Here is a 58079-nt window from a genome sequence, read left to right on the forward strand (position 1 = left end):
AAAAAAAAAAAAGCCTTGGCTAAAATATAGGTAGTGGCTTTAGCTATGTAACAAACTCATTATTTTGGCCTATTCCTGTTCATTAGTTACAATCCATAGCATTGCTATTTAGATACTTAGCATATAAATTGACAAATGAACCATTGTTCTAATTTAATTAGATTTGGAACGATATTTTTAGCACATAATGACTTTCTGATTTATAAATTTACATTTGGGTTTTTTGAATTGGTATGGGTAAATAATAATAATTCTTTATATTTATATAGTATTTCATAGTTTACCAGACACTTGCACACTATTTTAACTCATTTTATTCTCTCAGAAACTCTATGAAGTATGTAGAGCATGGATTATTATATATGTTTTACAGATTCTAAAGCTAAAACTTCAAGAGACTGTTTGACTTTCCCAAAGTCACACTGTAAGTGGCCAGATTCAGGCCTGGAACCTATAAGGCCAAGAGTCTCCCCATTACATAACTGTACTTGTCCCTGATCCGAAGACCCTCAATAATACTACATGACTTTCTTACATACCTGAAGCCTTTAGTCTATTCATGGCCAGTGCTGGACTTGGTGGGTTTGTGAATTTATGAAATTGCTGAATCATTGCCACTCACAGAATGACAACAACCATCTCTCTTCTTGATGAAGGGGAAAGTTTGTGAGAATGGCATTTGGGCACCTGGATTTCTAGTTCCATTTGGTAAATGTTTGATCCCCATTGTCCAGCAGGCTCCCTGGGAAACTTTTTTATGTGGCCATACAGCTCTTTTCCTGGAGTCATGACCATCCTGCACTTGCATGACAAGCAAACAATTTCCTCTTGGTGGGTTGTCTGGTCCAGCCGTAGAAGTGAGAGACAGCAATCAAAATGGAAGCCATCATATCCTTTATTACTTGTCTTAGAAGGAACATACCATTCTGTTGTGGTGGTGGTGTTTTATTGGTTTCACAGACCAACCTTGGAGCCATCTGGGAGGGGGCTACGGGAGGATGTGACTACGAGAAGGCACAGGTTATGGGGCTGCCTGCGACACTGGCTACCACATGGGGTGTGGGATGGGGGGTTAGGAGCTTCACAGATGTTGCTCAGGTCATCACAGAGGAGGAGAAATGGTTGTTCTCTCCAGATCCCAAGAACAAGCAGCATTACAGCAGTCCTCCTGCCACTATAGCAAGGAAGAATGAGAGAAGTTCTACCGGTTAGGTCCCACATGCCAATGGCAAACAGTGGAACCGTTTCCCACATGTCTGAAACAGGAAATGTTACAATCCTGAGAGGCAGAGGGCCTCACACAACTTCATGGTATGGTAAGAGGGTATAGTTACAGATGGTGTGAGGGGTCAGAGCCCGACTGATTCTCCTTAAGCCAGTTTGGGTTATTTCTGGGAGATAATGGTAACCACCAAAAAGTATGAGATGGATGAGGATTAGCGATCACTCCCCACATCATGCTGTGGGATTATAATGAAAGAAAGTCTTAGATTAAATTCTTCCCCACATTTGGACATCTACTAAACAAATGCTTGTTAGCAAGTAGGCATAAAACAATGGGATGAATTCTAGCTTTCTGTCCTTAAAACTCATCAAAACAATTTTGTATTAAATCCTGTCTAGAGACAGGATTGTATTATCAGTGGACTACTCTGTATTACATAACCAGAATCTTCTATCCTAAAGCTGGTCACAGGATCATAGAGAGATCAAGCCTCAAGTGCTCTTCCTTAGAGAAAAGGTTGCCAAGCTGGTTAGATGTTCAAGCAAGTGAGGGGTGTCTCTATGATATTCTAGCTAAACTATACCTATTGAATATCACTAATCTATGAGAATCCATCATGCTAATTCCTAAAGCCTCTGATGTCGATGGCAGACAAAGATAAACTGTGCACAGTATTATTCATGCATTAATATGACTTAGTATTTTCAAAGCATTTTTCCTAGCACCTGGCATAAAGTGAACATGTATTTGTTCAGTTTAAATAAAAGGAGAAACTAGGAACCACCCATAAACTATGCCAGCCTACAATGCCAGGAGTGTGAGCCCCAGAATACAGCAACTGACTGCTCTAGAATGTGGTTTGAACTAAACACAAATAATATCACACTGTTTAGGTTGATGTAATTTTAAGTAAATTACAGAATCCTTGGAGGTATTAGCAGTCTGAACAAAATTTGCAGATGACCAAAGATCAAATGCACTGAGTTACATCTCAGTAGATGCTAGCAAGGACAGAGGACAGGTACAGACCTGGCTCTGTGCATGTACCCCCCCCCCCCACCACCACCAAACACACACACATGATGTCACAGAAGTCCCCCTGAAAGTCTGAAGAGAAGGATGAGCCTGACAAGATGAAAATTGCTTGAAAGTGACTAAATGATGTTCTCTGCTCCCCACTTTAGGAAAAAAAAATGCAAAAATGCCTCTAACATGTAAACTTCTTTCTTAAATCCTTTCAGATTCTCTAGTGGGCTCAGTCACTACTTTCTTGGTGTGCTCAACACCATGAAATACTCTGCATTCTATACTCCAATATCCCTGACCTTAAGGCTATGTGTTTTAACAGCTTGCAATTCCTATCCCATCACCCTGAATCTGATATTATAATCCCTTTATTGGGTTTTAGGTAGGAAGTGACTATACTCTTCATGCCCTGAAACATTCTCCCCAAATAAATCCTCATTGCCCCTTATCTCTATGGTAATCAGCAAGCCTGTCCCCCCCAGTGACAGCAGCTGTGTCTAAACCACCCATCTGCTGTCTTTCTGGGGCTCTGCCACATTCTGCTTCATGCCCACTTGCAAGTGTATCACATTTCTATTTAGAAACATTCTGCCTGCCCTGGTTATTTTTAGCTACTTATCAGTGTGCACATCTTTGGCAGCCAATGCAAGGGTTGAACTGCCCTGCCCCTAGCATGCCCACCATGTGTAGACCGTGTCCGTGATGGGTAAAGATTGTAAAGATGAGCAGATGAGTTGATGTATTCCCCCAAGGGGACTGTGGCTGGTGGTGAGGTGGCAGGGGGTCTTAGTCCCTTCTGGCTGTTGTAACAGAATACCATCAACTCAGTGGCTTATCCACAACAAAAATGTATTTCTCACAGTTCCAGAGACTGCAAATCCAAGATCAGGGCGCCAGCATGTTGGGCTCTGGGTGAGAACTTTCTGTTGGGTTGTTTTCCTTATATCCTCACATGGTGGAAAGGGACAGAGAGGCTGAGAGACTCTCTCTGGAGTCTTTTGTGTTTCAGTTGAGGTATTATTATCATATAGCATCATATTTGTTTCAGGTATATAACATAAAGATTTGATGTTTATATTGTTAATCTTAAGACTAAAACTGACAGTTACTTTACCAGCAAAAGCTGGGTTTATTCAAGAATAGTGGAGAATTGCAATCCCGGACAAGCAAGCTATGACGAAACCAGAGGCCAGGCCACAAAACAAAGGAGGGAAGGCACTTGCAGAGAGGAAAGGGGAAGTTGGGAGAGCTGTTGTAAACAAAAAGCCCATTGGGTAAACCTGGAGTTCAAAGTATAGTGGCTTCTCATTGGCTGAGTTGTGACTGTGTCTCATTGGTTGGGCTGTGGCTAGGGGAGGAGGAAACCTTCCTCCCTCCTGCTGGGATAGTAAAGTAGCATCTACCTGTAAGGTCCCTCTCTTCCTATTGTGATCAAAGAAGAGTGGTAGGGCACGGAAGCTCCCCCCGTTGGCTTCCCAACTCCATTCTAAATGAGGTTTCTTTTTATTAATTTTCACAACATACATTACAAAATGATCACAATAAATCTAGTTACTGTCCATCACCTTACATAGTAGCAATTAGTTTTCTCATCATGAGGACTTTTAAGATTTACTCTTAGTGACTTTCAAATATGCAATACACTATTATTAACTGTAGTCAACATGCTGTACATTATATTCCCATGATTTATTTGTTTTATAGCTGGAAGTTTGTGCCTTTGGACCCCTTCACCCATTTCATCCACACTTCACATCCCAGTCACCTTTCCTCTGGCAACCACCAACCTGTATCCATGAGCGTGGGTTTGTTTTGTTTTTTAGATTCCATATATAAATGAAATCATATGGTATTGTCTTTCTCTGTCTGACTTATGTCACAAGCATAATGCCCTCAGGGTTCATCTATGTTGTCACAAATGACAAGATTGCATTCTTTTGAATGGCCAAATAATATTCCAGTGTGTGTGTGTGTGTGTGTGTGTGTATCTTCTTTATCTATTCATCCATCAATGGATTCTTAAGTTGTTTGCATATCTTGGCTATTGTAAATAATGCTGCAATGAATATGGGGGTACATGCATCTTTTCAAGTTAGTGTTTTCATTTTCTTTGCAAAAATACCCAGAAGTAGAATTGCTGGGTCATGTGATAGTTCAATTTTTAATTTTTTGGGGAGGAGACTCCATATCATTTTTCATAGTGGCTACTCCAACTTACATTCTCACCAACATTCCCACAAGCACAAGGGTTCTGTTTTCTCCACATCCTCACCAACACTTGCTATTTCTTGTCTTTTTGATAACAGCCTTTCTAACAAGTATGAGGTGATATCTCATTGTAGTTTTGATTTGCATTTCTTTCATGATTAGTAATGTTGAGCATCTTTTCATGTGCATATAGGTCATTTATATATCTTCTTTGGAAAAATGTCTATTCAGATTCTCTGCCCATTTTTTTTTTTAATTGGTGGGGTCCTTTTTATTAGAGCACAAATCCCATTCATGAGGGCTCTGACTTCATGACCTAATCACTTCCCAAAGCCTCCACCCCCTAATACCATCACATTTAAGGTTAGAATTTCAACATATGAATTCTGGGGGACACAGACATTCAGTCTATAACACACAGGAAAAGGAGGGAATGGGAAAGCTAAGTGTTGGGAGCTCTGGTCACCTATCAGACTAGAAATTCACATGGGTCTGTGAGTATACACAGAACCTTTCTGTTTGTTTTTTTTTTTTTTTTGAGGTGAAATTTTGTGAAAGGTGAAATAAAATGTACTCACTTATGTGACTGGGTTTTAAAATGGAACCAAGAGACCACCAAGGAGGTGAGTTTTTGCATGTCCTTCCTGGGGGGAACCATGAAATTCTGAACTGGTTCAAATCCCAAATATTTCAAGGACTCTGCAGGAACACCTGCAACTTGCTCCAGTAATGGACTTTTGCTTAGCGACAGCCTTAGCAAACACTTATGTTTTGCCAAGATTACTTTTCTGCCTCCAACACCAATCAAAATTCTTTGTAAACAATGTATACAGGCATTCCCTTTGTATTTAAAAACCCCTGACTTTTGCTCCCTAGTGGGAGATTATTTGGGTTGCTACTGGAATCTGTGCTCCCCAAGTTGCAATTCTAAGACCCCAAATAAATGCTTCTGTTTTATTTCAGTTCTTCATCTTTTCTTGGTCAACATTTCCATAGTATAAGATTACCATTTAAAAGTTTACAATTCAGTGATATTTAATGCAGTCTTAATGTTGTATAACCACCATCTCTATCCAGTTGCAAAATATTTCGTCATCCCAAAGAAAATCCCATACCCATTAAGCAGTCACTTCTTATTTCTCCCTCCCCACAGCACCCAGAAAATAGTACTCAGCATTCTGTCTCTCTGGATTTACCTATTCTGGACATTTCATACAGTATGTGGCCTTCCCTGTCTGGCTTCTTTCACTTAACATAATGTTTCCAAAGCTCATTTATGTGGCAACATGTATCAGAACTTCATTCCTTTGTATGGATGAATATTATTCCATTGTGTGTATAAACCACATTTTGTTTACCACATCCATTTGTGGGCATTTGGATTGTTTCCACCTTTTGGCAATTGTGAATTATGCTGCTATGAATATCCATGTATGAATATTTGCTTGATACTTGTTTTCAGTTCTTTTAGGGTATATGCCTATGACAGGAATTGCTGAGTCAAATGGTAATTCTGTGTTTAACTTTTTGAGGAGCCTCCATATTGTTTTCCACAGCAGCTGCAACATTTTACATTCCTACCAGCAATGTGAAAGGGTTCCCATTTTTTCACATCCTTGCAAAAGTTGTTATTTTATTTTTTTAATTTTATGATAGCCATCCTGGTGAGTGTGAAGGGGTATCTCACTGTGGTTTTAAGTTGTTATTTTAAACGCATGCTGGTGTTTTCCCCAAATTCATATGTTGAAACCTTAATACCCAAAGTGGGTATTTGGAGATGGGGCCTTTGGTAGGTAATTAGGTCATGAGGTTGGAGCCTCTACCATGAGAGGACACAGCAAGACAATGGCAGTCTACAAATCAGGAGGGGGCCCTTATCAGAAATTAACCACAGGGGCACCCTGATCTCAGCCTTGCCAGCCTCGTGGGTAGTTTTTCAGAGTGAGTAAGGGTAGAGTCTCTGGGAGGAGCAGATGATTTTAAAGTATGCAGAACTGCTCTGGAAGGGGATATGAAGACTTTTTTCCTTGGGTTCTCTCAAGTTTTCTCCTTGGGTTACCACATGCCAGCAGTCAGAGGGCTGCGCCCTCCTTCTCAGGGTGAAGTGTAGCAGCAGAGAAAGATGGTTAATGTCTGGGGTATTCTGGAATGGGTGGTTGACATGATTTTCTGGTAGAGGACAGTGAAACGGCAGCACCACAGACCTCTGAGGACTCAGATGAAATCATACCTCTCTCCGGTGAGTAGAAGTGATGCAGAGAACAGCTTCTTATGAGCCTCACAGGGACGGCAGGAATTTCAGTTTCTATACTTCCTAGTGCTAAACAAATTATGCCATTTGTTTTTCCTGTCATTTAATTAAACTTCCCTTTCCGACACTGTGGGGTAGAGAAGGAAAAATTCCTCCTCTACCCTCAAGGTCTTCCAGCTGGACTAAGAATGAGACAGATCAACAGGAGAAAAACCAAAGTTGTATTAAGTGTGCATGGAGGCCCAGTAATGAAACCGAGACCTGAAGAAATGACCAAGGCAGGCAGTTTTTGACTTTTCAGACAGAAACAATAAATCTGTGAGGAACTGACAGCACAAAGAAAACTGAACTTTGGGAGCTTCAATGAGTAAGGAATTCTACACAGAATTTGGGCTGGAATAGTCAATAAGTAAAATATAACAAGAGTTGTTTACACAGAGCTTTCTTGGCAGTAAATTTCCCATCTCTCGTGATAACGATGGCTCTTTACCTCCCAGCCCAGGGAGGGTACCTTTCACATGGGAGAATTATTTCCTACTTTTAGGGGGACAGAGGAGGGTCTGAATGTCCTTGCACAGACTGTCTCTTATACAACTTTTATTTGAAGTAATCAATATGCCAAAATGACACATTTGGGGGCACCCTGCTCTTAGCCCCACAGTGGTCAGAGTATTTGGAGGTCAAGGAAGAGTAAGCTACGGAGTAGATGTCCTGTAGTTTGGGTAGGGGCTTGCTCCTAGAGAATTAGGATAAATTGCCATAATGTTACCAGTTTCTTCTTTCTACAGAGGCCCCAGGATAGAGGTTATATAAGACAACCATCCTGCCCCTCCCTTCCTCTGTGGCTAATGCAGAGGCAGCTGTGCTAAGCGCATCCAATGTCCTAGAGGGATGTTCCATGCATTAAAAAAAAAGACATTGTGTGAGGAAGCTAAATCCCAGATGCATTTACAAATCTTTCCAATAAACAGGCTACAGTGCAATTCTTCCTGGAAGAGTGTAAAAAGAAAGAAAAATCTCAAAGGTGGGAAAAATTAGGTACTCTGGAACATCTTCCTTTTAAATGAGAGTGAGAAACTGGTTCATACCTTGAAGCAGAGAGTTTAAACTTGCAAGGTTCCTGAACCCACTGCTGTAAAACAAACATAGGGCAACCAGGAACAATGGCAACAAAGAGACAGATTCTATTGGGTTGCTCATCTAAAAGCAATGGGCTAATGACCCTTAGCAATACTACATTATGCAATTAGAAAGATGGAAAGCAAATACCCTTAATTTGAAGGCTACACATTTTGTTCACCCCCTGCAATGATACCAGACCTCGTTTTTGCTGAACTCATCTGTCTGCTGCTCTTGAGCCATGAAATTATTTGTCATTTCTCTCTAGTGAACTGTTAATGTGGAGCACTAAAATTCAATTTAAAAGTGGGAGTTACTACATAATACTATTGTTGATGATGGATTATGGGATTTAAAGAAATGTCCACATCATAACTTTTTTAAGTTTATAAACTATCTGAAAGAAATGGCCTCTGTAATACACTAATACAGAAGAAACCAAACATGTTCTTAGAAAATAGTTATATATGAGACTTCATCATCATCTCATGGACAACCCTATCATCTAATTTCAATACTCACCCCTAGCCCCATGCAGAATGAATCCACTAGATCTAGGTGAGTAAAAAAGTTACATCTCAGATGGGATTATTGACAGACAAATCTCTGTGGCAGAAACTTCTAGATGTTTACCAACCACTTTCCCCTCCTTTCTGGGACATAGCTGGATTACATTTCCCAGATTCCTCTCTTGCCTGGTGTGGTCATGTGACTAGATGCAGGACAGGGCACAAGTTTGGAAGTGATGTGCACCACTTCCAAGCCCTACACATAAATACCTATGATGTAATATGCCCCATGCTCTTTTCCCACACTCTCTTCCTTGGAAACCATGTGTGAAAGACAAGGCCAAGTTAGAAGAGGAGTCGGGTCTCTGAATGATTGAACAGAAGATATCCACTCATCAGATCAATACTTTTAGGTTTTAACGTGGGTGAGAAATAACCTCCTTCTGAGGTAAGCCACTAGATGTTGGAATGTATCTATTATACCAGTGGCAACTATTCCTTTCCTTTCTTTGGCTTAATTGACAAGTAGTTTTAAAAAGCGGTCAAGAACATAGGCTTTGGTGTCAGATCTGAGTATGAATCCCTGCTCTGCCAATCTTGGCTGTGCAAACTTGGGCAAGTTGCTTAACCTTTCTGAGTCTCTGTTCTCTCATCTATGAAAGCATGATGACAAGGCCTATTGAAGGACTCTTGGTACCAATTCCAGAGTGTTTTTTTTTTTTCCTCCCACACCAATTCTTGGACACCAGTTCCACAATTCAACTCAATTTTGATCCTATTTCCTAGAGATGGCATCAGATCCCACAGATTAAGGACTTAATCCCACCAGGCTGCCTCCACTTCAGATGCCAGCCACAGGTCCAGGCTGTCACCCATGTTTCTGATGGATTGATGATAAATCAGAGGTCCCCAGGATCCCTTTTTTGGGTTCAGTGAATTCTCTAGAGCAGCTCATAGAACTCAAGAAGCTCATTTACCCACTAGACTACTGGTTGATTGAAAAGGATATTAAAGGATATGAATCAACAGCTAGATGAAGAGACACATAGGGGAAAATATGGGGAAAGGGCACAGGGCTTCCGTGCTATCTCAGAGCCATTCTCCTAGCACCTCCAAAAGTTCACCAACCTAGGAGCTTTCAGAAGCCTCTCTTTTAGATTTTATCATTTCATAGCCATTATTGATTATATTATTGGCCACTGGAGATCTATTCAACCTCCAGCCTGTGTCCCCTCCCAGACCTGGACATCAGGCGGTGGAACTGAAAGTTCCAACTCTCTAGTCACGTGGTTGGTTCTCCTGGCCCCTAGCTTTAGGAGCTGATCAGAAAGTCAACTCATTAACATGACAAAAGACACCTTTATAGCTCTCTAGCTCTCAACAGTCAGAAATTCCAAGGGTTTTAGGAGCTCTGTACCAGAAACAGGCATGATGAACAATCTAGATTTCTTCGTTTAGATCAATATCACACCATCACTCATATTATTGTGAAAAGGTAATAAACTTCTGTTTGTCAAGTGTTGGCAAAGAACTGGCACACAGCAGGTACTTGCTGTCCTCGTTCCCACACCAATTTACTCCACTCAAGATCGAGGTGCAGCCCTGACTCCAGCTGACATTTCCAAGGATTAGGGACCCAGAATTTGGGAATCATTACATGAAATTTTACATCTACTCTTGGTATCTCTAATCCACAGAAAAAGTAGAGGCCCATAGGCTGATTTCAACCCTAAGCCATATTTTGTTTGGTGTGTGTACAGTGTTAAAGGTTTTTATTTGTTTTTTAAAGGCTTTTAAAATTGGGTGTCAATATGTAAAATTATAATGAAAATCCACTGTCTAGCTTTTCTTGAATAAATGAATCATCTGGACCATTGAGTCCACATTCCCACCTCGGTTACAACGGGGTGACAACTAGAAAACCCCATGGAACCTTACCATGTGCCAGACACTGTTCCATGCACTTTGCTTATAATCTAATCTTTATAACAAATTTATGAGAGAGGAACTCTTATCAGTCCTGTTTTGTAGAAAAGAAAAGTGAAGCATGAAAAGATTAGGTAACTAACGGTCATGACAATTAGAAGATGGGATTCGAAGTCGGGCATTCTGGCTGCGGGCAGTGCTCTAGAACTGCCACAACACATCCACAGCTCACACAAACCAGACCGGCCTTGGTGCTATAAACATCAGGTGCGTGTGCAATACTCACTTCTGCTAAGTCCTTTTGGTGGGCAACTTGCAGGAAAAGCTAGATGGAGATTCATTTTTAAAATTAATTCCTGAGGAAATACCACATAGGACTTTAGTAACTTGGTGGATCAAAGTTAATTGGCCGTAACCTTGGTCAGGTAGTGAGAGCACCAAATGAATCAGAGAGAAAGCCTCATTCAGACAAAAGGAAATATTTGCCAGATGCCTCCTTTTTCTAGCTCCATAGGAGGAAATAAACTGCACCTGCCACAAATACCCAGATTCTTTTATCCTGCAGTAATTAGGAAGTAGTTTCTGAACTAATTTATTTATGCCTCCTTCCCCCACCACTTCCATTACACCACTAGCTATGTTTTCAACAGAGAGAGGGAAAAAAAGTAAAGTGCCCATGAGAAAGCCTTATTTGGGGTAGTGAATATCCTAAAACCCTGCGAGGCAGATGATATTAATAATATCATTATTTAGCTACTGGAGGCTCTGAAGTACCAGAAGGTTAACTGACTCCTCTAGGCTCACATTTGCCCAGGCATCCTGGCTCCCGCCCAATCTTCTGGCACTGTATCTCCAAGATCCCAATAATAATCCCTAAATTAGTATGCTGACTGTGGAACTGTTTTTTCAAAACTGAAAAACATTTTTATTTGATTTTGAATCTCATAACAACTCTATTGCATAGGTAAAACCAACTTAGCCATTTTTTTTTTTATGGTAAAACCTGACCCTAAGAGAGATTATTAACTTGCCCTTGGTCACAAAGCAGAAAGTAATAGAGAAATAACTACATATTGTCTGATTCCAACTCCTGTGAGTATTCGACTACATTATCTTGCCATGTTCTACTTTTTTCTTAGAGTCTAGACTTCTGGAGCTATTTCAGCAGATTGAACTCAAAGGGGGTTTATCAAAAAGTATCCAGAAGTCAAGAAAAAAGATCTAGTTTCTAGGTGGGTAGTCTGAAAATGCACAAGGTCAGGGTACCTGGAAATGGGAAGGAGGAAGGAAGTGTTAAAAACTAAAGAAGCTGATAAATAGTTTCAAACTTGAAGACATTGGAAAAAAAAAAAAAGAGGATGATTATATAAACAGCCTGCATAAAGCAAGCAGAATTGGAGGAAAGTGCTAGTTATAAGTTAGGATTGCATTAGCTGCATGTGACAGAAACCCAACCACAGTGATTCATCTAAATGTGGGTTTGTTTTTCTTATGTGATGAGTAATCTGGAAATTGGAAGTCCAGGACTGGTGCTGTGACCACTTCAATGCCATAAGGCTCCCAGACTCATTAGCTTTTTCTCCTCCATCCCATGTGGCTTTCATTCTCGTGCTCAAAAGGGGGCACGGCGTCTACTGTCCTTGAAGGAGGAAGGTAAAAGGATAAAAAGACAAAGCAGCTGAGTCCATCTCCATTTAAAGGACATTTCCAGAAGTCTCCCACCTCCTCCCAACTTTTGGTTGCCTCTCATTGGCCTCAGTTGTCACATGACCACTCTTGGCTGGAGGAAAGTAAGCTGAGTTTTGGGCTTTGGTTTTGAGATCATCACATTGTTATCCTGAACAGATTTTGGCTCTGTATACTGTATATAACAATATAACTGTATCAGTCAGCATCCAACAGGAAAAAGATGGCACATCCAAGTGAAAATATTAAGACTATAACCGGATTGCACACAATACTATGGCTGGGTCTAGGGCATCCTGAAGGCTTGACACAGTAACCTGGGACTAGGGCCAGATCATCCTTAGGTATAAAGGGATGAAGACAGAGGGACAGAAGAACCAGGAAGGGCTGGAGTAAGTAGAGAATGTCACTTTGAAAGTAGCATTAACTTCATTAAAGGATATAACCAGCCCAGGGCAAACTCAGAAAAAGAGAAGGGACTGATAACCTGTACTTATTTTCCACCCTTCCTCCGACATCTGCCAAAGCTCCCTATTGGCCAAACCAAACAGAAGCCAGAGGACAAACCTTTTGGTGTTGTCCATATAGGTCAGTATCCTGAGGCTGATATCAGGATGGAGAAAGGAGGAGAAAGGATCTAGAGGGGCAGATAGAAGATATCTGTCATAGTTATCCTAAGGTGGAAGGGGAAAATGAGTATTGAGTTAACTACTAACAGTATCTGTCAAATATAGAGAGGTTCAAGATCCAGATGGGGATGAATTTGAAGAACCTTGAATTCTAAGTAGTATTTGCTGAGAACAGTTTGCAAGTAAGCTCTGAATGCTTTCTTAAAACAGAAATGCCATTGAGACACTTTCCTTAATGTTAGGGTTGCTCTTAAGAGGACGGGACTTTTCTCTACCTGGTATTTCCTGCTTCACCTCCCAAGAGAGGTGCCCTGATTTTTCTTGGAGTCCAACTCCCTTAGTACCAGAGTGGTGTTCACTCTTGGCCAGTGAGAAGCCCTTGGAAAGGAGTTTCTGTGAATAGCTCATTAACACAGATGAGAAAATATTTCGGTATTTTTACCCTCACGTTTTAGGGTTCCCTTTTCTTGTCTCTTTCTTGTTAGATGTTTCTGCCTTTGAGGGAGATTTGCCATCAGCAATGACTGAGAACAAGCAAGTTCACTGGGGAGAGGAGAATGAATCACAGAGCAGGCTGTAGAAGAGGCTCAGTAAAACAGGAGGGGCGCTGCCTGCACTGAGTGCAACATATTGCACAAATCTTCATCCTACTCTTCATAAAGTCGTTGTACGAAAAAGGATTTATTGCAAAATTCCTGCCATGTCCTCCTTAAAATATGATTGAATTTATGTACACATGATCAACCAGCACCTCTTCCAAATGAAGATGTAAGGAAAGATGGAAATGCCAGCCCATTTGCGCACTCACAGGGTCTTTCAAACAGTCAACCAGGACCCCCATCTGACTCTTGGTTGTCAGCTGCTCAGGGATAATTGAGCTGGAGAACCTGTTCATGATTACCAGACTCACAGGAAGCAGATTTATAATCAAACAAAATCCTTTCTTGAACTAGAATTTTTGACTGGGGCATCTCCCCAACCCTTCACCTTTGCTCTCATCCTCTTGGTTCCCTCTGCTTGGAGCACCATTATTCCTGCCCTCTGCCTGTCTCTCAGCTAAGCTCCTTTCATCCTGTAGCTGAAGAATCCCTTCCACAGGGAGGCCCTGCTTCACCCCTAGACTGCAGCAGGCCCCTAGCAAATGTTCTCGAGGCACCAGGGACCCCTCAGGTGAGGCACTCACTACCTCGCCAGGGGGCATATTCCCCTCCAGGCTGGATGCACCTTTGTTTATTTCTGTATTGCTTGGTGCAAATTTAGCACTGGGATAGATTAGATGTTCAATAAGTATTTGCTTGGATTTATCATTTGAAAATAAAAATTGCTCGGGGAGCATGAAATATATAAGCTACACTATTGGGTTGTTTGTGGCATATTTTCATTCCAGCCTGGAGGATTGTCCCTGTTCTGATGCTGAGAGAGCCAGTAGGCAATGCTGGAAAGACACGGACAAATCCTTGCTGAGCTTCATGCCAGTCCCCTCCTTTTGTAATGGATTGGGAACTCTTCTATCTCTTGTCAGTGGAGGGAGTGGAGGAACACTTGCATATTTCTCCAGGGACCAGAGTGAGAGATGACTTTGGCATGGATGTTTGTGTGTGAGAGAGTGTGTGTGTGTTGTGTGTGTGTGTGTGTGTGTCTTTGGGCACACAAATGGCCCTGAGAAGGAGGCATTAGAAAATGGGCCATGGTCAAATGGTCCCTGCACATCTCTCTGACTGTACCATCGTGTGAATGATGCAAGAAGCTGATTGTTAACATGGGCTCGTCATAGCCCAGTCGTCTCCTGGCTTCCTCTCAGAAAACAGCAGGATTTTCCAATTGCCTCAGTGGTCCTAGTTGTTACACTAATAAATCCTTCATTCATCTGCCTTCCAGTAGAGACATGGGCCCTGAGTACTCTTTGTGAACTCCTTTCATACTCTACAAAGATGCCATCCACTTAATCACATAATATGGATTAGACAACTAGTCTGGACATGTGTTTATTTCTACTTTGTTCTGGATCTTACTCATCTGATATAGTAAGCAAATGATAGGCATCAAATAAATATAAATGTAATACATTATCATGATACTTGGGGACACCAGTAGAGCCTTACTCTCTCTTACGTTAATACTTCAGCCCCTTTTCTTCTTCGTGGTGACCCTTAAGAGTATAATGAGCACCTTGTCACGTAGCTCCTCTTCCATTTCTGGTACCACTGCTGATACCTTCAGCTGGTCCATTTGCTGGGGATGCGATTACCTCCAAACCTGTGGCAGGATGCAAATACAACAGTACAGTTTGTCTTAACCTTAGTTATATTTTAGCATACTTGGTAATATTTGAGAACATCCGAATGGATTTTAGGATGCAATCTAGTCTTATTAAAAACAAATTTTCACAATTATTAGATAATATTTTTTCCTTGGCCCTGAAATGTGGGGAAAGATGTGCCTTGGACCTGTTACGTGCTATGCATTCTAAAAATGAGGCATGTGCGCTTGGGTGGGTACACATACAATAGCATGAGGAAAGAGTCTTTTTAATAATTTAAGTTACACAGGATTATATTCATTAGGATATTCTGTGTGTAGATTTCTACAGCACCTTCAAAGTTGGTTGGAATTCCTAAATATTCATGTGTATTATAAACTGATACTGAGGTGACATTCACAACTTATCATTTTGTTATACTTCATCTTTCTGGCCACTACCCGTTCATCCTTCCAGGCCCCATCCAAGTATAGACTCCAGCCCCTACTGATGCTTCTCTTACTCCATTCTGTCTTTATGCTTTATCTATTTCACCCCAGGTAAACCCATTTCAATGTATTTCCCTTATTTTCTACTTGCTGTATTGGGTAATTTATTATTTCACTTGAGAGTTCTATTTGTTTTATGTATGTGCACATCTTATGTCCCAACTAATTATAAAGGCTAACACTTATTGAACACTTTCTCTTTATTAATTCATTTAATCCCCCCATAACTCTAAATATATGCATTATTATTATCCCCATCTTATCAGATGAAGTAATGAAAGCAAAGAGAGCTTAAGGAATTTTCCTGGGTCACATGAAATTAGACTAATTCATCCATTTTTTCAAGAGTCATTAACTGTTCCTCTGTATCAATGTTGTATTAGATGTTAGGCACTGTATTTTGGTTGTTCCTGGGTGAGGCCAGTAGCTTGCAGTTTTGCAGTGATAGCTATATCCAAAGCACTTATCCTAGGTGAAGACATATATAGCGCCGGCCAGATATATGCATGGATTTCATATTGTATATGGATTTGGATTGCAATATTGTATATGACATATGATGTTTAACCTACCATAAGAAGAATCTTGTTGTCATAAATTTAATGTCAAGATAATGGGCAATTCTAAGAAATCACAAGCCCTCTGAGATCTGTTCTTTCCCACCGAGTAGGATTTGGACAGCCACACGGCCCAGCTCACCTAGCAGAATGCTGCCTTTAGGACTCTGTTCCTCCATGAGAAGTTGGATTTGGGATTAGAATCCACTTTTATTTATTTGTTTGTTTGTTTTTTAGAGAGGGAGGGGGAGGGGCACACGGAGAGGGAGAGAGAGAGAGAATCTTAAGCTGGGCTTGGAGCTGGATTTAGGGTTCAATCTCACCACCCTGAGATCAGGACCTGAGCTGAAATCAAGAGTTGGCTGTTTAACCAACTGAGCCACCCAGGCACCCCAAGAATCCAATTTTAAACCAAACTGCCCACATCCTGTTGTTTTGTTTTGTAATTGCATATTGACTTCAGTGTGGTGAATGTCAGGAGGCCTCTGTCCGGCTGCCTGCTAGTGAGAATCTTCTCCCTGGGATCTGACTCAATTGTTGCAGCCTTTGGTTTCCTTACAGTCAAAAGATTTGTTTCTGTCAAAATTTTTAGTGGAGGCAAAGGTATTATTTTCTAGATAGAGTTTCATAATAAAGCAGCTCTCCAGGGTAGGAAGCATAGCTTTGGTAATATTTCTGCTCATTGGAAAAAAAATTAGGTGAGGTCCCAATTCCAGAATATATGAATGAAGATATACTTTAGCCTTGGTTTTAATACATTCTAACATTCTCCAACAAAAAATCATGAAATAGGTATGTATCAAATGCTTTGTTATAGAATTTATAAACCTGGATAGAGTCTAGTTATCAAAACTTCTCATTTTATACTTAATTAAATAAATGTTTTATAGGTTATGATTTGTCCAGAGCTACAATTATAGCTGGGTGGTGTCAGAATGGATAATAGAATACAGGCCTCATAATTCCTGTTCCAGAATTATTTTCTCAGTACTCAGATACTCTTAACTGCTTATAGAGTATTCCATACCTATTACATTTAAAATATATTTCAATTAGGGAAATTCTGATGCAAATAGTTCTTTGAAACACAATCTGTGAGGCAAATTGAAGCATGCCTCTAACATAAACTGCATATATTGTTATATAGCCTGAGGATTGGTTCATTCCAAAATTGGCATTCTGTTTGCAAGCTATGGAAAAACAAAAGAAAACCATAGAAGGCTTTGAATATGGCACCAGAATGAAATAGCTCAGTAAAATTTAAGCAGATGCCCACTGATTGCTTCTGACTTGCAACCATTGCTCCTAACTTTGTTTTGCCCCATTCTTTATTTAGAGGCAGCTCTAGGATCAATAGGTGTATTTGGAAACTCCAGAAGCATCACAATCTTATCCAAAATGTAAGTGTCAATGGATGGACAACATGGAGATTGTATAGTCTGCTAAATGAAGCTGCAGATAGTGCAGAGAGGCAAGCCCCATTTATGCTCTACCTGCACCTCAACTGGAGACCAGACTTAGGCTGTAACTCGAAGATCAGACCCTATCGAAATATTTTCTGCAAAGGACAGGCTGTTATTTTTCCCTGAATTGTAAAAACAAAACAAGAGCATAGAGGTCGACTGCATTGGATTTCAACCAAGAAAGGCTAGTTTGAAAGCTTAAAAAGGAAGAACCCCCCTCCCACCCAGGGTAAAACTTGTGGGGAAATCTGCCTGGGCAGGTCATACATAAGAAGCAATGTTTCTTAAACAACTAAACAAGGTGAATCAGGGAAAAAGAAAAAAAAAAAGAGGTTTACAAAATCTATTGTTTTTTTAATTGAAGTATAGTTAACATACAATATGATGTCAGTTTCAGGTATACAATATTTATATACATTAGGAAGTGATACTATCATAAATCTAGCTGTCACGATAAAAAAATTGCTACATATTATTAACTATATTCTGAGTTGTACTTTTCATCCCCATCTTATTTGTATTATAACTGAGAGTTTGCAACTTTTAATCCCCTTTGCTTATTTCATCGGTCCTCCCCACCTCTCCCCTCTGACAAACACCAGACTGTTCTATCTGTGAATCTGTTTCTTCTTTGTTTTGCTTGTTCATTTGTTTTGTTTTTTAGATCCCACATATAAGTAAAATCATACAGTATCTGTCTGACTTATTTCACTTAGCATAATACCCTGTAGGTCTATCCATGTTGTTGCAAATGGCAAGATTTCATTCTTTTCTTCATGGCTGAGAGGAGAAAAAGTTTAATGTTATATCATCCAATTTTTTTTTAATGAAGATAGAAGTCTTTGAAATTTTTATTTACCATCATTTTAATATGAATATTTAAGGCAATTTAAAATTATTTTCCCTCTTACTCTGCATTAATTATGGTATCACTGATTTTCCTAAGTATGATAATTTTCAGAAAGATAATTTCCTTGGTTAGGAAGGAATTATTATATTACTGAAAATGTAATTTTGACAAAGTCAGTTTACCATCATTCCATATGAAATGCCTTTTTATCGCTACCCACCCTCTCCAGTGGTAGCTGGTTCCTCATTCATATAGGCTTGACTTCAGAATATGCACAAATTCCTGGTCTAATCACTGTTGGTTAGAATAGCAGGGCTGTGTCCTTCCATTCAGGTGCCATGAATGTGAATCACTCATGATCAAAGTTACTTTTCATGGAAGGGCCGAGTATGACTGACAGGTATGGTGAGGTCTGCAGACTTCACTGTACAATAGAGTACAGAAGAAACTCTAACTCTCCTTAAGTGTGAGTGGGACTTGTGAGTACACTGGTATTTTAATTCCATGACTAGATTACTAATTAATTAACTCTGAGTTAATCAAAAGATTAGATTGGGTCCTAGAGGAGCTGGGTACTTGCTGAACAGAGAGAGTCTCCTGCTGGCCTTGAAAAAGTAACCTGCTATTTGGTGAGAAAACCTATGGAGAAGGCCACATAGCAAGGACCTGAGGATGGCCTCTAGGAGATGACAGTGGTCCTGGGTTAACTGCTAGCAGGAAAACAGGCACCTCAACCACAGCTGCAGGAAAACGAACTTGGCCACCAACAACCATGCACACCTAGAAAAGGATACTAAGCCTCAGATGGGACCACAGTCCCAGCCACCAGCTTGACGCTAGCCTGGTGAGAATCTGTGACAATGACCAATAAAGGAAATTTTCAACTTTTAATGTTTGTGGGCCCTATTCTTGGGCTCCTAGGAAACTATAACTTTTACCAAGGTCAGAATGGCTTCACCAAACTTGAAGGCATGGGCTCTATTGCTGCCCCGAGCACACATCGTACATCTGCTTCATTAGCAAATAACCTAAAAGAGACATTTCAAACTAAAGATAACAGTAAAAATCTCTCCAAGTCCTGTTCCCATACCTCTGAACGCTGTAACCTTGCACATATTCAAGTATAAGTTAAAGCTTGTGATTTTCTGAAATGTCCTTTGTCACAATGATTTGCAACTCTGGATGTAACAAAAAATCATATATAATATATAACCCTGTATTAAACATTCCTTCTCTGGAGAACTCTCTTCTTTGTGAAGATTATGTATCCTAGGCAACAGCTGTCCTCACTTGGTCTCAAATAAAATTCTCTTCCCCCCGTTTTTTTTTTTTTTTAATTTCTAAAAGGGGTGTGTGTGTGTCATTTTGCATCAACAGGACCCAGCTAAGCCATGCCCAGAATCCTGAGCCACAGAAACTGTGATAAATTTGTGTTGCTTGGGACACCTGGATGGCTCAGTTGGTTAAGCGGCCAACTCTTGATTTTGCTCAGGTCATGATCTCAGGGTTGTGAGATCGAGCCACATGTCAGGCTGTGGGCTGGGTGTGGAGTCTGCTTAAAATTCTCTCTCTCCCTTTCCCTCTGCCCCTTCCCCTGGCACGCACACTCACAGGCGCTCTCTCTTTCTCAAATTAATTAATTAATTAATTTGTGTTGCTTTTTTTTTTTTTTAAGATTTTATTTATTTATTTGAGACAGAGAGAATGAGATACAGAGAGCATGAGAGGGAGGAGGGTCAGAGGGAGAAGCAGACTCCCCGCCGAGCAGGGAGCCCGATGCGGGACTCGATCCCAGGACTCCAGGATCATGACCTGAGCCGAAGGCAGTCGCTTAACCAACTGAGCCACCCAGGCACCCTGTGTTGCTTTAATGAATAAATAAATTTGTGATGATTTGTAACGCAGCAATAGGAATGCAGCCTTTGGAGTCCCCAGAACATTCATGATAATTAAACCACGGGGCTGTGTGAGAGTAAACATTGAGAATGCATATACACAGAAATGAGGAGAGGGCTTGAGTGAATTCCTAAAGAAGATTGGCAGTTAAGGAAGGAAAGAGGAAGAGAAGTTGTAAAGGAGTGGCTCACCAAGGAGGAGTAAAATCAGATGAATATGGCTATATGCACCACTTTCTTCCTCTTCTGGCCTTCCTACTTTTTCCTACAAGACAGGAACTTCTACACCCTTACTCATTGCTCTGCTGGTGAGATTGGCAACAGTGAGTAAACATGGTTCATCAAGCCTTTCTGGACTTTCTTTCCTCTCCAGGATTGACACGACCACAAGCCAAGTATCTTCTCTCTATCCTGCCTTTGCCAGGCAGCAAGCTGCCTGTGGTAAGGCGGAGGCAGGAAGTGGGGGTTCTGCAGTTGTAAACTACAATGGGCTAAAACAGAAGGAGCCGTGATTTCATGTGACTCCAAACTTTGGAATCTTGGGGAAAGTAGTGCAAGTCTCCTGTTAGTCCTTGGTAGTCTCCAATAGTTTTCCTGCAATAAAGCTTATGTATTGACTCTAATTTGATTCCCATTATATTTCTCAAATTTTCCAAAACTCATCAGGGAAGTATGTGATTAACACTGCAAGAACAACTCACTGCATCAGAAGCTAAGGGAAAATAGAAGGTCAAGAAGGAGGAAAGCACCAATGGGATCAAAGCCACAGAAACATCAGCAATAGTAAGCCTTCAGTAAATGGCAGCATATTCAGACCTGAGCTGAATTCATTATACACATTCCCTCACTGAATCATCATGACAGTCTTCTGATGAAGCATTTCATGTATTCATTTTACACGGGTGGAAATGAAGCAGCCACAGAAGGCCAAATAGCCTAGCAGGAGTTGGAATTCACAGGCTAGACTACCTGAACCCAAAGCCGCTTCCCACACCCAGGGGATTTGACCACAGAAGTTCTTAATGACCTTGGGAGCACTATTTACTGTTTCAGGGGAGTGTTGATGTTGTCAATCAGATTGTAACTGGCTAGCTAGATAATAGGTGGTAGAGAAAGAGAGCAAATTTTATTTAAAATGTTTATTCAATTTGGCAATGAAGCTAAGAGGTGGAACAGGAGAAAGAGGATACAGGCTGGAGCGACTTGTCTCCACTAAGAAAGGAGAGATTTTGAAACTACTTCAATGCTGCTAGGGGAGAGAGCAGGGTGGGATAGGTAAATATAGCTGAGCGATTGAGAATAATTCGAGGATAATTGAGAGAGTGAAATCTCTGAGGAAGCAGGAGGGGAAACAGAGCCATGTAATGGAGAGAGTTCCTTTTCTGGGTTTCAATTTTCTTTGTGAAGCAGAAAGTGAGCTATCTTCCCAGAATAAGTTAAGGAGAAGATGAGGTGGAAATGATTGTCCTTTGAGAGGTGATTATGAATTATGGGCCAGTATCCATTCAGACATGACTACAGAGGAAATGACCCAAGAACCAGCTCTTTCCGACCGCCCAGGCTGTCAATCTTTTCTCTCCAGAAACTATGTTTGCAAAGGAAATTTGTGCCTATCACTACTTTTACTATGATTTTAATAATTTAATTTACTTTAATTTTCCTCTAGTTTTCCTTTTACAGTAGACTTTGTTTATAAGTTCTGTGTGTGTGCGCGTGTGTTTTATTTAGGAAAAGCCAATGTTCTTTTCAGGAATGCTGATTTTGATAAGTATTGATCTCATTCAGTTTTATATCATCTGCTTTGCCAACAGAAGACATTGACTGAGATCTACTCTCTAGGCCATGACTTCAATACAATTCACCCTCACTCGGACTCCTGGTATATCTTGACCTTGACAAATGCAGTATCAAAGCTTCTAGCTGGATTCTGTAAACTCTTTGAAATTTCCCACTGAATTTCCCCTTAATGAAGCAGCAGATTTCTTCCTAAATTAAACAATCAAATGTGAATGAGCTCTTATACTATGTCCATGATTGTGGCTCATACTGTAGAACATAAAGCAAAACAAAACGAAGAGCAAAGTCATAGTTTGTGAACTTGAGCTTACATTTTAGATGCCAGCACAGCAGGCAGTGAACAACTAGAGAACAATACGAAATAGAAAGTGCCACATCCTTTAGGGCAAATGATGGCTTATATAGGTTGGTGTGGCCTTCATGGAAAAAAATAGAGCTAAGATGACATTTTAAAGGAGACTGGAAATAGGGGAGCCAAGAGAAAGTGACAGGGTGTTTCAAAGTGGGAAGACACAGTGAAAAGGAATAGAGGTAAGATTAACTAGAGCATGCATGAAGCATAGCATGGAATCTGTGTAAGAGTGTGTTTGTATTAGAGAAATATGGATAAACAAGTTTGATAGCATGTAGAATCATAGGGTGAAAGAAACTTTCAAGCTGGCCTATAATATTCCTCATTTTAAAGTTTGGGAGACTAGGGCTGAGAGGTAAGTGACTTCCCAAATATGCCTCAGTGGTTATGTGCAGAACTAGGTTAAGGGTTCAGTTTTGGGGTTTGTGTTTTGCTTTGTTTTGTCTTGTTTTGTTTTTATTGAAGTTCTTGATTTCAAGACTGGGGGCTTTGCCATATAGACTGCTGCCCCTTATATGGCTATTGATAGAGAGACATAATAGCACAGGAGTTAAGCTTACCGGCTGTATGATAGTTTCAGCTGAAATACTGATTTTGGTCATTACAGTCGTGTCACCTTGGACAACGTCGGTTTTTAACCTTTCTGAGTGTCTTTCTCCTCATCAGTATAATGGGGAATGCTAATAGTATCTACCTAAAATGGTGTGCTTGTGTGTAATAGAGGTAAGGTGCTTATCACAGCACACAGAACATATTAAGTATCCAATATATGTTATCTGTTGTTTTATTAGTTTTTATTCCAACATTATTTGAATGTTGGCATGTTTGGTAAGGTTATTTGAAATGTATAAAGGAAGATTGAACTTAGTGCTTAATCAGAGACATAAGACTTATAAACAAAAAATTTATAGTAAAAGGTAAAAAGTGATCAGGGTTGTCAGTAAGGCATAGATAAAATAGACAAAGTACTGTGAGCATTAAGAAGCAAGAGAAATGTCTTCTATGTGGAAATAGCTTTGTGGAAATGGTGAATTGTTTTTAAAAATAAATCTGCCTGTGTGGCTCGGTCCCTTAAGCCTCCAACTCTTGATTTCAGCTCAGGTCATGATCTCAAGAGTCATGAGATCAAGCCCCATAGTGGGCTGCCCCTTAGCAGGAAGTTTGCTTGAGATTCTCCCCTTCTGCCCTTCCCCTCCTGCGCTCTCTCTTCCCTTCCCCCACTAAAATAAATAAATCTTTAGAAAAAATTAAAAATAAATCTGCCAGAAAATAAACAGTCAAATAAATACTATTTTTCAGTCATCTTGGGAGACTATATATCTATTACATATATGAGATTTCACTTAATGGTCAAAAGATACTTGGACACACCTTTGGGAATGACCTCCACGCCGATTTACACATCACCCCAGAGACTCTTCTTCCCAGTCTCCTTTCAGAAGGATTCTGCAGATTCGTGTTGGGGAACTCAGGGAGGAAAGGAGGTTCTCTGAGTGAAGGGGACAGAAGGGCAGAGGCACAGAGCTCAGCGTGAGAGAGCACACGGTTGGGGGCCCTCAGAGCAGTTCTGGAAGGCTGGCGCTCAAGGAGGAAAAAACCGTTTCTGGCGAGGCTGAGCAGTCCTCCCTAGAAGATCACTACCTGAGAACTGAGACCAGGGAATTAGGTAGGATCAACTGGTAGGAGGAGAGTTGAGGAGAGGATTAGAGGAAGGGTTGTGCGTACCCAGGAGTGAGTGGGTAAGTCCATGACAGCCCACATCACCTAGAGACCCCTGCACTGGAACTCCACCCCAACGGAGGTGGAGACTGGGTTTTAAGCTGGTTGACCCTCTGGCTGCATAGTTTTGCAAGACATTCTTGCTTTCTCTCCTGTTTTTAAAGGGACTATTTCAAACAGTTTAAAATGAAATATGGCTTTTGCTATTCCTTTTTTATTTAAAGCTTTATTAGGTTAAGGTGGTTTCTTTTCTTTTTTTTTTTTTCCTATTCCAGGCTTCTTGATTTTTTTTTTTTTTAAATCTTGAATATATGTAGCGTTTAATTGAATAATTTTTTGGCTTCAATTGAAATATATTGTTTTACTCTTTTAATCTACTAATGTAAGGAATTTTATGGATATATTTTCTAATACGATTCAACTTTACTTTTCTGGGGTAAACCCAACTTGGTTGTGATGCATTATTTGTTTTAAACATTGCTGGATCTGGTTTGCTAATGTTTTGCTTAGGACATTTACACATATGTTCATGAACAAAATAGGCCTCCAATTTTCTTTCCTTAAGACTGTCTTTGTCTGGTTTGTCTTCTGACTATAAAAATCTCATAAAATGAGATTGAGAGTGTCCCCTCCTTTCCTCTGGAAGAATTGCTATAGGGTTAAAATATGTTCCTTGAAGGTAGCATTTGATTATATTGTTTAGATATGATATTTTCTTAGTGGAAAAACTTTTAACTCAGAATTAAATATATATAGTCTTTATGGAATCATTATTTCTTCTTAAGTCAGTTTTGATTAGATTTTTTTTTCCTATGAATTTGTATATTTTGTCTCTGTTCAAAATTATTGACTTATATTATTCAATGTTTATTCTTACTTTTCTTTTAAATTTCTGCTGTTTCCATAATGACACCTTCCTTTACAATCCTAAATTCTTAATTTGTGACTTTTCTCTTATTTTCTTAGTCACGCTAGCTGATGTTTGTTTGTTTTCAGAGACCCAGCTTTGGGCTCTCTACTGTATCTGGTTTCTATTTCATCTATTTCTGCTCTCCTCTTTATAGTTTCCCTTTCTACTTTGAGGTTTTTTATCTGTATTTTTTGCTAACATCTTAAGTTGAACACTTACTTTTTATTTTTTTGCCTTTTGTATTTCCCAATAAAAATATTTTAACCTGCAAACTTACCTCTGGATTTTGCTTTTACAATATACTACAAATTTGGTATGGATATGTAGTATTATTTTTCGGTTTGATTTTCTATTTGAGCCATAGCTTACATATAGATACTACTTCTAATCACAAGAAGTATTAATTACTTCTAAGTTATTTCTTTCCAACTTTTTTACTGATAAAAATGACATTGTTTAACTCAAAATGGATCACAGACTTAAATACAAAACATAAAACTACAAAATTCCTAGAAGATGACATAGGAGAAAACCTAGATGACCTTGGGTACGACAGAGCCTTTATAGGCATGACACTAGGCACCGTCCATGAAAAAATAATCGATACACTAGACTTCATTAAAATTAAACACTTCTACTGTGTGAAGGCAATGTCAAGAGAATGAGAAAACAAGCCATGGACTGAGGGAAAAAATATTTGCAAAAGACACATCTGATAAAGGACTGTATCCAAAATATATAAAGAACTTTTAAAACCCAACAATTAGAAAACAAAACAAAACCCGATTAAAAGATGGGCCAAAGACTTTAACAGACACCTCACTGAAGAAGATACACAGGTGACAAAATGTCATGAAAAGTTGCCCCAGCTCATATCATCAGGGAAATGCAAATTAAAACTACTACTGCATATCTATTAAAACAGCCAAAATCCCAAACGCTGACACCACCAAATGCTGGTGGGGATGTGGAGTCAAGGAGGGTACCTCCCCCAGCCCCTGGCAACCACTGGTCTTTGTTCTGTGTCTGTAGTCTTTCCTTTCCCAGAATATCATATAGTTGGAATCATATAGTATGTAGCCTTTTCAGATTGGCTTCTTGCCCTTAGTAACGGGTGGTTAAAGTCCTTCTGTGTCTTCTCATGGCTTGATAGTTCATTTCTTTTTAGTGCTGAATACTATTCCATTGTCTCGAGGTTACAGTTTATTTATCTACTCACCTACTGGAGGACATCTTGGTTGCTTCCAAATTTTGCCAGTTATAAATAAAAATGCTATAAACATCCATGTGCAGGTTTTTGTATGTACGTAAGTTTTTAACTCCTTTGAGTAAATGCCAAGGAGTACAACTGCCAGATCATGTGGTAACAGTGTTTCAGTTTTGTAAGAACCTCCCAACTATCTTCCAAAATAGCTATACTATTTTGCATTCTCATTAGCAATGAATGAGCATTCCTGTTGCACCCACATTCTCACCAGCATTTGGTGTTGCCAGTGTTCTGGGTTTTGGCCAATCTGAGAAATATGTAATAGTATCTATTAAATTACCTTTGTGCTTTTCTCAAAAATTAATTGACCATATACATGCGGATATATAACTCAGCTCACTACTCCGTTTCACTGATCCATATCTATCTTTACATCAGCAGTATACATCTTAATAGCCGTAGCTTTACATGAAGTCTTTAAATCAAGTAGTTCATGTATTCCACATTCTTCTTTTCCAAGATTTTGCCCATTTTACATCTTTTGCATTTTCAAAAAATATTTTTGGAATGGAATTTCAATTTGTACAACACACAAAAGCTGTATTGAATCTACAGGCAGTTTGGGGGAGAATTGTTACCTTACTAATATAGTCTTCTTATTAACATAGATAGCGCTCCATTTATTTAGGTTGTCATTTATTTCTCTTCACATTGTATTATAGTGTAGCTTTCAGTAAACAGGTTTTATTAAATTTACCTCTAAGCATTTGTTGTTTTTGATGTTTTTATGAATGATATTTCAAAATTACTTTCCATTTGTCTGTTGCTAGTGCATAGATATACAATTGGTTTTACTTTACTGATTTTCTGTCTTGTGACCTAGATTAACTCACTCATTAACACTAATGGGTTTTTAGAACAACTGAATTTTAGGATTTTCTGTGTATGCAACCTAATGCTTGCCAATATAGGAAGTCTTAACTTTTCTTTCCCAATATGTATGCCTTTTTTTTTCTTTTATTTTATTGCAATGATTAAGATCTATAGTATAATGAAGGATAGAATTGGGGAGATTGGGTGAATTTCTATTATTACCAATTTTAGGAATGAAAGGGTTCTGTATTTTACCATTAAGTGTGAAGATGAGATGCAGTTTTTTCAGAGAAACTCTTTATTAAATTTAGGATGTTTCCTTCTATTCATACTTCACTCAGAATTTTTATCATGAAGTGATGTTGAATAATGTTGTAGTCACCCTGGCTGCATAACAAAATACCATAGGCTGAGTGGCTTAAACAACAGAAATTTAATTTTCTCACAGTTCTGGAGGCAAGATGTCCCAGATCAAGGTCTGGCAGGGTTAAGTTCCTGGGGAGAGTTCTTTTCCTGGCTTGCTTAGGGCAACCTTTTCTCTTGTCCTCACATGGTGAAGAGAGAGAGAGCAAGCTCTCTGGTGTCTGTTCATATAAACACACTAATCCTATTGGATTGGGGCTCTATTCTTATGATCTTATTTAACCTTAATTACCTTCTTATAGGTCCTATCTCCAAATATAGTCACATTGGGGATTAGAACTTCAACAGATGAATTTTGGGGAGACACAATTCTGTCCATAGTAATGTCAAATGCTTTGTTTGCATCCATTGAGATTATCACATGATTTTTTTCCCATATTATGTTGATGTGATTGGTGACTAATTCTTCTGACTTGTTGTGTTCATCAGTAGTATTAGTCTATAGTGTTCTTTTCTTGTAATGTCTTTGTTGGAATGTGGTATCAGAGAAGTTCTGACCTTTTAAAATTAGTTGGAAAGTGTTCCTTCCTCTATTATTTTTTTTAAAGGGTTTGTGTAAGATTGGGATACTTCATAGAACTCACCAGTGAAATTAGTTCTCTGGATCTGTAATGTACTCAATGAGAAATTTTGTAATTATAAATTCAATTTCTTCAATAGATACAGTGCAATTCAGATTATTTATTTTACAAGTGCCTGTGTATCATTCAAGAAATGTGTATATCTCTTTCTGTTGTCAAATTTATATAAAGTTGTTTATATTTTCATATTATTGTTTAGTGTGTGTAAGATTTTCAGTTATGTACCCTCTTTCATTTTAATATTAGCAATTCACTGTTTCTTGCTTTTTTCCTTAATCACTCTAAATAGGGATTTATCCATTTAATTATTATTTCAATAAAGTAATTTTTGTTTCATTAATTTTCTCTGATTTTTATCCACTTTCTATTTTATTAATGTTTGATCTAGTCCTAATTATTTCTTTTCCTTTTACTTGTTTGCAGTTTAATTTGCTCTTCTTTTCTTAGCTTTTTAGGTGGACTCTAAGGTCATTGACTTTAAATTCCCTTTTTATAATATAAGAATCTAAAACTATAAGTTTCTCTTTAAACATGCTCTAGCGGTATCCACAAATTTTTTTAACACTTTATTGAGATATAATTCACATATCATACTATATATCCATATAAAGTATACAATTCAGTGGTTTTTGGCATATTCACAGAGTTGTACAACAATCACCAGAATCTAATTTTGTAACTTTTTCTTCACCCCAAAAGAAAGTCTGTACCTGTTAGCAGTCAATTTCCATCCTTGCATTCCTAACTCCATTCCTAGGCAACCACTAATTTACTTTCTGTCTCTATAGATTTGCCTATTCTGGATATTTAATGTAAATGGAATCTTAAAAGATGTGTCTTTTGTGACTGGCTTAAAGTTCACAAGGTTTATTCATGTTGTAGCATGTACAAATATTCATTCCTTTTATTAGCTAAATAATGTTCCATTGTATGGATATGCCATATGTTATCCATTCATCAGCTGATGAATATTTGGGTTATTTTTACTTTTTGTCTATTATGAGTAATGCTGTTAGAAACATTCATGTTCAAGTTTTGGTATGGAAATATGATTTCATTTCTCTTAGGCATATATCTAGCAGTGGAATGAATGTGGTCATTCTATATTTAGCATTTTTAGGAATTTCCAGATTGTTTTCCAAAGTGGCTATACCATCCTTCTTTCCAACCAGCAGTTTATGAGGCTTCCCAATAATTCAGATCTTTGTCAGTGCTCGTTACTGCCTATCTCTCTAAATTTTAATTATTCTAGCGGGTATAAAGTGGTATCTCATTGGGGTTTTGATTTGCATTTCCCTAATGACTAATGCTGAGCATCTTTTCATATACTTATTGGTCATTTGTAAGTCTTTTTTGGAGGTCTATTCACATAATTTGTCCATTTTTTATTTGGGTTAGTGTTCTTTTTATTGATGAACTGTAACATTTCCTTAGGTATTTTGGATATGGGATTTTTAACAAATATATGATTTGAAATATTTTCTTCCATTTCCTAGGTTATCTTTTAAGTTTCTTAATTGTATTCTTTAAAGCACAAATTTTTTTTAAACAAATTTGATGTATTTCAATTTATCTATTTTTTTCTCTTTTTTAATTTGTATTTTCAGTATCATACCTAGGAAGACATTATCTAATTGAAGATCATGAAAATTTGCACCTAAATTTTCTACTAAGAATTTTATAGATTGAACTCTTACACTTAAGGCTTTAATCCATTTGAGTTAGTTTTTGTATATGAGTTGAGGTAGTGGTTCAATTCCTGTGTGGGTAATGTTCTATAGGTGTCAAATTCATTGTCAATTGAAAATTTTCCTTTAATGTTTCTTGTAGTGAAAGTCTATAGTGATAAACTTTCTCAACTTTTGTCTGAAATTGTAACTTCACTTTGATTTTGGAAGATTGTTTTGTCTAGTTACAGAACTCCAGGTTGATGGATTTTTAAAAATTATTCTTTCACTCCTTTAATGATAGCACCTCATTCTCTGTTTGCATTTTTTTCTATTGAAAAGTAGGTGGATATTCTTATTCTTGTTTCGTGTGTATCCTTTTTCTCTGATGTTTTTAAGATTTTCTGCTTTTTATTTGTTTTTAGCAGTTTGAATATTGTAGAGGCTGCTTTTAGGCAACAGGCTTGAGTAATGGAAGTTTGAGTAAGGCAAAAGGACCCACAGCAACTACCAAGCTGAATGCAAACAGGTTCATTAAGTGACCCACCTTGAAATAGTCATAGGTCATAATTGACCAATTACAACTAGACACATTTCCTAAGATTACCAAAAAAGGAAAAATTTCATACATTACCGTAACTCCTCACTCCACCCTATAACTATGGCCCCTCAACCTCACCTTGTCCTAGTCTCTGCTTTTCTGTCCTGCACACTGCTCCCTTGCAGTGTTTTCAGTAAACTTCTATCTTCTTTGTTCTGCCTGGTTCAACAACTCTGTACAGTACTCAGTGCTCATCTCTCAGTTCCCTTTATCTACATCACCCATTCCCCAACCACCTCCCCTCTGGCAACTACCAGTTTGTTATCTATATTTAAGAGACTGCTGTTTCTTTGTTTGTCTCTTTTTTCTTTATTTGTTTTGTTTCTTAAATTCTACATGTGAGTGAAATCTTATGGTATTTATCTTTCTCTGTCTGACTTATTTTACGTAGCGTTATACCCTCTGGGTTCATCCATGTTGTTTGCACCTCATGTTTATTTAAGCATTATTTACAATAGCCAAGATATGGAAGCAACCCAAGTGTCCCTCCATAAATGAATGGATAAAGAAGATTATATATATAACTGAACATTACTCAACCATAGAAATGAATGTGATCTTAGCATTGTTAATTGTTCTTTGGACATTGTAAATACTCAGTTGTTGAGTGTTAAGATATTGTTGTCCTCCTTTGTTGAGTGTTGGATATTGTTATGGATTATTTTGATTATACTGAATTTGTTAAAGCTTTGTACGGAAGAATCTAGAACACCTATTGGACTACAGTAGCCTTATTCCAGGGGTGCAACCTTTCTCAAATATCTACTAAGTGCCTGTGTAATTCAGCAAATCTCTCTACTCCAACATCTCCTAGAATCCTTACTTGGCTCATAGCTTCCCTATACCCACTGTTTACCCAATACTATAAAATCTTGCCCTACACATATAAGGCTTAGTATTCATCCAAGAGTCAAGCAGCACCGAATCAGTTTCCTCAGGTTCTTCTCTGCAAAGTTCCCTCCTCTCTGGTAATCTGTCTTATAAATTCCATTTACCTCAGCTATCCCAAACTTTGACTTATGTGTTCTTAATCCTACAAGACCATCACAGTCTGTATGATAGTATGGACCTATATGGAATCCAAATTTGTATGGACTCCAAAGTCCTGAGCTGCTATTGAGAAAGGACCTCTGGGCAGAAATTCAGAACAATTATTTGGCTCACTTAATTCTTTTCTTTTCTTTCCAGGATCCCAGTCCCATGCTCTGTTGTTTAAAATCTGAAAATAGCTGTTCCATATATTTGGTTAATTTTTAGAGTACTTATGGTGGGAGGGCTGGTTTGGTGCCAATTACCCTGTAATAATGAGAAACAGAACTCCGGGATATTAAAAAAATAAATAAAATTAATGTATTATTTTCTTATTATTCCTTTTATTTATTTTATTTCAAAACTCTTTAGAGATTCCCTATCTTACTCAGTATAAAAGTATAAGTCCCTCTCAAGCCCCTTATAATGTCCTGAATCATCTCACCTGCTGTTATTTCTCTGACTTCACATCTTATTCTAGCCCTCATTCCCTCAAACCAGATGTGTTGGCCTTCTTGATCTTCTGCAAACACACTAACTTTATTTCTCAGCATGTTTACTTATAGTTATCTCTAAATGTTCTTTCCCTTGTATCTACATGCTTTATATCCTCACTGCTTCCAAGTATTTGCCTCAAATTCACCTGTAAATATAGCTTTTCCTCATGATCCCATATACAGTATATACCTTACCACCTCCCACCACTTTCTATTCTCCCTTACCTGCTTTATTTTCTCTAAAGCACTTAACAATACTTAATACACTCCAAAAATCCCCAGTCCTGAACAAGCTCTGGAACTTTTACTTGGCTTATGGTTTCCCAATATTTATTCTGTGCTCAACATCATGGAACCAGGCCTTATACTTGGGCAATTTAGAATTCAACCAAGACAATGAAACTTCTTTGTAGTTTTATTTATTCATTTGTTTGTCTGTTTCCATTCTTCCTACTAGAATCTAAGAACACAAATATTTCATTTTACCCTTGCTACCTGGAACAGTACCTGGTAATACTAAGTGTTTAATTCATAGTTGTTGACTTTGTGCAGTAAAATTTCTCGTGTACTTGGAGAAAATGCCATCTAATTTATAATCATGAGTGGAAGCAAGATATTGATAAAAATAATAAATATATGGGGTTACTATTATAGGGAATGTCAGAGGAAACCACCTAGAAATGATTAAGAGAACTTCTGAAGAGCACAGAGAATCTTCTTGTGAAGAAAATCATAAATTTGGAATAGGTCCAATTATAGAGCTAAATCTTTTTTTTTCCCCATGAGCACTTAGCCTCTCAGGAATAGAAGACTGAGCTGGTCAAATAATAGCAATTAACAAAGTTGGTGGGGCAGAAGGACAAGGGGGTAAGGGCACTGAGAATACTGATGAGCAGTTTAGGCTGGTCAGGCTAGAAGAGGAATTACATACATCCTTACATGATGAGAAGGGAACAAAGACTGGAGGTTATAGGGGGCAAAGAGCATGCAAGGTGGGAACGAAGATGAAATACAGTTGGAAGATAATGGTTAAATTTTAAATTTCTCTGGTTTATTTTTGAAGTACTGAAAAGATCTCAGTGATGACTTGGCCTGAGTCATTCAGTTTATCAATGAGGAAGTTAAGTCCTAAGCTGGTTAAGTGACTTCTCCAACATCTCCAATTAAAGAGTTCTACCTGAGTGCAACCCAAGTCCACAGGGACCAGTGAAGAACAAGTCTGCCACTGGGCAGCTTCTCCCATCCAACTTTCCCTTCACGTGGGGTCCCAGCTATAGTCACTTATTCTCCCTCAACTTCAAAACTTCAAATTTCCCAATGACAAAAGAAGGAAATATGTAGACTACAGCCCTGCACTGTTTTCTGTGTGGTTCAATAAATTTTTGGCTTCAGAGCATTTGTTTTTAAGACAAGTTAAAATGTAACTGCCTCATAGCATTTAGCTTGCCAGCAGGATGCTTGTCTCTAGCTGACAGGACTGGCTGCCTTGTGTTGTTTGGGTTTCTAACCAGGTTGTCTAACAGCAGGGTGCTTTTCAGTTTGATCAAGGACAATGGGCTCTAGATCAAGGTTTATCATTTGTCAGGCTTTCCTCTCAGATTGAAAAATCTCATGGTCACATTGGCTGTTGGTTCAGCTGGAGTTGGAGAGAGGCAAAAGTGACTCACCTGGGTTATGAGTTGCAAGGGAGTCTTCCAGTTTCAGTGTGATGTTGTGGTAAAGGTCTGTGTGATGGGTCAGGAAACCTGCGATCCAGTCCTCCTTCACCATCTATTTGGAACATGTAAATAAAATCATCTCACTGCACTAAGCCTTGGTTTAATCATCCCCAAAGTGAAGGAATAGAAGAAATCATCTTTAGGGTTTATTCCTGTTCAAAAATCTTGAATTACATGGAAACGGATAGGAATCTTCCCATGTGAAGACCTGTCAGATGAAACATGAGTCAACTGAAGTCTCCTAAGAAATTCCTTTTACTGCTTTATTGCTGGTTAATGATCATTATGCAAAATGAGTTAAGGATGAACCAATGACAGTTAAAGTGAATTCCAGCTCTTGTGGGGGAATCTGAGAGATCCTGAGCATCCTGGCCACAAAAGGGTTAAGCCCCTTCAGATGAGGCAGAGAGGGGCAGTGAAGTCTGAGTCTGGACAGTCAGTAAGCAGAATAGATAAGCCCCAATGCTAGAGAAGAGATATTTGCTGAGTTCTCTGTTTTATATTAGAGATGAATTGCTTTGGATCCCCAGATGTTAATTGTAGCCAGAAAAAGGCCAGAACACTGCGATTGCGTGATATAGTCAGAAAAACACATGATTTGGAAATGAACAGACCTGGAGTCAAACCCAGTTGTGGTCTAACTATCCATCTTTTCTGAATCCAAATTCTGACATTAGTAACTTGGGGATAATTTTATCTTGCATGGGTTTTATGAGGATTAGAGATAATATATGCAAAATGTTTGGCACATGGCAAACATTTGCTAAATGGTACCCAATTTTATCATTGAAACGTGAGGAAAGGGATGAGAATTTTAGCCCAAAGAGCAACACAGAAACACTGCGATTTTGGCAAACTCTGGACATCTGGGGATACTCTCAGATCCAAACGTGATTTTGTGAAGAAGTCCTCAACACAATCACATAAGGAGAGTGATGTTCTTAGGATCCATGGTGGCAGCTATGGAAAGATGCACAGTCACATGTCTCTGAGCTTCCTTTTGGGGACTACAGAACATAGTGACCCCGGAACTTCTATAGAAGAGCCTTAATGTTGGTAATTTAGTTGACAATGGGGACCTAGGAACCTGCCTTAAAATTCAGTTTGTACGTAAGTTTATGAATGATTTATAAATGTCAGTTGTGCTTTTCAAGAAATGGAAGACTTATAGAGTGGGAGGGGTAGGGAGACAAAGTTCCATCCTCATCACACTTTGTGAAGCCCCCACTGCTGTCATAGCAAACAAAGTATGAAGGCAAAATTTTGACTCATAAGAGTTTTATGCTAGTTGGGACATTAGAAATCTCAGCGAGTTCTCTCCCTTTATGGTTAAAGACAACAGCATGGAAAACAAAAACTATTGGCCAAATATTAATCAGGGTAAAGGGATAAATGTCTATAAAACCTGGTGTTTGGTTTCAGTCTCCCAATACATATGCATATATGTACAATCACAGACACACAGACACACACAGACACACACACACGCTCATTAGAAATAGGACTGAAGACCAGAAGGCAATAGGGTTTCCATTGATTCTCCGTTCAAATACTATTCATTTGATAAATATAATGACAAAGTATCTGTCCTTGACCAAACTCTGGTCAGTCTCACCTGAGCTCTTTTTTCAACTAGTTCCTGTGCTTGGGTATATCCTCAAGAGCCCAGTTTTAGCAAGAATCCTGTCATGCTGGTTTAGCCAGACTCTTCCATCCTCAATCTGATCACTCTTGATAATCTGACCAAACGTTTCATCCTTCTCCATCCGCCAAGTGATGTCTGATCACTTTGGCCTGCCTTCAGCAAGAATCCTATTAGGATAGTTTGGTAAGGAATTACCTTGCCCTCTTCAGTAATTTTCCATCTCCAGAGTCCCTACCTCCTCCCACATACTCCAACCCCCTGCCTAATTCTGCTCCTTGGCTTTAAATTTCCGCTTTTCCTTGTTATATTCAGAGTTGAGCCCAATCTCCTTAGTGCAAAACCCCATTGCAATGGTCCCTGTACCTGTCACAATAGTCCTGAATAAAGTCTGCCTTACTCTTTTAACAAGACTCAGAATAATTTTTTTTTTTCTCTCTAACAATGAACACCTAAAAAGCAATAAACTAAACTTCAAGGCAAAGAAGGGCAGAGAATGGAAAGCAGCCTTTCTAAATACAGGTAAGTGTAGTGACCAAAAAAATCATGTTAAATGTAATAGGTTAAAGTAATCAAATATTTGCTAATTGTGTTTATAGAGGTACAGAGACAAAAGTTATAATTTTTACTTTCAGTAAGAATTGTTCAATATGCAACTTAACTGTATATTTTTATAGGGTTCTTATGCCCTTTATAATGCTACTGCAGAGAAGGAAGGGAGCATGGGATATGGGTACATTGTTCTACCTACTTATTAGATAAGTGACCTTGAGCACCTGGGAAGGTGCTTTGAGACTTGGTAGCTTCATCTTTAATAGGAAGGTAATAATCCCTACCTCACTAGATTGCAGGGAAGATCAATTGAGTTAATGTAAGCAAAGGAGCTCTATAAACTTTAAAAGGCCCATACAAATGCTAATTGTAGCTATTTTCTTCTCTCTTAAGAGTGCAGTTGGCCTTCTTGATGAAGCTTTTCAGAGAAAATTGACCCTGAGCTTTCAAACAAATGCCCTTTTAGAGTCTTTAAATTATGATTTGAACTTTAAGAAAAAAAAAGAATGGATAACTTTCAAAATTACCCAATTTTGAATACTTTATCCTCCTTCCTTCAGGTCTCATTGGCATCCCATGCTGTTTCCAGAATTTAGCACCTTGTTTTCACCTCTTCCTGGTGGGAATTTGCTTCCTCCTTTCTTTCTCCCCCTCTCCCAACCCAAAACCTCCAAGAGAACTGGCTAGCTAGGACATCCTCAGCAGGGCCTTCCAAAAACATGACAATTATGAAATTATATCAAGAAAAGATTTAAGCTGATATTTAAGACAAAGTTATCAACAATTATGTTGTAGAATTGTCTGTAATTTAACACACTTCTTTGACATACATCTTGTTTGGTGGTAACAGAATGTCATTTCTAAAGGCATACATGGGGCACCTGGGTGGCTCAGTCAGTTAAGCTTCTGCCTTGGACTCGGGTCATGATGCCAGGGTCCTGGGATTGGCCCCGCCTCGGGATCCCTGCTCGGCAGGGAGCCTGCTTCTCTCTTTCCCTCTGCCCCTCCTCCTGCTTGTGCTCTCTCTCTCTCAAATAAATAAATCTTAAAAAAATACAAAAAATAAATAAAAGCATACCAGTATCTTAAAATTGGAGACACACAGGAAAATGACTGAAGGTAGCGGGTAAGAACCCGAGCGATGGGGCAAGATTGGGGATGCTGGACCCTCCACTGCTGACCTGCAGAATGTAAACCCTGCTGCTACTTCCTTTCATACAATTAGGCTCATGTGGAATGGAGGCTCCATTACAGCCAGAGAAGTGGATTCTGGGTTTTTTTTGTGAAATTCCTTGATTTTTAAATATTTGCTAGTTGATGAACAAGAAAAAGAGGTAAAGACCTAACGATGCTGGGACCACAGAAAATACATTTGTAAGACATCATGGACTATGTTTTGGTCGGAACTAGAGATAAAGAACAGAAATTCATCAGTCCAGACCCAGCCTCACTACCAGGTATGAAAAGAATTCACAGTATATGTCTTACTGAAGGTATGGGAAGGACAGCAGCTTTGGGCTTTCAGAGTTACTTGTTATTATCTCATGTGCACATTTACGTTGTTAAACAACAAAAATTCACCTGAGTAAATTTTAAAGATCTAACTGGCTTTATTAATCGATTCACGAATTAGGCAGTATCCCATTTAGCAAATAGGAAGAAGCTCCATTGAGCTGCAGAAAAGGAAAGGTTTTTAAAGGCAGAGAGGGAGTGAAAAAATGGAAATGATCAGCAAAGAATGCATTGTTTTAGGCAAGGTGGCCCTCCTAAGGAGAATGAAAAGTGTCTGTCAGTAAATTTCCTAGTGCTGACCAGGAAATTCCAGGCTGGCTGCTTAAAGGTTACAATCCTGTGGGGGTTGAGACTACAGTTAGATGTTAAGTTTGGGTTTGCTGATGTGGGGCCTTAACATAAGTGACTCCACTTGGGCCGGGGTTTTTTTGTAATAGTGTTGATCATTTATTCCACAAATATAATACGTATTGGGTCACTATAGATTTCTGAAAAGAGTGGTGGGCAAAATGTAGAGGGGAGTGAGATAACCCCTGAGTTTTAAGTAACATATAATTTAAATAGAAAGACAAAGCACATACAAGTGAAAACAAATTATATTATGAGAATTACAATGATATAAGTCCATATAAGACAGTAATTAGTAGCACTGGCCATGGAGTCAAATGGATGTGACACCAAATCCTGGCTCTTCCTAGTTGTTCATGATCTTGGCAAATGACTTACCCTCAGTCTTCTCAACTGTGGGTTAGGAACAGTAATGGAATCTACCTCATAAGAATGCTGCGAGCATTAAATGAGATAATACATGTAAAGTTCTTAGCTTTACAACTTAGTGTCCAGCACTGAGTTGATAAAATATGCACAAACAATAATAAAAATGATGGTAATAATAATAATATTGGAAATGAGCCAAAAACTCAGATGTCACGCAGCAAGTGATGAGGATCATGTGATTAGCACAGCTAGTATGAGTTAGACTCTTGCTGCTTAAGGGTGCACTGTATGCATAAGAAACACTGGCATATTCTGGGACCCGAGCTCACGCCCACTCCAGACACATCAGCATCTGAGTTTTATTGGGCACTTTCCCCAGGTGATCTGCATGCATATTAAAGTTTGAGGATCATGTTAGAAGATATCAGAGGAGGAGTGAACAATGTGTACTGGAGAAGAACAGAAGCTTCCAGGATGAGACAAGATGGATATGATCATAAGTTTTCAAACTTTTTGGTCTCAGAACCCCTTCACAGTCTTAAAAATTATTGAGAAACAGAGACCTTTATTTAATGTTTTGCTTATCTGTTTAGTGTCTAATAATAAAAGAGCTGGATTTTCATATGTGTTTCAACGTTCAATCTATTATACTATGTTATTTTGGTTGAAGTATATGAAGAAAATCTGGCTTCCTACAAATGTGTAGCTTGGAAAGGTAGGAGTATTTTAATACTCTTTTCGGATAACTGTGGATATTCTCTTTTGTTCTTTCCCCTATAAAATTCTCTAAGTGGTCATTTCTTAAATTTGTGAATTATCTAATGAGTAAACATTTGGGAGACCTGGATAACTAAGTGAATGAATATTTTCCAGGTGACCAATGCATGCTGCTACAACCAGAACATAGGTGAAAGATCCATTCAAAGCAGACTAATGGATTTTAATGTAACAGTACCAGAACTTCATTGCACAAGGGGTTTTCCTCAAGCAGAAGACCTTTTCATGTACTTCCTATTTCTTTACATAGAATAATAAAAAGAAAGAAATGTACTTAAGTGTCAAAATTAATCAAATTAATAATGTTTACCATTTCACTCAGGGCATTCCTTAAGTGAAACAATACACAATGGTGAGACAATGCAAATAGTACGGTTCGGGACCACGGTCCTGATTAACGCTAGGCAGTTTTACCCACCATTGCTTTTGCACCATCAGTGAAAATTTTAACACAGTGCAAAATGTAAATAAGATCTTAGCATTATTATAAAAATAGTTTTGACCTCTCAGATGACCTTGAAAGGATCACGGGAACCATAAGAGTCTTTGGACCTTATTTTGAGGACCATTGTATTAGAAGACTGGAAGACAGGGGTTAGGTAAGAGGTTAGGGGACATGGAGGGGCATACTAGAAAATGGAATTATGCCAGTGGATGTCTGGAAATAGGGGTAAGCAAAGTAGGTTCTACCAGGCTACATGAAGCAGAGCTCATCCCAGAAACTGCTGCCTTATCTGCTTTATTTTGTCCCTAAAAACAAAGGTGTATGCAGAAAGGACACTATCCTTTTAGCTTGCTTTAGTGAACCAGCCCCTGTGAAGTAGTCTCTACTTCGACTGGTCTACATCTTGTGAAGTGAACTTGAAAATCTGGGCAATTGATTAAAATTCAAAATTCAAATTCAAAGAAGAGATTTCTCTTCTGCCATTATGTTTAACTGAAAAAATTTCACTCTTTTTTTTTAAAAAAGAGGAAGATATAATGTATTATTTTTGTTATTTTTTAAGATTTATTTCTTTATTGAGAGAGAGAGAGTGTGTGTGTTAGTGGGGGGAGGGGCAGAAAGAGAGGGAGAGAGAGAATCTCAAGCAAACTCCATGCTGATCATGGAGCTCCACTCAGGGCTCGATCTCACGATCCTGAGATCATGACCTGAGCTAAAATCAAGAGTTGGATGTTTAACCAACTGAGCCACCCAGGCACCCCTCTTTTTGTTATTTTTAAAGCAGACTGCCACCTCAGTTTTATAATAAATGATATTTTTCTATATGAATGACACTCTCCTCCAATACCCAAGGGATTAAGAATACTATTAGTAATTTTTATTTTATATACTTCAGAGAAAATGTTTATAGTTTGGAAAACTTACGGTATCAGATTCAAGATTGCAAGTCACCTTGATTTCTAAATGTATAATCATCATCATGTATTTAGAGGTTTATACTGTTGACCCTGGGGGGTATAATAGTAGACTAGAACCCAGTGCCTTGGCTTTTCTGTCCCTAAATTTTACCCAAAGATAGGAAGATACTATAAAACACCAACAAAATGAGAGCTAATTAAAGAGTCTGCCTCAGGGCTAGGAGTTACCCGTTGACATTGACTAGTACCTATAAGGGCTGCCATATGCAGACTAGCAAACAGGATAAAGATAGAGTAGCCTGAGGAGCTGAGGATCCTTGGGACCTCTCACTCTCTAAGGTTGTGGCCATCTTCCACTGTCCAGTAGCCTCCAATCCGAACTTTCTAGGAACCAAGTGTAATACACCTTGCTCTCCCCTGCTCTTCCACCAGCCAAACTCTGCAACTCAAACTTACACCAGCACCTGAATTATCTGTGCAATTAGTCCTGTGCCATCTGGCTTGATAGCTACTCGAGAAAGTGTGTTACTCAGAGAAATGTACAGTGAGGCGCCTTCTCATCCACATGAGGCTTTAGCTTACGCCTGGGGCCGCTCTCATTTTCTCTGAAATAGACTTTAAGAGATGCTTGGCTGCTTAAAATCATTAGTGAAAATAACTCACAGGAGGACTTTAGAGCTAACATAGCTGAGCATGCCATTAGAGCCCTATTCAAAATCCTGCTCTGTGTGCTTTTTATTTTCCAACCTGACCTAGGTGTTTTACACCTTATATTCAAAGGGATATAAAAAAACAATCTTTTCTCATATTATAAAATCAATGTTTATCTATTTTAGATAGTTTGTAAAATTACCAAAAAAATGAAGAAAAATTAAATGACCTCCTTTTCTACTAATAGAAATTATTCAAAATTTGGAAATGAGACATAAATATGGGTGGCGCATCAGATGAGGGCAATGGCCCACCCAAAGATTCTCTAGAACTAATAAAAATATAATGTGAAGCACTATATAATTTCAATTTCTAGTAGCCATATTAAAAAACTAAAAACAAACAGGTAAAATTTATTTTTATAACATAATTTATTTTACCAAATATATCCAAAATATTATCAATTTTATGTGTAATCCATATAAGAAATTATTAATGAAATATTTTATATTACTTTATTGTACTAACTCTTTGAAACTTGGCATGTATTTTGTACTTGCTGCACATCTCAGTTTGGGCTGGCTTATTTCAAGTGTTCAAAAGCCACATGTGACTAGTGGCCACCATATTGGACAGCATAGATCAAGGGAAAGTTCAACTCACTGTTTACTTTGGTTAAAGTTCCCAGTCTTAGTGAAATCACAAGCTAACTTGTAGATTTTTGTCCAGTAGAGATCCAAATAATTTCTGTCCCTTAGGACTAAGATAACATCACCGGCCATATTGTGCTGTAGAATATTAACCAGTTTTGTCTCGAGCCAGGCAATTATATCCTACATTTTTTTTGTTAAATTGCCTATAAATATCTTAAGCATTCTTCTTAAACATTCTTTGAACCAGTCTTAATATCTTACTGGTTCTCTCATTACTTCATAAATTGAACAAAATGTTGTTCGTGTGTTCATTTTATAATTTTATGAGTCATGAATTTTACCTTGTTGAAAATCCTACTTTAGCAATTCCACTACCCAGAGCCACTATTAACGTGTTGCTGTCTCTTATTCTGTCTGTAGATCTATCTATATAATATATATTTCACATACAAATCTCCATCATCTCACTTTCTGCCTATATAAGTATTGAAAACACTGCATTAAGTAAGCATATATCCATTTTTGCTTGTCTGAGATCCAAAAATTTCATATATATATATTCAAGATTTTTGATATACCCATTACCAAATTATCCTTTTGAAATGCTTTATCACAAACATTCTTATTACCAGGTTATAAAAGTGCCTGATTTCTTACTGTCTAGAAAGCTCTTTACAAGAATTGCTGATATCTGCTCTCCCTTTCTTGTCCCAGTTTTAGTGAGAAATAATTGACATATGTGGTTGTGTAGCTCTCCTTTTTTTTAATCTAGAATCAATTTATCTTATTACAGTGATTAAAATTTTCAGAACAGAGAGTAAAATGTTCATAATAATAATAGTACTAGTAAAAGAAGCCTTCTTCGTTTTATGTCTGACTTAGGAAAAATACCATTAATATTCTTATGAGGTGAGATGCTTGCTATTGTTTTGTGATTTTTTTTTTTATCATATTCAGGATATATTTCGCTACTCCTGTTTTACTATTTAAAAAAAAATTGGAATAAAATTTGAACTCTATCAAGTACATACTTTTCCTTTGATCTACTAATATTATAAATTATGTTCACAGGGGGGCCCCTGGGTGGCTCAGTCATTAAGCGTCTGCCTTTAGCTCAGGTCATGATCCCAGGGTCCTGGGATCGAGCCCCGCATCGGGCTCCCTGCTCTGTGGGAAGCCTGCCTCTCCCTCTCCCCTCCCCCCTCTTGTGTTCCCTCTCTCGCTGTCTCTGTCAAATAAATTTCTTTAAAAAAAAAATTATGTTCATAGGTATTCTAATATTTAAATAAACATATGTTCTTATATTAAATCTTACTTGACAAAGTATATTATTCTTCTAATACATCGATTTCCTGATATGTTAATATATTGTAATATACTGAGAAATTTAATAAGCTATTATTTTTTAGTATATTTGGCATCTACATAAGTGACATAAGTAACATAAGTGTTCTATATTTAAAACTATTTCATCAGATTTTAATATCAGAATCATACTAAAATGAAATTTAAAGTTTTTCTTTTGAATCTTTAGGAACCATTTTTTACAAATTTTTTTATGATTATTTATTTATTTGAGTGTGGGATGGGGGAGAGCAGAGCAGCAGGGAGGAGCAGAGAGGGAGAAGCAGACTCCCTGCTGAGCAGAGAGCCCAACATGAGGCTCATTCCCAGGACCTCAAGGTCATGACCTGAGCCGAAGACAAATGCTTAACTGATTGAGCCACCCAGGTACCCCTTTAGGAACTATTTAAATGGTAACAGGTAATGGTAGGGGCTGTCTATTTCCTGAACATTTAAAATAACTGTCTTATAAAGCCCACTGATAGCTTTCCTAGAGGTTATTCTTTCATAAACTTCAAAAATTTCTTTCACAGTGTTGGTCTATTCCAATTTTCTTCCTATACTTGAGTCATATTAAAAGGCTTAAATATAGTTAAATTTTATTAAGATGTCTAATTTGAGTACTGAGATCATATATATATATATAGAAAATATTTTATGTATACATAACTATGCATGTATATATAAAACTGTATATGTATATATGTGTGTATATATTTATATAAACATTATCTATGTAAATATATTTTATAATAGTTCTATATTTATCTTTTCTTATTTTTTTAAATTAAATTAGCCAGAGATTTGTTATTTTTATGTGATAGGACATTGACTTTTCATCAAAATGGATTAGTTTTTAAATTTTCTCTGATTTCACCTTTTTGATTCTTCTTCTGAGGGCATTAGGAAGCCACTGAAGAGTTTTTTGTTTTTTTTTTTAATTTTTTATTCTTATGTTAATCCCCATACATTACATCATTAGTTTTAGATGTAGTGTTCCATGATTCATTGTTTGTGCATAACACCCAGCGCTCCATGCAGAATGTGCCCTCCTCAATACCCATCACCAGGCTAACCCATCTTCCCACCCCCCCACCTCTAGAACCCTCAGTTTGTTTTTCAGAGTTCATCATCTCTCATGGTTCATCTACCCCTCCGATTTCCCCCCCTTCATTCTTCCCCTCCTGCTATCTTCTTCTTCTTCTTTTTTTTTTTTCTTAACATATATTGCATTATTTGTTTCAGAGGTACAGATCTGAGATTCAACAGTCTTGCACAATTCACAGCGCTTACCAGAGCACATACCCTCCCCAGTGTCTATCACCCAGTCCCCCCATCCCTCCCACCCCACCCCCCACTCCAGCAACCCTCAGTTTGTTTCCTGCGATTAAGAATTCCTCATATCAGTGAGGTCATATGATACACACTGAAGAGTTTTAAGCAGGAGAGCCGTCAGCAGAGGTTAGTGCTTTGAAAGATCATTCTGCCCTCTGTGGGGCCATGGGCGGGAAGAACAGCACAGACAGCTGGACTCTCAGTCCCACTGAGACTCCGGGGCCCAGCTGTGGGACAGGAGAGACTCAGGGATTGGATGTGGGCCAGACCAGGAGGAGAACTGACTCAGCTATTGTATAAACCTTTTCCTGACGGGAAGTTGAGGTGTGGGAAGCAGCGGTATTAGAGGATTTTGCCTGATGATTCAGTCCAAACCCAATATCCAAGATGTGCACCATGTAAACACTTTTTTGAATAAGATGAGGCAGACATAATGGTTTGTTGAGGGAAGAAGTTAGCCAAGACCTAGGATTAAGAGACCAACCCCTCCACCCACCATAAGGGCGCTGGGGTATGGAAACAGGACTCTCACAGGTCATACACAGAAGGTTGTGCATGCACAACCCCAAGGAGCCTGATTCACACGAAGTTCTGTGGCAGTTCTGTGGGCACCACTGGCCTGGAAATCTGCATAGGACACCAGTCCCATTAAGCGGCTGAAGACAGAAGAGGGACAGCATGCAGAAACCTGTTCATATTACCTGGGTCAGCTTGCTGAGGCTATGGGGGAAGTTGCAGATCAAAAGGTATCAGGCTATATCCCCGGGCTCATCGTAGGAACATGGTGCCACCAAACTGAGACTAATTCCAGACATCAGCTGCAATCATCATGAGATGTCTATTGTACGTCAAGGCCTGCGATAGATCAGGAAATGGGTTCAGCCAGGAAAACTGAGTGAAAAAGGCCCTGACTGATGGCATTGAGAGGGAGGATAAGAGACCGCTTGCCTCAAGATCATGCTCCTCCTACACCTCAACAAGCCGCATGCCTTCCTTTCCTTCCCTCTTTCTCTCCTTCCTTTCTTCACATCGCCTCTCCCATTCATCCTTCTCCTTTGTCCATGTCTTCGTCTGACTCCTGATGTCCCATGCTCTGTGGTTGTCTCTTGGTGTTAGTGAAGTCATCGAGCTTGGGCTCCCACCCCCCCGAGAAGGAACGCCAAGCTGATGTGCCTCTGCACTCAAGAGCAGGGCTGCCCAGAGACTCGTTTCAAGACATTTGTCTGTCATAGAACAATGGCATCTGCTGCTGAGAAGAAATTAAAGCTACTGCTAAGTAGAGCAGCACAGCACATAATGGTCTTGTTGAACGGGGGAGGGGGTTTGATGGTGACGGCTGGGAAGCTAGGACTGATAAGGTCTTCACCCATATTGCCTGCAATCCCAAAGCAGCTGGCTGCACAGCTGCCGTGGAGTCTGGCACGCTCCACACTGCTGGACACCGAAGAGCACACTCAAGTGTTGGGGGAAATCCAAAAAAGCAGGAAACAGCTTGACCAGGACCAGTTCTCCCTGCATATCAAAGTGGGGCAGCTAAAAGAAAAATCTGGGAAGGGACAGTATTGAGGGCAGGGGAATAGTTTAACCAAATTGGCTGCAGTGCAATCAAAAACAGGACATGAATAGGATGTGACAACCCTTCCCATTAAAACAGGACCCTTGTCAAGTAAAATAGCCCTCATGAATTGGCTAAAAACCCCACAGCAGGGCAACTGACCTCTTGGTCATTTGGCAGTCACAGAAGCTAAAAACGAACTCCAATTAAATTTTAAAATAAGACAAAAACCATTGTGAGTAACAAACATGACTATTTCTCTGAGGCAAAGGCTTCTATTTTTCCCTTCGATGACCTTGGAACAATGAGTTACTGAGTTCCCTCTGCAGAGGATCAACTGTGAAACTTCAGACTTTTCTGCCACGGCCCTGTTCCCTCCAGGCCTCCAGCCAGGGTGGAAAGGCTCTGAGGCTCTTGGGCTCAGGCACCAAACTGTGGCGTAGGAGGAAGCGTGAAACCTGAGTTTGAATGTCAATTTCCCCCATGTTAGCTATATGATTTTCGTCAAATCACTTACTCACGGCAAGATCATTTTGTTTGTTTAAAAAGATAAGAACAATGGTATATATCTCATAAGGCTTATGTGAGGGTTAATTGAAAGAAATCTATGTAAATGCACTCTGCCCAGTGCCCGGACAATTTCAGGGAGTCAGGAAACATTAATTCATTTCATCTTCCCTATTAAAAATTTCCATATCCCCAGAAACTAACACAGCACTTGGAATACAGTATAGATTCAACACATGGATGTGTAGCCTAGCATACTGAACGATATGAGCCGTGTTCTCTAACAAACCATGACAGTTTCTTGAATGTGCTGTGATTATTCAGTCTGCTAGGAAAACAAGAGTGTGCAATTGAAGTTTGCTTATTCACTCAAAAATATATCTTAGTTTTGTCTGTTTTGCATTACATACTGTGTCAGGTCTTGGAGATGCAGCGGTGAAAAAGATAAACATGGTCCTTACCTGTGTCACTCAGGATGCTTTTGGGCCCATGTAACAGAATGCCTAGCTCCAAGCGACTTAAATAATAAAAAGGGATTGTTGCCTTACATAACTGGAAAAGCTGAAGGCAAAGCCAGCTTCAGGGGTGGTTTGATTCAACAACCCACTGAAATCACTGGGGACACTGTTTCTTTCCACCTCTGCCTTCCGCAGCATCTGCCATATGATAAGGCTGGTTGCTGTCAAGGTGGCAAGATGGCCGCCAAGGTTACATGCTTTCTCTTCCATATTCAGAAGCTTCCGTGTTCTGGAGACTCCCTGTCAATCTCTTTTTGTGTCTCACTGGCGTTAATCAAGTCATACACATCCCTGAATATACAATAGATGAGACTGGATCATGCTGCTTAGTTGAGGCCTGAGCCATAGGCCCTACTCTGGAGCTGGGGCATAGTCATCCAAAGACAAAGCTGAGAGCAAGTACCAGAGACACCCAGTAAACCCAGGCTGGGCACGAAGAGAAGAGGGCCACCCCCAGAGGTAACAACCACTACAGTCATGTTAGTGTCGCCACAGAGCTTCCATTCAGTTTTGGCAACTTTGAAAAATTGACATTTCAAGAACAAAAATTAAAATTTCTATGCTGCTTTCCTGAGGAGAAATGTGTATCAAGAATGAATAAAGTCGGGCACCTGGGTGGCTCAGTTGGTTAAGCGACTGCCTTCGGCTCAGGTCATGATCCTGGAGTCCCGGGATCGAGTCCCGCATCGGGCTCCCTGCTCGGCGGGGAGTCTGCTTCTCCCTCTGACCTTCCTCCTTCTCATGCTCTCTGTCTCTCATTCTCTCTGTCTCAAATAAATAAATAAAAATCTTAAAAAAAAAAAAAAGAATGAATAAAGTCACTTCACATGTAATTATAGAGTCATTTAATAAATTGAATAGCTAATATATTCAATAAATGGTGCTAGGCACTGAAATGTACAGAAAAAATGCACTTTTAAAGCCACTATGATTACGAAGCCAACCATACAATAGACAAAATATTTTACTCCCTTTTGAAATGACAAATAGCCATACACTACAGGCCCAGTGAATGGAGCCAACATTCATTTTTGTAGGTGTGTGGGTTTCAAATTTTGATGCGCCTAAGAATCACTTGGGGTGCTTGTTAAAAAAGCAGATTTTTAACCCAGCAATTTGCTTCAGTGATCTGAGATGGAGCCCAGAAGCCTTTTATTTATTTATTTATTTATTTATTTATTTATTTATTTATTTATTTATTTATTTATTTATAACCAGCTCTTCAATGATTGCAGTACGGAAGAGGACTGTACTGCAGATTCCACGGGCTACTGTGGTCAGGCAGAGCTCCATGAAGCAAACAATAGAAAGCATAGAATAGTTTTGTGTGGGGAATGTCAATAGAGTTCTCAGGATTCTGGGAAGAGGACATTGGTCTTGGTTTCTTTGTTACTCATTGCAACATGCCCAACACTTCTCGAAGGACACTTGTAATGGAAGGGAATGAATGAGTTTACCAGGGGTATTTTTCATGCTGGAATGGAGTGGAGAGATAGCAGAAGTAGGAAGGTGAGTTCATTGTCATGGTCTTTGCATCAGATAATACGGACTTGGTCTAGAGGACACAAAATGAAAGGAAGAAACTGCTATCCAAAAGCCCTTCAACAAACGCTATAGTTACTCTGCAGATAACTTGAACTACATAGAAAAGTTGGCAGAATGTTTTAATTTATTTAAAGAAAGTGTGAATGGATGAGATAAAGAAACCCAGGCTCTCCCATTAGAATGTTAACCATATTTCACTCTGTGTTGATGTAAGAGAGGAAAGAGAATTAGATGGGAAGACGAGACCAACATCAGCTTTGCTTCTCAGCTGTGTGACCTCGAGGAAATCTGTTCCCTTCTAAGAGCAATTTCCTCATTGATAAAATGAAGGGGTTGAGCCAGGTTATCTCCCATGTCCTTTGTCGCTATGATGGAATATCACTGCATGCACCTTGATGAGAACTGTATTGCAAATTTAATTTACTCTTTAAACTGTTAAAATAACTATGGCTAAAAATCAAAATGCATATTGTACTCAGTGTAGGAGTAATGGTGTGCTTTCTAATTATCTGCCCAAGCAATGTAACCATAGTTAAATTTATGATGAGAATAGCACATCCATTGGGCTGATCAGGTTGTAGTAAATTAAAACTTACAGCTGCCCTTTATATTAATTTAAAGGCAACCCTTTGCCACCAGCAAGAGGAGTCTTATCAGCATATGAATGAGGTATATTAACACAACAAAAGTTGTATTACATAATGTCAGTCTTGTACTAGACATCTAACCTTGTAAACACTGCACTTGTATCTAAGGAGAAATGCATGTTTATTGTCCCTGGCACCAGCCCAGCTTCTCCTCTCTCTGTGAGTGAATTCAGAGGGCCAGAGAAAAAGACCAGGAAAACTTTCCTTCTCTTTCAGTAGAGCTGCGGGTACCGGGTGCTGGCATGGGTGTGTTATACCCCAGTCAAGGCTAACTTAATCTTTAAATATCTAGACCCACTTATTGGTCATTTGAAAGTCATGGTTTCCTTACAGAAAGATTGTTCTCTTTAAAAAATAAATAAATATATGATTCTATTACAGGCAAATTCCCAAGTGTATTTTAAATATGATTCAATATCTAGAAACTTTATTCCCAAATTTTCAGAGATGGTATTACCTAACAATAAACGTTAACTTTTTGAGCCCCCACAAGCTGATAGGACCTGTATTAGTAACGTTACTAAAATTCCTTCTAGTCCTTTTAATTAACCTGCAAGATAGGTATCACCTCCTATCTACAGCTAAAGCTCAAGGAGTTTAAGTCCCTTGCCCAAGGTCAAACACAAGTAAGGATTCAAAACACCCATTTGAGTTCAAGACACAGAATCATTCTACTAAAAGCTTGTACTTAAAAAAAAAAAAAGAAATTCACAGCACGCTTTGACATTCCCGATCATTTCCTGAATCATTCCTAATTGTAAATGAAATAAGTGGCTTTCACTGCTTCCAAGTCTACTGCATATTTTCTTTGTTTTCACTGCAAATAGCTATGGTTAGTGATGTACATCTTTGGACTGTAAATAAAGGTGTGATAGCCTGGAAAATTTCAAGACAAAGAGTTGTAGCTTTTTCAAGGACTTTTTTATAATTAAACATTTTTGTATCTTGAATGCTTTTATAATGCTTAGTAAAACATCTAAGATTTACTAATTCAAGGTAGTTCTTTTAAATTATGTCTAATATTTACCCAATAAAACCATTCTACGTAAAAACTCTCTATAGCAGTCTGCTCATTGGAAATAGAGTGTGCTTTGTCTAAGTGACTTGGATTAAAATAGTGGTTTGATAACTTAGCTGTTGACCTGCATACAAGTAAAAAAACAAAACAAACAAAAGGAAGGTAAACTGTACCACCTTGTAATAGCTTCTCCACAATCCTCAAATCCAAAGAATCCTGGAAAAAATTAGTGTAGGTTAATTTAAGTTAAAAAAAATGAACTACTAAAAATATTCATATATTTTACAGAAAAACAAATTTAATGGGTTTGAGGATGAGCACTGCCCCCAGGTCCCTTTGGGGCAGTTATGAACTATAGAGTACATATACATGGTGTCCTTCTCAAAGCTACATTCACTAGGGATGACCTGTGCAACCATTAAGATATTGCAGAAAAGATGGTTTGTGACTTCCAAGAATAGGTTGTAAGAAACATTACTGCTCTGCTCTGCTTTCCTCTTATATTACTCACTCAGTGGAAAGCCAGTTGCTTGGTCATGAAACAATCAAGCCACCCTATGGAGGTCCAAGTGATGAGGAAGAGGTCTCCTGCTAACTGCCATGTGAGGGAGCCATCTTGAAAGTGGATCCTCCAATCCCAGTCAAGCCTTTAGATAATTGTTGCCCCAGCTGACATCTTGGCTGCAACCTCATGAAAGACCTGGAGCCAGAAACACCTTGCTGAACTGTTTCCAGCTTTTTGACCTGCAGAAATTGTGTGGGATAAAAACTTTTATTGTTATTTAAACCATTAAGTTGTAGATCAATAACAAGTACACCTGTTCTTTTCCAATTGCTACAAAATACTTGGAATATGCTTGTTTAGGAAGAAACTTTCCAATTTCTTTTGCCTGAGACAGAATAGCTGCTAGTGGACCAGCCAAGAAAAGAATGGTATTCATTTGCTCCAGTGTGTCCTTTCTGACATAAGCAGGACATCTTTGTATACCATTTGCTCTTGACTTCACTTGACTTTTTCTGCTGATTTCTCATTTTCTACAAATGAGGGATAAAATTAAGGATAATTAGATTATTCAGTTCAAATCAGGAAACACACCATAATTGAAAGGTGGAAAATCTGTTTGTTTTCATTTAAGCAAATCTTCACCATTCAGATGAAGCCAAACCACTATAAATGACTTTTATTTTTCTGAATAGCTACAGAAAACACATTTCACAAAAGAAACCAAAAAAGTAAAGAAGAATACACCTTCTTAATTAAACTTTAGCCATATGTAATTTACTATAACCTGTCTAATTTTCTATGTTATTAGTAAGTTCTGTTTTAATATAGTATGACAGCTTTTTCTACGTTCCAAGCAGCAGGCAAAAATGTGAAGGTAAAAATATAATTTACATTCTTTAAAGAAAATTCAAATTTCATTGTAGCACAATGTGATATAAAAGAGGCATGTAAATATCTTGTTTAAACTACCATACCTGGGGTGCCTGGGTTGCTCAGTCGATAAGCATCTGCCGTTGGTTCAGGTCATGATCCCAGAGTCCTGGGATCAAGCCCCACATCAGGCTCCCTGCTCCGCAGGAGGCCTGCTTCTCCCTCTCCCACTCCCCCTGCTTGTGTTCCCTCTCTCACTGTGTCTCTCTGTGTCAAATAAATAAAATCTTTAAAAAAAAAAAAAAAAAAATATATATATATATATATATAAAGTACCATACAGGATTTGGTCATTCCTTGAGCAAATAAAACTCATAATAATGTTTCCTCAAATCCTTTTGGAACAGGGAAGAAGATTTGTACTTATATAGTTATACGTAATTTTATGTATTTTTATATAATATATATTCTTTAAAAGTTTGTTAGCCAGTGCTATGTAACAAATTGCTCTAAAACTTAACAACTTACTACAACAAACATTGATATTCTCACAATGTTTGTGGGTCAGAAATTTAGGGTGGTTCTGGCTCAGATGCTCTCATGAAGTTAACAAGATGCCAGCTAGGGCTGTATCCTCTGAAGACTTGACTAGCACTTGAGGACTTGTTTTCTTCTTCTTGTTTGTTTGTTGTTGTTTTGTTTTGTTTTGTTTTAAAGTAAGCTCTAGGCCCAATATTGGGCTTGAACTCACAACCCCGAGATCAAGAGTCACATGCTCTACTGACTGAGCCAGCCAGGCACCCCTGAGGATTTGTTTTCAAAATGGTTCACTCGCATGGCTGCTGACAGGAGTGCTCAGTTCCTTGATCATAAAGCCTCTCCATGGGACGGCTTGAGCGCCTTCACAACATGGTAGTTGGCTTTCTTCAGAGGGAGTGATCCAAGCCAGACAGCAAGCAGGGGGCGCAATTTCTTACCTGAACTCTTCCTGTAAAGTCACACATGTGATGATGAGTGAGGTAAAGGTAAGTGTGTTGGACAGACCAGAGGCTTCTTCACGGGTCATTTCCTGATGGGAATGGTATGCCCAGGACTGGTGATACCTGCTTGAGCATGGGAGAGGATACAAAACTCTTCCGTTTTCTGCAATATCAACCAATCTTAATGCCTAATCTGCTACATTTGAAGACATATTTCTTGCAACTAAGGAAAATTACCTTTAAAATGGACTAACCCCTTGTGTTGATATATTTATTTAGGTCTTATTCTGTCCAGTAGCTAGTTGAAAGGAAAGGTACAAAGCAAGCTTGTTTGATGAGGAAGTGGATGCCACTGAGGAGAAAACGTGGGTCTCGGAGGGTTGTTTAGGAAAAGCATTAGGGCACTTTGGCCTCCTAGGAGCAATATCCAGGAGCTGAGAAGGGAACGAAAAAGGAAGGTGGAACAGAGAGTGCTAAGGTGGTTTTCCACCTCTGAAGCTGCTTCCATGATAAAAAAGAGGTGTGCGGGAACTCTGTGGACCCTTGGAACCCTGGCCTGCTTCTCTGGCCCAGAGTCAGCAGGGTGATCACCTTGTCCTTTGCTGTATCTGTTATACTGAAAGACTTGTTAAGGCTGGAATGCAGATGCCTGACTCGGATGCTCTCAGATTATACCTTTAAAGGCTGCCTTTTCTAGGGAGCTAAATCCACTCAGTAACTGTGTGATCAGCCTATACTTAGAGTGCTTTTACGGGCGCTTACACACCACCACATCGCTCCCCTGATCCCTGGTTTTCCTTGCCTCTGGCCTCTATTGTTTCCACCTGAACATTATATTTTTTTCTAGACTATGGTCGTCAGCCCTGTTCACTGACTTAGCAGTGAATGCCTATGTTTGTTTGTTCTAGTCATGATGGGAGACCAAACTGAGGAAAAAGATGGCTGCCAAAGGGAAAGAAAGGTTTTCTAAAGAGGCACATTTCTAGATGTAAACAGACATGCCCAAAAATCAGTGCCCTTTCAAATGATTTCTCCTGCATTTTGAAGTGGGAATCTAGATTGGACTGTTCCAGAAAATTCTTATTTGTTTTTGAGAAATATTATTCAACCCCTCACTCTCTCATGTCTGCCCCAATTTTTGGACACGGGGTATGATGAGACCAGTGCCTGTAACATGGTGGCGGGCTAAGGAGAGGGGGAAGCCAGCAGAAACACACAGTAGCCAGATTCTAGAATATGTAGCACTAAGCTTGTCTTTTATTAATAGTCATCATGTGCTGTTACTAAGTCTTCAGTAAAACGGTGTTAAATGCTGAGAGCTTTTTGGCACTCCTCTTCCTCTGAGGCCAATGTAGCCAAACCAGCCTTGGCAAAGGAGCATGGTGGTCTGAGAGCACAGATCAACATGACAATCCCTGTGGGATAACTTTCCTACCTGCTCTCTCCAAATATTAAGAGGAAGGAAATCTTGAAAGGAGAAAGCTAAATGCTTTGCAGGGTAAGGCTATGCAGCGAGCAGCTATTTGGGCTAGGCACCATGCTTTGAGTCACTGTCCAAAAACATCCTTGTGATTTTGTTTCCAATAAGTCTGGATGGACTAGAAATGGCTAGAAAGCAAGCCCAATCTGTGACTGACCAATGAGAGAGAGAAACTGGGTCTGAGATCCATAAATCTAGTCATCAGGAAAATCCAAATCAATATTTAAGCCTGGAGGTTGCATCTTCGCTGCTGGTTAAAAAGTCAATTCATACGTGCCCATTTCATTTCATTATTCATGCAACACAAATTAAATGGCTTAGCTGTTTCAATAGAGATTAATTACATTAGGCATAAAGCACATTTCCAGGTCGGGCCATGGTTTCTATTTCATTTAATTCATTATTTCATGTGCAATCCAGTGGCATCCTGAAGATAACAGCTAATTTCAATCACATATGTCTTTTTCAGCATTTTCTTCTCTTTCTTTCAGGTTTCTCTAGGAAAATTGCTAGCTAGAATAAAAGGGAAAAATACCTTACCTGGACCAAAGGAATTTTATTCTAAAGGGTTTTTTCCTTCTTTTATCTGATTGTTTGTGTTTGCTTTCGGTTTTGTTGTCATCTGACTGAGGAGAGATAGAAAGGCATCACTTGGCCTCCTGCCGAAAAATGCTACTTCTGCTCTGTGCTGGGGGAGGGGAGGGATGCCCCTGGACAAGGAACTGGGTGTGTGTGTGTGTTGGGGCGGGGCGGGGGGGGGCAGGGAGTCTGTTTAGGCTGCCAAGGCTGGTATGGATGGAAGCCACTGCTGTGACTATGGATGAGAGGAAGAAGTTTAGGCCCTATGTAGATCTGTTTACCTTGGCATACCACTTGTGGGGTATTTTTCACTCAACAAAAAAAGTTGGATGCACACGTCTGTATGCATGTCTTCCACAGAGTTCTTTCAAAAGAATGCTCTTTGAAGATTACCAAAAATGCTGAAATTTCTTTCTTTGCAGCTATGAGCACAGGTTTATAGCACAGAAGAGCCTGAAGTCTGAAGTTGGAATACTTACATGCACCCAAATTTCTTATGAAAATGGAATTAAAATTTCAGACACATGGAATGTTCTCACTGAAAAACAATTTGGAAATTGCCTCCAGATTTAAGTCATACTGAGAAAAGAAAGAAAGAAGAAAGGAAGGAAGGAAGGAAGGAAGGAAGGAAGGAAGGAAGGAAGGAAGGAAGGAAGGAAGGAGAAAAGAAAAAAAGAAAAGAAAAGAGCATGTTTTGTGACTTAAGCCTTAAAATATTTGTCAAGAATGGAATACAGGGTATGGCATACAGCATTCTGCAAAGAAATGGCCACTATAGGGAAGCTAAGGTCATGAAAATTTTATTTGTACTCAGCTTTGTCAAGGAACAACAAAAAAAAGAAAAGATAATTTACTTTTTTTTTGTCTCAAAAAAAATTCTGAGCCCTTTAGTTTAACACAAAAAATACTTCATGTACGTTCATTTCTTTGGCTCGACAGCAGTTTATTCAAGATAAGCATATTTGGAAATGAGAGTGCAAAGTTGATACCACTTGGGAAATTATGATGAATTTTCTAGAAAATCTTTTTTTGCTATGGGGGGAGGGAGCTAACATTTCCTCACTGATTAACTGCTTTTCCACCTGCGCCTAAATTTTATATGATATATTCGTAAGGAAGCCTGTAAGAACAACCTCCCATGCTGCTTTGTTTGCAAATCCAAATTAGGTAACTTAGATGCCTGATCTTGGGGCTTCTGTTCCTTTTTGTAACTTCTGCCAAAACATCACAAGAGAAAGGGAAAGATAATAAGAAACCATCTAAAGACAAACAACCATTAATCCCCTACTCTTTCCACACACGATAAACATTAGCTGTAGCTCAATTAAACTCTACATCTCACAGATGTTCACAGTGATGACGGCCCCACACTGGCATTCTTCTCATTAAGGTGTTTCGGAACTGTGCGTACTCCAGCTCCTCCGCACCGGGGGCCTGGGGAATGGGGAAGCACACAGGTAACCAGATACGCCCGGCATATGAAGCAGAAGGCAGCTTCCTGATCTTTCCAGAAAAGGTGCTTCAGCAGGACTTATCATCGTGGTTTTTGCCGACACATCACCCCTTACCCCCCTTGGAGTCATTAACAGTGAAAATACAGAACTTGACAGAGACCAAAACTGTGTCCCTGGAGCCTGGAACCATCTGGAAGAAACACAAGTTTTTCCCCACGCCTGGGTGCTGCTTGCACCGAAGCCAGCTTGGCTTTCACACAGAATGTGCTTTTTTGCCTTGTTCCTTCAGATGCCCCAGACACTTCAAACTATGTTTCCTTTGGGGAAATTAGTTGCATAACAGGGATACGGAAGGTACTGAGAGGAATTTTAAAATAGTTCATTAGATATAACGTGTCAATAGCAAGTGGTATCCATTTGCTTGAAAAGCAAAGAAATGATAAGCTCAGCGAGGAGGGTGCTGTAATCTCAGAGACCGGGTGTTCCACTTTCCCACCAATCAGACCGCGAGCCTGCCCCGGACTCAGCCACCGCGCCCCGCTTCCTGCACTTGGGCGCAATTGCGCGGCGCGCCCCGCCAGGGCACCACCTGCGCGGCATGCCCCAAGGCTGTCTGCTCTCCCGACCTGGCTGTGGTTACAATCGCAGAACAGGTTGTTTTCCTTTGCAGACTTTCAGGCGAATAAATGTCTCGGTGTCTGAAGACTTTGGCAAAGATTACACAAGAATCTTTAAACAAGTAACAAAGCCACTGCAATCCCAGGGACCTCGGCTCTAAAAATCCCAGGACTTCCTGGCTGAGCCCAGTCCTTGGTCAGAAGGGTCTATTTCTTGGAATGAAATGTTGTGGCCACAAAGGAACACATCTGGAGGAAGAACTTTGCATCGGTTATTACCAGTCCACCTGAGCCCTGGTCTCTGGAAAGGTCAGTCCTGACAGGGTCTTCTGAGGCCGGCAGGCAAGAATCTTCTGAAGAAATGATAAGCATGAATGGCTCCAGCTTTCTCACATTTTATCAGAGACTATTATTAAGTGCAGGGAGATGAAGACCTTCCAAATTTTATAAACTCAGATTTGAAAATCCAGTATTGGAACTATTGTCTGGGAAAGAGAAAATACTAGTGCTGAATTCGTTTGTTTAAAATAGGGATTAACTTTGTCTTCAATAAAGGAAATCAGTGTAATTACTAATTTAAAAAAGTTTTAGAATATAAGAAATTTTAATGATAGAAAAAATCTACACGTGGTCTATTCAACAGCTTTGCTAAACACTTATCTAGTAGTATTATTTTAATAATTATCCTAACTGCTTTGCAAATAACTGGAAGGTAAAAAAGTTATAAGCACTGTTTTAACTCTCTGGAGCATTTCCCACCATGATTGGTATTAGGCAAAGCTTGTGTTTTAGCACATTTCCCTCAGCCTCTGTACCCCAGTTGTCTGCACCCCTGTCCCCAGGACTACATGCACCATCACACAGGTTGAAGGCAGAGTCCTTCCCGGTATGGTTGCTTCTGGGGTATGCCTTCCTCTGCCTTCTGGTCTTCTCTCTTCCTTTACATCAGAACACGTCTCTCCCTGGAGCCTTGTGCTGGAGTTTCTATGGATTCCAAGAGCATGAGCACGGTCACTCTGTGGTTGTGCATCCTCTATATTTAACTGTTAGCTAACTGTGGATGAAAAGGCCAGTGTGCTGCCTGGAACGGGGGAAGAAAACCACAAAAGGAGAACTTGCTGGCCCAGCACTGTGTGCAGACTGAGAAGGAGCGCTTCAGGATTGTACCTATGTGAACTTGGGTCTCAGGGACTCCCTCAAGCGGTCTGAGAGGTCCAAAGCATTCAAGAGTAAAATTAACATTTAAACTGAAAGATAGATGGTTGGATTTTAATGTAACCATGGGGGAAAAAAGTACATTGGATTATTTCAGTTTGTGTATCCAGTGGGGACTTTCTTTTAAGAAACTACCATTTGTCAAGTTTTGAGCATAGTATCAAAGAAGAATATTCACAATTAACTGAAAAGATGGCTAATATACTCTGCTTTTTTCAATCTATATGTCAGCATGAGGCTGGATTTTCTTTATTTTCTTCAACCAAAGCAATGTAACACCACAGATTGAATGCAGAAGCAGACATGAACACCAGCTGTCTTCTGTTAACACAGGCTTTGAAGAGCTTGGCAAAAATGGAAAACAATGGCATTTTCTCATGATTTTTTTAAATATAGCAACTTTTTAAAAGCTATATTATTTATGTTAACATGTAATAAATGTATTATTGTTGTTAAATGAAATAGTATACCATATATTTTTAATTTCTCAGTTTTAATTTCCAATATGGTAAATATCGATAGTTACAGCCTATATTTAAAAAAAAAAAAAAAACAACTTTTGGTGGGTTCTCAAAAAT

The 58079-nt window shown here is 39.0% G+C and overlaps 1 long non-coding RNA gene across 1 annotated transcript; it reads right to left on the reverse strand.

Annotated features, from left to right (window-relative positions):
• Window positions 1-14464: 14464 nt before the first annotated feature.
• LOC135363129 (uncharacterized) lies at window positions 14465-44863 on the reverse strand. The gene is made up of 3 exons (XR_010408822.1): window positions 44713-44863; window positions 33416-33518; window positions 14465-14835 (listed from the first exon to the last, which is right to left on the reverse strand). It is a non-coding gene; the product is annotated as an uncharacterized LOC135363129 (long non-coding RNA).
• Between the last annotated feature and the right edge of the window lie 13216 nt (window positions 44864-58079).

Source organism: Mirounga angustirostris, unplaced genomic scaffold (genome assembly GCF_029215605.1).
Source record: "Mirounga angustirostris isolate CCGP_5_RB_7025 unplaced genomic scaffold, mMirAng1.0.hap1 SCAF_2, whole genome shotgun sequence".
Lineage (NCBI taxonomy): Eukaryota > Metazoa > Chordata > Mammalia > Carnivora > Phocidae > Mirounga > Mirounga angustirostris.